Genomic DNA, 72089 nt, shown 5'->3' on the forward strand with positions numbered 1-72089 from the left:
TCTAATGAGTTCGATGATCTCAAATGAAAGATGGATATTTAATACCAATCTGATTGGCTTTAGTCCACGTGGTAATTATTGAAAAATATATCCTAAAGTCAATCATCTAGGTTGTAGATGATTGTGCTCCATATATGTATATAAATTATAAAATGATAAATGTTATCTGACAGATTCATCATAAAGAATATATCTTTCTAAATAGAACTCATATGTTATGATGAAGTCCTTAGAGATACTTTCAAAATGATAAAGAAAGATTTATCATGTGGTTCTTAAATTCTGCTCACGACCAAATGATACAATTATTACAAGGATGATAATTGTATCAAGTGTAGGTTGTTGTGTGCCATATTAGTTGGTTGTCCTCTTAACCAAAGCATATGGTGACACGGGTATGGCATATGGGTGATATGTAGGAGTACATTTCACTAAGCATGACCACCTTCAGAGTACTCTGCTGTTAAAGATTGCTCGAATGAGATATGGGTATATGTGTCCCTCTAATCTAAGGCTGCCTCGGTGACTTGCAAGCAACTCACTGTGCTTTGGTGCCGAACTATCCAAATTTCTAATTCGATGATGGAAGATTATTAGGTACAGTCAAGTACTTATGAAATCTGAGTGCGAGTCAAGATGGGATTAATCGCTCTAAGAAAAATTGGAGATGATGCATCACTGTATTTTAATTTAACAAAACTTTGACCAAAGTAGTCCTAATGAGGAGTCATAGAATTTTTAAGGTTGAGACACAATATGGACCACTCTTTTTGAGTTGACAGTTTAACCATTGGTTGTCCTTAAGCATCAAGTGTCAAAAGGATGAATTATACGATAACTATATCTATATAGGTTCTACAGTGTTGCTGGAATACATTCGGCCTATCCGGATGTCAGATCTCATTGCTAAATGGTTACATCAATTAGTATAAAAATTATTCTTATACTACCGACTTAAATTCAATCCTATGGGGTCACACACATAGAAGTACCTATCTGATCAAATGGCTGATCGACGATTATGAATCGTTGAAAGGTTTAATTATCAATTTGATTGATGATTAATATTCTATGCAAAAGTTATAATAAATTATTTACTAATGGTTGATTAATTGAAGGAATAATTAATTAACAATATGGTTGTTAATTAGCTCAATTTGATTGAAAAATAGGAATTGGATCAGATCTAATTAAATTAGATTCAATTAGGTTGGCTTTGGATTGAGTGGATACATCCCTATTGGATAACAGGACTTGTTTCAATTGATCTCAAGGATGCAAATCAAATTTTAATTTGAATAGGATTCAATTAGTTTTATATAGGTTTTGATTCGATCAAATTTTGTTAGATAATAGACTTGATTGGATCAAGCCCTATTATCAAAAACTTCTCCGATATCCATCAAGAATCAATCTCTGGATCAATAAGGATTTAATCTAACTAATTCTCCAATTGGATTGGGGCCTAATTGATTTTATAATTGGGCTAGAACTTAATTAGTTGGTTTGTTATAACTAATTTTTAAATTGGTTAGGATTGGGTCCAAAGGTTAGTTAGAGTTGGAATAAGATTCTTGAATCCTATTTGGAATAGGACTAAACCAACTCAAAACTCCATGTGATATTTATTGCTCACACCCCACCTCTCTTCACATTGAGAAATCTCCACTCCCCACTAAAGTGCCGCACCCCCTTATTTTGTCCGTGAGATATGAGGCATCCCTCCCTCTCTTGTTGTCGCTCAAAAGAAAAGAAAAGATGAGGGGCGTCGCATCCAAGAGTTGGATGTCCCACAACCCCATATGGAAAGCCCCTCATCTCTCTCCCTCTTTGGAAGAGATTTTTCAGAGTTTTTGCTACTAATTCTTGGGCATCAAAGAGAGCTTCTCTTGCTGGTTATACAGCAGAAAATTGGAGAAAAAAAATTCTTTTCAATGAGAGAAAAAGAAGGAAGAAGAAAGGATTTTCTTTCTTGTGTGTAGCTTTGGAGAAGAAGGAGTTCTTCTTCTAGATATTTTTTTTATTTTTTTAGGATAAAAATTAGATTAGATCTGATTTTTAATATAAAAATTTAGAGAAAAAATATTAAAAAAATTTGGTTGGGTGTTTGGGGCTTCCTAGAGTTCTAGATTAAGGAGAAAAAGGAAGAAAAAGAGAGAAGAACGGTTCTTCTCTTGCGTCTCTCTTTTAGATTTTTTTAGAACATGAAAATCTATATTATTTTTAGTATGAAAAATAAGATTAGATCTAATTTTTATCATAAAAAATTAGAGAAGAAAAGTTCTTGTTAAAGGAGTGAAAGAAAGAGAGAAAGGTTCTCTCTTGTACGTAGAAAAAATGAGAAGAAATAGTTCTTCTCTTGATCTCTATTGTAGAAATCTGATGCGTGGATTCAAAAAAAAAAAAGAGAGGGTCTCCTTATTTTTTATCTTCTTCATATTCTTCTTATATCAGCTAAAGCATGGTGTCTTTGTGAGCTAGTACTTTAGGAGAGATAGATCAGCACAAGGACTTCGTATGAATATCCATAGAGGTCGGACATGTATGTGGCTGTCGAGCATCATAAAGAATCAATTGCTATAGATTTTAGATATGATGATCTACTACCCGCGCTTAGATATGAAGTTTTAAACTCAATTCATATTTGATATGATCTAAATATAAATTTAAATATGATCTAATTATATATAAAATGATCTATACTTGCTAAATTTTAGATTTTAGATTTACATACATACATATTAGTTCATGTCATTATTCTTGTATAGTAGTTTTAGATTTGATCTTTGTATATATTGTAGATTAAATTATTTAATCTATATATGTTCCATTGTAAATTTTAAAAATGCATGTACAAAACCACCACGCTTCCCTTTAACGAGTATTCCAACTTCGAAATGCTTGCTTTAGTATATTATAGCTTGCATTCTTTGTGACTTTCATCACTGAAAATGAAATCCAAAGGCTGCTCCATATAGATATCTTCCTCAAGATATCCATTCAGAAAGGTAGTTTTCACATTCATCTACTAGATCTCATCATGGTATGGCACAATAGCAAGCAATGTCTGGATAAATTTTAGCATGCCATAGATGAAAAAGTCTCCTAATTGTCAATGCTTTCACATTGACTATAACCTTTCGCCGCAAGTGTTACTTTATAGGTCTCTATCTTTCCATCTAATCCTATTTTTCTTTTGTAGATCCATCTATATCCAATAGGTACTATACCTACTAGTGGATCCACTAATGTCTAGACTTGGTTGGAATGCATCGAGTCAACTCTAGACTTTATTGCTTCCAGCTATTTTTCGAAGTTGATATCTAACATCGTCTCGTTGTAAATTTTGAGATCATCTTCATATTTTCTATCTCTCATGAGGAATATTTTCTCTATTTTTTCTATCAGAATACCTAAGTATCCTTCAGAAAGATGAAAAATCCTACTCAATCTATGAGGTGGAAGAGGAAGTGCATGCATTGACTCAATTTGAGTAGGTTCTATAGGTTCTATGGCTCATTGCTCTTCAAAGACTCTTTCTTCGAGCTTAATTTTTCTTTCACTATTTTCAACTTGGATAAACTATTTTTTTAAGAAGATAGCATGTCGGCTGACAACTACATTATGATCCTCTGAAAAGTAAAAGTAGTATCTCATAGACTCTTTAGGCTACTTAATGAAATAAGTCCTATAGGACCTAACCTTTAACTTATCCACCTGTAGTCTTTTGACATGGACCGGACATCTCCAAATTCTGATATGATCAAGTCTTAATTTTTTATCATGCCACATCTCATGCAGCGTGGTAGGAATGGATTTAGAGAAAATCCTATTCAATAGGTAAATGAAAGTAAATAAAGCATGTCCCTAAAGAAATAAAAGAAAATCAGTGAAGCTCATCATGAACGAATCATATCCAATAGGGTTTAATTTCTTCACTCCGACACTCTGTTCAGTTGAGGTATTCTTAGAGGAGTTCATTGTGAGATTATACCATTTTTCTTAAGATAACTTAGAAAGTCCTACTAAGGTATGTACCTCTTCGATTTGATCGAAGAACCTTAAGAAATTTTTTTGTTTACTTCTTTACTTCATATTTGAATTCTTTGAACTTTTTAAAGGTTTCAAATTTGTATCTCATACATATACCCATACTATAAATAATCATCAATAAAGGTAATCAGATAAAGATAACCATCCTTGGTCGGCACATTGAATGGCTACACACATCAATATATACCAGAATAAGTATCTTAATGATCTTCTCCTCTTGTCATACAAAGAATTTTTTGGTCATTTTTTTTTGAAGATAAGATTCACAAACTAGATAAGACATTCAATAATTATTCACTGATGCGACCGAGCTGCACTTCCCCAGCCCCTCTCGTCTCCCATGATGCCGATCGTGCCCTCATGCCAGAGCACTGCCTCTACTGGCGGTGGGGGGCTATATTTCGAATGGTGAGAAAGCTCTGATCTTGGAAGGAGGATCGAAGGAGATGATGACTCCAGATGCTCCCCCTTAGTCCGTGTGCTCCTCCAAGAAGAATCCTTCTTCTCCCCACTTTCATCTTCGTCTTCGTCTTTGTCCTCCCCTTAGTTTGGGTTGTCCGTTTACTCCTGCAATATTCCCATTGAGCCATCTTTTCCTAACGAAACCATGGTTAACCATGGTTACACATTTAATGGGAATCAGATTTTTATGGTTAAGGTGTTTCGATATTATGCTCTGAGATTGACCCTGGTCTGCGGAGGCAATTAACTTCTATAAAGCTCTAAGACAAGCGATCAAGAAGCGAGTTCGAGAGAGAAGCACGAGAGGAATAGAGATGGTGGTCCCTGCGGTGGCTGATCTCACTGGGTGGATGTTCGACCCGGACGACGAAGAACTGATCAAGCATTATCTTGGTCCCAAGGTGCGCGGAGAGCAGAAGTCTCATCTCTGTTTTATCCCCGAGCTCGACGTGTATGCCACAAAGCCTTGGAATCTTGGATGTAAGTTTAATTACATCCACAATCTATCCATGTAATTCTTGGGTGCATGCTTCCGTTGAATCTTGGAAGTAGATTTAATTACATCGATAATATATCTATGTGTCTATCATTCTTGCATGCATGCTTCTATTGAATCTTGAAAGTAGGTTTAATTAATTAATAATTGATTCAATTTGATTAGGTAAAGAGCTTTGGCTCAAGTCTAATTAAATTAAATTCAGTTCGACTCAGATTGGGTTTGATATGATCAATCCTGATTGTAAAGAAAAATTTGATCTTAATTCGATCAGGATTTAGAACCAGCTCATTCCTAAATGAGTTAGGAATTTAATGAGATATATGAATTCCTAATTGGATTAGGTTCATTTCTATCAGTGGGTTCAATCCAAATTTAATTTGGATTAGAATCAGATTAGGAATGAAAAGTCCTTGTCAACTTGGACTCTATCCTTATTTTCTTGTACCACACATGGACCCTTGCCCATATCTTCACACCAAATAGGATTTAGCTTGACATTTTTAGCATCAAAGTAGTAGACCCAATAAGGGTGGTCAGCAATGATTGATGACTCATAATCCTATCTCTTATCAATTTCGAATGCGATCCGAATTAGAAATAAGATGAAAATAGGAAAAAAAAAATTTCATACAAAAAAGGTTGTTGGTGCCATAATGATTTTTTCTTTAATTTTTATTGGAGAGTTCTTGAGTGTATGAGATAACAGAATCCTTCTCCACATTGTAGAGCTTTTTCTAAAATTTTTTGAACACCTAAAACTGATTTGTGGCATGGTGATTATGGCCCTCTTTCCTTGAATGAAAAATCCTAATCTTTACCTGTAAAAAGGGGTCATCTCTTCTTGGCATCGTACATCCCTTTTCTTGCTAGTTTTTCTTTTTTTAGAGCTCTTCTCCTCCTCCTCTCTTTCTCCTCCAGATCCCTTCATCCTTAGGAGTGTCCAAGATACTTGAAAAAAAAAGAAAAGACCAACCATCAAAGTTACTTGCAGGCTAGCACCTCTAAGTCCCTGATCTACACCAGTCTTCGCGTAGATTTTCTTATAGAGATCAAATGACTTTGTGTAGCTACTAGCGATTTGAGGAACACCTTCTCCAACCATTGGACCAGAGAAAATCAATATCAAAGTTGTTTGATAATGTTTTCTATTTTATTCTAATCGTAATGTTAGATCCAATAGTTAGATCTAGAATTTCAGCATCGATGAAATTGATGTATTTTTATTTTCAGATCTAAAATGCATATTTTTCATATCATAAATCATGATGTAGTAGTCTAAGATTAGATCTTATGCATATAATTGAGATTAAATTATTTAATCTTTTATTTTTGCTGCATAAAAATTTTAAAATCATATGCATAGCATTACTGTATATTTTTTTCACAGAGATCACTCGAAAAGGATCAAAATTTGACACCTCGACCTCAAAGCCCTCTTAGGAGGACTCGCTAGGGGATCGAGGATCCCTGCTAGATGGGTCCTAATCAGAAAATCAACTACCTTGTGACAAGCTTGAGAAGCTCATCTTTCATTAAATTTTTAAAAAAAAGGTGAAGGAAAACTAACCCACAGCAAGAATGACTGAACAACCCAAGAATCAGATTTTGGGGGTTTAAGCAGACGACTAAAGCTGCCGATGGGAATCACTGAAGACTTGTTGGAAATCACCTAGGAACTTCATCTCTCTTTTCCGCAATAGTGGAACTATAAAACAATAAAGATAAAATATGAAGAGAGCATCTATTTATCGGAGCTCAAATGGCTCCGACCCATAGTAATTCACCTAGCCATCATTGGTGATTGTCAAGTGACGACCTCATCAGTCTAGGATTTGGCAGCAAAGAAAAGAAAAAAAACTTGCACATTGAAAATAGTCACTCCAAGTTAGACGAGACCAGTTGAAATTGTCATGGCCTGGCCTGGCCCATGCAACAATCAGCCAAAGCCCAAAACAAAATAAAAAAAAAAACAACAGAAAACAGGGGAGAAGACTCCCTTTGGGAGTCTTCTTCCTCCTCTCGCCGGCTCCCAATCAGAGTCGGAGATGAGTTCCCTCCGACTCTATTTAAGGAGGAGAACCCTCCTCTCTCCTCTCATCGAGAAATCCAGGGGCAAAACGGTGGCAATCGTCAGAAATTCCACGGAAGACCGTCCCTGTGCCGTCCAATTTCTCGTCGAAAAAGCTTCGCCGGCGATGGAGGTAAGCCTCCTCCCCTTCCTCTCTTCTCCCTCTTCCTTTCCATGCCGATGTGCACGCTCACCGACGACCGGAGTCGCCAGATTTTGTTGCGGAAGTAACCTTCATTTTTTTACCATTTTTCTTGGATTACCGGCACCGGTGGTCACCGCCGACCATCGATTTGGCCATCTTCTTATCGGCGAGTCACCCCCCTCCTGCCGACGACCGCCCCACACCACTACACCACCGGCCAGCCAACCAACGAGGGGACCTCACGGTCCCCTATTTCAGCCCAAAAGAAACCCACGGGAAAGAAGAAAAAAAGAAGAAGAAGAAGAAGGAAAAGAAAAAGAAAAAGAAAAGAAGAAGGAAAAGAAAAGAAAAAGAAAAGAAAAAAGAAGAAAAAGAAAAGAAAAAGGAAAAGAAAAAGGAAAAGGAAAAGGTAAAAAAAAGAGAGAGAGAAGAAAAAAATAAAATAATAATAATATAATAATAATAATAAACAGGATTTTCTCTCCTCTCTCTTCCGTGAAGAAAAAAAAAAGAGAAAGAAAGAAAAGAAGAAAGAAAAATAAAATAAATTAATTTATAAATAATAAAATAAGAGAAAGAGAGTTTTTCTCTCTTTCCTCTCTCTCTTCAGTCTGAACTAGTATTTTTTCTCTCTAAAATTGGACTTTCTCTCTCTAAAATCCTCTCTCTAGATTATTTCTCTCTTTTAAGATTTCTAAAATTTTGAGAAGAATGATGATGAATTTAAATGATCTTCGTGATAGATTTTTGATCTGTGATCGTCGGACGGTACACCGACATCCACTTTGATCAGATCAAGTATTTTTAGATTTTATTTCTTATGATCTTATTGAATTTTTCACATGATAATCTTAGCATGATTTGATCTGATCGATCAAATTTGTTGAATCATATCGTCTCAGGAGTTCAAGATGAGTTTTCTCTCTCTAAAATTTTTTTTTCTCTAGAATTTTCTCTCTCTAAAGTCATTTCTCTCTCGATCGATTTCTCTCTCTTGATTGATTTATCAATGAAAAAATTCTTTCAATAGTCCTGATCTGATTCTAATGAAGAACTCTGATCCATGATTGTCAGACAGCGTACTGACACCAACCTTAATCAAACTATGAATCTTTAGATTTGATCATCCATGATTTCGATCTAGCCATGATTTGATTTGATCATGTTGATTTCACCAATCGAGATATTGGACCAATCGTAATGTTGGATTGTGTCACCTGATCAATTCGAATTATACCTCATGAATTTTCTTTCCTCTGATTTTCTCTCTCTACTTGATTTTATGAAATCGATGAAGAAATCTCGGTCCTATCACTTCAAATCTGATTTGATCTGATAGTCAAACCTTGGATCGTTTAAGTCCTAATTAGATTTTGATTAGATGAAATTAGATGATCGGATCCAGTCTAAATCGTTGAAATATGGTATTCGTATTCTTTCTAATTATTGAAATTGATTCTGTATAGGATTGTGGATGTTTGATCATGGGATATTGCGATATGATCTACGAACAGAATTTTTTGAAAGAAAATTTATAGAATTATGTGGATTTATTGGAATACGTTTGAGGTAAGTAATGTTTCACTTTTTCTAGATTTATCGACAAATTATAATGTATTTTTCTGACATGATTTGTGAAACGATGTATGAATTGGATGAATGATATTTTGTTATGAAAATATCTTATTTGAAATGTTATGATGAAGCATGATTGAACATATTGATTTCATGATGCATTACATTGATTGATTTCGATACTACATGATTATATATTTTATTATCGAAATTAGAATATGAAATATGATTTATGAAGAATTATGATATAAGAAACATTATGAATTGACAATCTGACTATGTAAAGGACCCTACCAATGGGGGCATATACGTTGGCAATTGATTGTCCTGAGGGTTTATGTCGCCAGCGAGACCAGCGACATGTCGCCAGAGAGACCAGTGACAAACCGCCAGCGAGACCAGCGGCTCCAAAGGACATGGCTGCCAGATGATTCGCAGCCTACCGCAAGCAGATTCGCAGCCTACCGCAAGCAAATACGCGGTATTATGACCCTGCCACAGGAAAAATATGGTCATAGCTCATGGTTGATGAAAAGAATTGAAGAACAAAAAAAATTAAAATCTGAAAAGAAACTTGAATTTTCAAAAAAGAAATAAATTTGGCATGAATTATATTGCATAATTGAAATTGATTTCGAATTGATGAACTCTATATGCTTATTTTCTATAAATGATTATTTACTTAAATGCCTGATGAAATCTGTTGAGAAGTGATCATTGCTTACTGGACTGTCTAGCTCATTACCTCTTATTTTACTATTTTTATAGATGTTGAAAATTAAGATGATACAAGATATGAATGAAAGAGTGATCAGAAGCAGAATCTTCATACTTTTAATTTAGGTTGAAAGTCTTATTGAATTTGATGTAAGGACTATGAATCATTGTTGACTTTATTGAAGATATTAAAGAAGAATTTAGATCATTATGTTTTGGATTTAATTTATTGACTAATTATTTTACTGTTGTTTTAAGATAGCATGATAAGATGCCTTGCATGCTTATGGGAAGAGTTTTCTATGAGTATACGGCGGTTGCCATGACCCTCGATTCAAAATCTCAGATCGGGGGCGTGACAATTAATATGGTATCAGAGCATAAGTGGATGAATTATGAAATATAGAATCAGATATAGAATGGGTGTTAGTGGATAGACACCAGGGATATTATAGTGTAGATCTTTGATGATTGTAGTGGGAGAAATATTTAAAAATTTTGGTTAAACATTGAGATTATGTATAAAAGGATCGCAAGAGATTATGACATATGGAGTTTGAAATATGATGGATAATCTGTAGATCATGATATGATTAGTTAGATCTTGATCGAAAGTAATCACAAAAGGATTGACATAAAATTTTATTGTGCATTATGGTTATTCAAGTGAATCGTAAGTTCAAATTCGATGTGAGAATAATACTATGATATTACTTCTAGTTGAGAAGTTGACTATTATTGGCAAGATAAAGATTTGATAATAAAATATTGTTCTAGAATGGGCTAAGAAAGTTTTTTTTTATGGTGCTTGATTGAAATATTTATCGAAAGTGAACTTGGTATGTGGATCATATATAAAGTGACATATTAAGATAAATACATATTTGAGGATATTACAAAGAAACCTATTTCTTATTGATGAAATTGATTATGAGGTTGTAGAATATTCATCGTACTGAAATCTTTAATCATCATCCTTAGATCTAGATAATAGATCTTATTATGTCTCTTGGAGACTACATGATGTGTATGAAATTTTAATTTAAAAATTTCGTATCTAAGTTGATCAAGAGATTTTTTTAATATTATTGTTGAGGTTGTTAATGAAAAATTGATATCTTTAGATTAAGACAAAAGATCTGATTTATATTTATCTCGGATTAAGAGATCCATGTGAATTTATAATTTAAAAATTTTGGGATTTAGGAATTGATATGGAGTTCCTTTGCTTCTGTTAATGAGGTCCCTAATTGAATCTACTATTAAATGGAGATTTGATTTTTTTGAAGCTTGTATGATTGTTATGAAAGGATATTTGATAGATATTGAAGATCCTAATGATAGAAAGTTTAGAAAAAAAAATAATGATTTGAAATTTTTATATATTCTGATTATGTCCAAATTTGATGGAGCATCGAAAGATTTTTTTTCTCCATTAATTTGACTTATAAGGATTTTTGGTTTGAAAATTATCGAATTGAATTGATATGAGAATTAAGATTTGATTCATATTGATTATAGTAAATCTATATGATGGTTTAAATATGATATTGGACTCAAGGATTAATCAAGATTATTGTACACCAGTAAAAGTATGAATGAGAATCGAAAGTTAATCTTTGACTTCAATTGAAATTTAAAATTTTAGATCTTTTCTATTGATAAGATAAAGAAATAATTTGATCAAAAATTTTTTGGTGAAGCTAAAAAATTTTGATTGTTAGATCAGAGTGCGCAGTGGAAGCATGGTAATCTGGATTACTTTGAGTAAGTCAGGAATGTTGACCCTTTGAGTTAAAGAATTATAATAGATGATATGGTTTGATACAAAAAATTTATTGATATTAGAAAGAATAATATTTTAAAATTTTGAATTATTTTTGGATATCCCTAATATGATTTTCAAAAGTAGAGCTTCCACCTACTATGCTACAAAAATAATTAGCTTCCTAATTCTAGGATAAGTGGACCTTTGATTTTTGATTTTAGATTTAGAATATTTAGAGATAATTTTTTTCTATCCTAGAATTAAATTTTATAATTCTCTAATTACTAGGAAGAATTTGAGATTGTTTATCGAATGATGATTTCGATTTTAGATTATTATACTCAAATAATTATCTCAAGGATATAATAAAATTTGAAGTTAGAACTTTTTTGATCATTATTATTTCTCTGACTGAATGGAAAAGATTGAGGTTATCTATTGATATTGACGATTGTTCTACAAAAGATGGATTGGAGTTATTTATAATTTAATTTGATAATAAATTGATTAATTAAGAGTTGTTAATATTTAGATAAAGAAAATTAATATACTTACTTAGAATAGAGACATTGATTTTGATTATAAGAAAAATATAGTTTTGATTTAGATCAATTTTTGAGTTATTGATTTTATTATGGAATGACTTAATGATAAAATTTGCTTCAAGAATTAGAATATTTAAGAGTTTGAGGGTTTGAGTAAAAAATTTCGATGACTAAAAATAGTGATATTGATTCAATCTTTATGAAATGACTTAATGATGAAGTTGCATCGAGAAATAAAATATCAAAAGTTCGAGAATGAGATTGAAATGATAAATCTTTAACCTTTGAAAGTACGAATAAGAGAAAATATTTTTGAATTTTGATTGATTAGGATGTCATCATATGATTCATAAGAAGTATGTTTTTTCTATCTTATGATGGGTTGAAATTAAGAGTGGTTAATATTTTGAAATAAAAAAATGAATGATGATGATGAATGAAGTTCTTATGCAAGAATAGAGACATTGATCCTCTTCTATTCACAAGAGATAGATTTGATTTTAATTTAAGTCATGAGATATTGAATATAATTTTTACAGAAAATGAGATCATAATTTTGAAATCTTGAAATATTAAAAATCTTTGAGATGTTGATCTTGATAAAAAAGAAAATGGATGGTTTCGTTCAGATCGATATTTGATGTATTGACTTTTTTCTTATGAAATGATTTAAGAATGAATTTGTATTAAGAATTAGAATTTTGAAATATTTGAGGATGAGATTCAAGTAAGAAACTATGAAGACTTAGGCAAGAAAAATTTTGAGGATGAAATTTCTTTTAGAGGGAAAGAATGTCATGGCCTGGCCTGGCCCATGCAACAATCAGCCAAAGCCCAAAACAAAATTAAAAAAAAAACAACAGAAAACAGGGGAGAAGACTCCCTTCAGGAGTCTTCTTCCTCCTCTCGCCGGCTCCCAATCGAAGTCGGAGACGAGTTCCCTCCGGCTCTATTTAAGGAGGAGAACCCTCCTCTCTCCTCTCATCGAGAAATCCCGGGGCAAAACGGCGGCAATCGTCGAAAATTTCGTGGAAGACCGTCCCTGTGCCGTCCAATTTCTCGCCAGAAAAGCTTCGCCGGCGACAGAGATAAGCCTCCTCCCCTTCTCTCTTCTCCCTCTTCCTTTCTGTGCCGATGTGCACGCTAGCCGGCGATCGGAGTCGTCGGATTTTGTTGCGAAAGTAACCTTCATTTTTTTACCATTTTTCTTGGATTACCGGTGCCGGTGGTCACCGCCGACCACCGGTTTGGCCCCTTCTCATCGGCGAGTCACCCCCCTCCTGCCGACGGTCGCCCCACGCCGGCTGCGCCGCGGTCGGCCAACCAACGAGGGGACCTCACGGTCCCCTGTTTCAGCCCAAAAGAAACCCACGGGAAAGAAGAAAAAAAAGAAGAAGAAGAAGGAAAAGAAAAAGAAAAAGAAAAAGAAAAGAAGAAGAAGGAAAAGAAAAGAAAAAAGAAGAAAAAGAAAAGAAAAAAGAAAAGGAAAAGGAAAAAAAAGAGAGAAGGAAAAAAAAATAAAATAATAATAATATAATAATAATAATAAATAGGATTTTCTCTCCTCTCTTTTCCGTGAAGGAAAAAAAAGAGAAAGAAAGAAAAGAAGAAAGAAAAAAATAAAATAAATTAATTTATAAATAATAAAATATGAGAAAGAAAGTTTTTCTCTCTTCCCTCTCTCTCTCCAACCTCAACTAGTATTTTCTCTCTCTAGAATTGGACTGTCTCTCTCTACTTTCTCTCTCTAAAATTCTCTCTCTAGATTATTTTTCTTTTCTAAGATTTTTAGAATTTTGAGAAAAATGATGATGAATTTAACTGATCTTCATGATGGATTTTTGATACGTGATCGTCGGACGGTACACCGACATCAACTTTGATCAGATCAAGTATTTTTAGATTTTATTTCTCCTGATCTTATTGAATTGTCCACATGATAATCTTAGCATGATTTGATCTGATCGATTGAATTTGTTGAATCATATCGTCTGAGGAGTTCAAGATGAGTTTTCTCTCTCTAAAATTTTCTCTCTCTAGAATTTTCTCTCTCTAAAGTCATTTCTCTCTCTCGATCGATTTCTCTCTCTTGATTGATTTATCAATGAAAAAATTCTTTCAATAGTCCTGATCTGATTCTAATGAAGAACTCTGATCCATGATTGTCAGATAGCGTACTGGCACCCACCTTAATCAGATCATGAATCTTTAGATTTGATCATCCATGATTTCGATCTAGCCATGACTTGATTTGATCATGTTGATTTCACCAATCGAGATATTAGACCAATCGTAATGTTGGATTGTGTCACCTGATCAATTCGAATTATACCTCATGAATTCTCTCTCCTCTGATTTTCTCTCTCTACTTGATTTTATGAAATCGATGAAGAAACCTCGACCCTATCACTTCGAATCCGATTTGATCTGATAGTCAAACCTTGTATCGTTTAGGTCCTAATTAGATTTTGATTAGATGAAATTAGATGATCGGACCCAGTCTAAACCGTTGAAATATGGTATTCGTATTCTTTCTAATTATTGAAATTGATTCTGTATAGGATTGTGGATGTTTGATCATGGGATATTGCGATATGATCTACGAATAAAATTTTTTGGAAGAAAATTTATAGAATTATGTGGATTTATTGGAATACGTTTGAGGTAAGTAATGTTTCACTTTTTTTTAGATTTATCGATAAATTATAATGTATTTTTCTGACATGATTTGTGAAACGATGCATGAATTGGATGAATGATATTTTATTATGAAAATATCTTATTTGAAATGTTATGATGAAGCATGATTGAACATATTGATTTCATGATGCATTACATTGATTGATTTCGATACTACATGATTATATGTTTTATTATCGAAATTAGAATATGAAATATGATTTATGAAGAATTATGATATAAGAAACATTATGAATTGACAACCTGACTATGTAAAGGACCCCGCCAATGGGGGCATATACGTTGGCAATTGATTATCCTGAGGGTTTATGGCGCCAGCGAGACCAGCGAATATCACCAGAGAGACCAGCAACAAACCGCCATGAGACCAGTGGTTCCAAAGGACATGGCTGCCAGATGATTCGCAGTCTACCGCAAGCAGATACGCGATATTATGACCCTGCCACAGGAAAAATGTGGTCATAGCTCATGGTTGACGAAAAGAATTGAAGAACAAAAGAAATTGAAATCTAGAAAGAAACTTGAATTTTCAAAAAAGAAATGAATTTGGCATGAATTATATTGCATAATTGAAATTGATTTCGAATTGATGAACTCTATATGCTTATTTTCTATAAATAATTATTTACTTAAATTCCTGATGAAATCTGTTGAGAAGTGATCATTGCTTACTGGGCTGTCTAGCTCATTACCTCTTATTTTACTATTTTTACAGATGTTGAAGAATTAAGATGATACAAGATATAAATGGAAAAGTGATCAGAAGTAGAATCTTCATACTTTTAATTTAGGTTGAAAGTCTTATTGAATTTGATGTAAGGACTATGAATCATTGTTGACTTTATTGAAGATATTAAAGAAGAATTTAGATCATTATGTTTTGAATTTAATTTATTGACTAATTATTCCGCTGTTGTTTTAAGATAGCATGATAAGATGCCTTGCATGCTTATGGGAAGAGTTTTCTATGAGTATACGGTGGTTGTCATGACTTTCGATTCAAAATCTCGGGTCGGAGGCGTGACAGAAATATTTAGGTACGATGATCTACCACATAGGATGCGGACAAAGCCCCTAAACACGTCAACCATAAAATATGATTCCTATTTAATACATAATCACGATTAATCATGATTTAGTAGAAAAAATAATGATTTAGTGGAAAAGTTGCTGGGAGCAAACAGGTGGTCCGAACTTTCCGTCCGTCAACCATTAGCAAGGGGCCCAAGCTCGCCTGGTTTATTTTTGAGGCCGAAAAGAGAAAGGGGAGCGGAGAATAAATACGCGCGTTGTTTGAAGAGTGTGAGAGGAAGCATGGGACGAGGGAAACGTCGGTGGAAACTCTAGTTCCACTGGTCGCCGTCGACTTTGACGTCGTCGTCCATAACGACGGAGGCGCCCATGGAGTTCGTATGCCCCTTCTCGCGCTCGATCATTGCGGCCCCGTCATCGTCCCCTCCGGCCAGGCCATCGAGCGGAGCTGCATCCAGGCTTGCCGTGTCCTCGCCTTCACCCCTTCCTCCCTCGCCACCTCCGTCGACCTCTCCCCTGATGCTCCTTTCCATCTCATCCCCAACATCGCCCTCCCCTCCATCATCATTTACTGGTGCGACCGCGCCGCAATCCCCCAGCCCCTCCCAGTCTTCCACGACGCTGCTCGTGGCTGTTTCCAATGGTGAGAAAGCTCCGATCTTGGAAGGAGGATCGAAGGAGATGATGACTCCGGATGCTCCCCCTCAGTCCGTGTGCTCCTCCAAGAAGAATTCTTCTCCTCCCCGCTTTCATCTTCGTCTCCGTCCTCCCCTTAGTTCGGGTCGTCCGTTTACTCCTGTAACATTCCCACTAAGCCATCCTTTCCTAACTAAACCATGGTTGTCAGATTTTTATGGTTAAGGTGCATGTTTAGATTTTTATGCTCCGAGATTGACCCTGGTCCGCGGAGGCAATTAACTTCTATAAAGCTCTAAGACAGGCGATCAAGAAGCGAGTGCGAGAGAGAAGCGCGAGAGGAATAGAGATGGTGGTCCCTGTGGTGGCTGATCTCACCGGGTGGACGTTCGACCTGGACGACGAAGAACTGATCGAGCATTATCTTGTTCCCAAGGTGCGCGGAGAGCAGAAGTCTCATCTCTGTTTTATCCCCGAGCTCGACGTGTACGCCACGGAGCCTTGGAATCTTGGACGTAAGTTTAATTACATCCACAATCTATCCATGTAATTCTTGCGTGCATGCTTCCGTTGAATCTTGGAAGTAGATTTAATTACATCGATAATCTATCTGTGTCTATCGTTCTTGCATGCATGCTTCCGTTGAATCTTGGAAGTAGGTTTAATTACATCAATAATCTGATCTATGTGTCTATCTATCTATCTGTGTAATTCTTGCATCCATGCTTCCGTTGAACCTTGGAAATAGGTTTAATTACATCGATAATCTGATCTACGTGTCTATCTATCTATATATGTAATTCTTGCATGCATGCTTTAATTTCTTGTCTCTACTGAGTTAATTAACGTAGATTCTTGTACTGCATTGCGTACATACAGTTGAATTCAGGCATGGGAAACATAGAGATGCGTTCTTTTGCTTCACCCGAGTTGCTCGTTCCGTCGCCTCCAACGGCAGGCTGCAGCGTGGTGCTGGGAACGGCACATGGCATGCCGGTGGTCGGAGAACCCTTGTCCGCTGCAACGGTGAAGTTTCTGGGCAAAAGATGAGCAATCTCAAGTTCATGCTACGAGCAAAGAAAGGTGGGAAGGCTGTGGCCACTTCTTGGATAATGCACGAGTACCGGCTCTTTAAACCTGCAATCGACGACCAAGGGAAGGAGATGGTGCTTTACCGCATCCAGAAGTCCAGGACGGGCTTGAGCGATGATCATCAATGCCTGGATGATGATTTTTCTGTCTCTATGGCCAACCAGCAGCGGGGAAGCGGAAAAGAGCCCAAATGCCGCCACCGGGCATCGCTGATTATGAGCAACGGCTGGGGAGTACCAACATGTCCCTCTGGGAGGATTCAGGCAATACGAAGGTCAACCAATTGATGTATGATGATCATGCCCAACAACCGGAGGGGATTATGATAGAAAGCACAACCAGCAAAAGCGATCAAATGCCGCTGATTATGAGCGACAACCGGAGAGTACCAACATGTTAGTCCGAGAGCATTCAGCGGCGCATGTCGGCAATGGAAAGGCCATCCAATTGATGCATGATGATAATGTCCAACAGCCGGAGGGGAATACGATAGGATGCATAACTAGCAAATCCCTATGGAAGAAGGATTGGGATGAAGCAGATTTCTGCCAGATTCTAGATATGATAGAAAGATGCTAGCAATTCTCATCCATTTCTCAATCCCTTCTGTGGCTAATCAAAAATGTTGAGTTTCAAAATATTCATGTTTTTTACGCAACCACTTTTAAGGGGTGTTTGGTTGGGAGGAGTGGAGGTTTGGAATCAGAATCGAATGAATAACTCTCATTCCAATCGTTTGGTTAGAGGAGTCCCATTTTGATTCCGATTCCCGGGTAGAATGGGAATGGCTCAATTTATATAGAACTCATCCTTACTCTTCTCTATGGATTTAAATTTTTATTTCAATTTTAATTTCGATTCCAATTTCAGTCATGAACCAAATGCTTCAGAGAATTTGATCATTTCGATTTTAATTCCAAGCCATTCCGATTCTATTTTCATTTTAATTTCGGTTGCGAACCAAACACTCCCTTGTATTTTTTATATTTGACTTTGCAGATGATTGAATCCTACTTTGCAGATGGTTGACTGCTCATCATGTATTCACTTTGGGCTGAGCACATTGGATAATTTGGATGACTTGTTTTCAACTTTTTCTTGTTTCAATTAAAACAAATTATTCATACATATTTAGTATGAATACATCTAAAAAAATTAAAAATAAAATATCTCTAAAAGATCTAAGGCTCTTTCTCGGAAGTCAATTCAACCGACTGCATTATTCGCTTCTCGGAATACATGTCTAACTGTAAGAGTACCCATACACCCAAAAAGCAAGATCAAGATATCTCATGATAGAAGATAGGTAGTAACTTTCTACATATAACTTAGAAGTCATGCCATCACCATAGCTAAGTTTTCCTCAATAATCATAAGATCCGCTCTTAAGATCTGTCATGTATACACGACCCCTAATCAAGTTGCACCGAGCTCCATCCCAAGAACCGTGGGCTCAAAAAGGTGATACTGACACTCCCATCAAAGTGACCTTAAGGTATCCTGAAGGTGGGGCTCCCAGACAATAAAAATGTGTTGGATTACTATAAGAGGAAGATGGGAGTCCCAAGTCTCCGGGAGTCCTAGAGGTCACGTCAATCAATTTCAGTGCTAGATTAAGACTCTCTTCAAGATAAATGTTGGGTCTTGATGACAATGATGTTCTTGCCTAACCAAATATGTTGGGCAATGTAAGCTGCCCAGATCCATAAGAAACGACCAGCCACACTTATACTTGATGGTAGTGCCAATTGTATCACTTTTATTTTCACATTTTTTTCAAATACTTCCCCCTCATTCCAACTTCTCTAATGAAGAAAAGCATGGAGCTCCTATGCTTAAATGGCTGCCAACTCTTGTCAAATGAAGCTTTCTAAAAAGCTCGAGGAAGAGCAGAATACAGAACTTAGTTTAAACTCTATATCATCAGAAACTCCAAAGGCTTCCATCGGCATCAATGGCAAAATTCCACCTATTGTTATGTAAGAGAGAGATTCGTGCGCCCCGCCACAAAGAGGTGAAAAGAAAAATGAAGGAGAGAGCAGAAAAGGCTCCTCCTCAAGCGAAAGAATGGACACCCGAGCAAAGCTCTCATCCACCAAAATTGACACACACACACACACACACACACACACACACACACACATATATATATATATATATATATATATGCACGGGCGTGTATTTGTGTGTCCCCGAGTACCTTTTCTGTAATAATGATATTATTTTTATGTTATTACAATTAACATATATTAAACTTCCATATATCAAAGTAATAAATTATATTGTACTATTTATTTTATAACAATTATGATATAAGATTTATAATTATAATGAAAATCGAATCAAGTTTCAATTAACAGAATTGTACTTGCACCCAAATAGTTGTTCCGCAACCCGCAGGCAAACCAAACAACTAATAGAAAAGAATAAATGGTTTTAACCAAGATGCATATTGTACTTCACAAAATCTACTGATGGGATTGAGACCATAACCACGTCTGGCACATGCCAAAACAAGGAAATAGCTAAAGATAAACCAATACGCGTCCCCAAAGGGCTTGCCAAAGATTCTACACGGAATTTTATTTCCTTTTGACTTGCAACAACAATCATTCCACAAGATTCTAATTCTCCAGTCATCCCAGGCAGGCATATGCATACATAAAACATCAAGGAAGATAAATGGTTCGCAGGACATAATGATATTTGAACAATTCAGAACAAATCATCATTCTTATCACTTCACCAAAATCCCAATACAAGTCAACCAGTCGTTCAGGAACCCAAAGTGGATAGGGAAAATTATATCATAAGGCTCAATGGTCAGAAGAATCAGGAGATAAAATACTAAAGGTTCTAAATTGAAACAGAAAAGTCAGCTACTTATAGCAGTAAAGCTATGTTCCAATAACATTCATATTCTACAAAACCAACCAATTGCACGATGCTTTCTCATGGCAGCCAAAAATAGTGGGGGGAAAAACCTAGAGAGACCTCACAATCTATAGACAAGCTTCTCATATTCTCATGTGGAAACAATAGGAAAAAAATAAAAGGGTGCTAGATGCATTCAACCCAAACAACATTAGGATCAAATGGATGACAACTTTGAAACCGAAATTCCAAGGGTGAGCAGCTCCTTTATTCAATGTTTGGTTGAACTGACAGCTGAAGATCCAGGACGGCTTCCACGGCCACCATTTGATCCCATGTAATCAACCCTTTGATATCCAACATCAGCTCCACGACCTCTACCACCACCTCTGCCTCCAAAATCAGGTCTGTTATTGAAATCCCCCCTACCATAACCCCTCCCACCACCATAGTTGCCACGCCCTCTCATTCCATCATTCCGGAATCCACCCCCTCTGCCAGGTCCAAACCTTCCTCTGTTATTAACTGCAGAGAACAAATCTTAATTTTGGTAATTGTGACCCAGATAAAAAGCCAGGAAAACATTTGTTGAATGGTAAAAATCAAAATGTCTGGCCATGTACGGTCTCTACATAGTGTAACAGCTCCAAAATGAGTTCCCAAACGTGGGTTTGAGAAACCTACCGTTCAGTCGGTCCCATCTGACAACTGTTGCAGCAATTTTGAGATTTTATACTTATATATTTTAATAAAATAAACAAAGTCAAAACCATGTCTTTGCACAAACTACTTGCAATCATATTAATAGTCACACATGATTTAGAAGAATAAGAACTAGCATTATAATATAGTAGTTTATGTACAAGTTCATATATTCATGTGTAAAGAACTCAGATAGAGAGTTTATTCCACACTTGCCTCGTGAACCATTCGTCCGCTTTTCCTCCACGAAAGCTTGGCGACCACCTATCACTATAGGTGAAGCCTGAAAGAGTGAAATGAACTCGTCACATTTACAGCTGAAAAACATATGTAAAGAATGGAACTTGCTGAATCCCTGTTATGCCTTTGGCAGATTCATATGATACTAGGACTTACAGATAATGGCACAAGAACATGCCCACAAGAATCTGATATAAAGATGGGTAAGAAGCTGGAAATCTCAAATGGCAACTTTAAAATTGAAATTTCTTTTGAACTTTCTAAGTCGTGAACATAAATAGGACTCGAATACGATACTTTTATATACTAAAGCTAGAGCTATCTTTTGATATGTTAAATTATCCATATCAGTTTATGGTACATGTAAAGGAAATATTCCATTGCAATGTCAAGCCAGAAGAGAAATGGATATGTAGATACAACTGATTAAAGAAAACTTGAAAAAGCAGAACCTGTGGCACTAGAAAAGAGACGTATAATGAACACATAAACTTCATAAGTTTACCAATATGAACTACAATCCTAGTAAATCATGCACAAGTTTCACCACATAAACTTGCAGAAACAATTGAACAGCTTACTAAATATATCTTTAGAAATAACACAACCTCTTAAACTCAAGAGTGCTGTAACACCAAGATGAGTGAAAGAATTATGCTGCTCACGCATAGCAATTACTCAGGTGGTCTCAAGTGAACTACTGGGAATAAATTTCCCACCCACCAAAAGCAACCAAAGGACAAGAAAGCATTCAGAAACTGTATATTTTAGGGATATTACCAACCTAAAAGAAACACACAGATCATCAAAAAATTGTTTGTTACCTCAGCAAGTTAGAAGGTTAAGGTATGGCAGTCAGCTAATCTTTACCAAAACACCAAGAAGCAAGCAATTGCATTTCCCTTATCCTAGTTAGGGGTGCAAATAAGTCAAGCAGCTCATGAGCTATTTTAGCTACTCGAATAAGTTTTCACATCAAGCTTGAGTAACAAGATACTTGACTCGAAAACTCACAATCCCATTCAAGTTTACATATATTTTTAATAATATTATTTTTATTTATAACATATACATATATTATATATATATATATATATTATATATATATTATATATATATATATATATATATATATATATATGTATGTATGTATGAATGTATAATATTTATATATATATGTATGTATGTATAATACATACATATATATATATATTATATATATATATATATATATATATATATATATATTATACATATATATATATATTATACATATATATATATTATTAGGAGGTTAATGTTCAAATTCGAGCTTTAGTTTGGCTCGGTTAATATTCAAGTCCCGTCAAGTCAATCTCGAGTATTGCCCTTTTTTCATCAAGTCGAGCTCGAACTTAAGATATTAAGACTGGATCATTCTTGAGTCAAGTTTCGAGTTGGAGTATTTTGAATCGAGTCGAGCTTAAGCTTCTAGCTACTCGACTGGGCTCAGTTCAATTACACCCCAAAATCCTGGTTAAGTTGACACCACAGACATAGTTTAATAGACTAGATGGGATCTAAAAACATCTTTCAGATATTTTCCATGGCACCCGGAGTAAGCAACTGAAGGCCTATCATGTCCCAAGAATTCATGATTTACTCTACATGAAAATGCAACCTAAAGATAAAACAAAGTATTTTTAGTTTGAATTTAATGACTGCTATTAAATTTTTTTGCGAAATCATAGGATTGACCAAGTTTAATCATAATTCAGATCACCAATCATCAAATAAACCAATCTCTCAAAAAGGAAATAAACTGTTTAAGTTGGCCAGCTCCTGTTTGGCTCTGTTTTTCCTACTATATTTAAATGAAAAAGAAAAAAGATGGAGTATGCTCGTATAATTGCTTAAATACAAAAATGTACACATGCTTGGGCTTTTTGGCTCATATGACTAATTATACACCTGAAGGCATGCCTTAGTGCAACAGCAAAGTTGCTCTAGTGTAACCTTAGTGGATTCAAAACACAAAAACAGCCTCATTACACATGAGAGTAGGGCTGCATACATGTGACCCCTCACAAACCCTGCAGTGGCAGGAGCCCTGTACACTAGGGGACATTTTTTTCATAACTAATTGTACACCTCTGATGCACCTATTTTTTCCCACCCATCATTGCTAAAACTTTTTGTTTGTGGTTTGCATGGTTAATGGTTTCTCTATTTTCTTATTACAAATTTACAAGGCTCCATCTTCCACCCCCTTAGCACAGCAACTTTAATCCACATAACAACCTAAGACATTGCATTTATCATTTATTCTTAAACCATGTAGGCTTTACATGATTGTTTTCCAAGACTGCTTATTATCGTCATTGAATAGGCTCATTCAATATCAAACTGTACAAAGGATCATCATAGATAGAGCCATTTACTACTGGTCGTAGAATTGCCCAATATAAGGATTTGTGAACAAGTGCTGAGAGAACAATGCCTATAAATTGCTCAGGAAGATTTTATTAGCAATTAAAGAGATAATCTCGAAAGTAACAGATGTGTTTTCTCTCTCTTGAATACTACCTGTAACAGCAACTTCATCATGGTCTTATCAGCTCAAACATCCACAGGACCTCCAACATAATAACTGAAGGGAGAGGGAGTTAGGTACTATAACCATTGCAACTTGATGGCCCATAACCTCATTCTGGAGCTGTAAACAATTATTCAGTTCAACACAGAAATTTGCATTGTGAGATGTGGATTCATCCAAAAGACTTGGCATGCAAAACCAAGGAATAAGGTATCATGTACCAGTGCCATGTCAGCTTTGGCCCTAGCTATATTATATATTGTGTCATCTCGTGCCATTCAGTGCTTGGCACACACTGGCACCTCAGCATGCCAAGCACAAGCATCCAACCAGTACTGTCCTAATAATGCAGGCATTAAGGCACCAGAGTTTGCACTATGTTCTATTTATCGTGCCATCCAGCACTTCAATCCATGAGCAAAACATGTTCTTGAACTTCGTTATAAGCACTATGGACTCATTAAGACAGAATATAGTTTCAAGTAACATCCACATTCAGAAGTTGTGAAATTACAAAAGTTAATTTAGTATTTGCACTTTCATATGAGATATGCTGATGAATTACATTTTGTGTATCGCTGGTGAAGCAATGTTGCAACCAGATTCTATTTTATGTATGAGACTTTATTGAAATCAAATATCACACAAATTTGTTTAAACACGGAAATACAACAAAAGGAAACAAAATGCAGCCAACTGATAGCTGCATTCCCATCTTGCATGCAAAAATGCTCCAGCTAAGAAGAAGAAAATTAGTTTTTTCATGAAACAAATTCTTGAATTGACATAGTAATAACCCATCTGGAAGACATTACAGTCCAACTCATGACACTCTATTTTCTTTCCTTATTAGGAAAAATCATCCAAACTTGCTAAAAGATAATATACATATATATGAACCAGGAAATGTCGTACCGGACCAAACCGCCCAGTATGGGGCATACCAAACCGGACCAATGGCCAGCCGATCCGATTCGATCTTTTTTTCCGGAAAAGACATCCGAACCGCACCGAACCGAGCGGTTCGGCACGGTTCGGGGCCATACCGCCCGAAACCGAGCGGTATGGCTCGATATGGTTCGGTTCGGCGTTGAACTGAACCATACCGACAATACCCACATGGGGGGAGGTGGGGGGTGTGGGGGGGGTGTAATGGGGTCTGGGCTGTCATTTAGTGGCAGCCCAGATGCTTTCTCTAAGAGACCCAAGAGCTCTCTCACAAAACTCCCGAGCTCTAAGGTGTTCGACAACACACGAAAAAAATTAGAAAAAAGAAAAAAAAATTTGTCAAATTGCAGCACTGGTTCGAGACGCTGATTTTTGGCTGGAAGGTAATATATTATTCTTTTAGTAAATATTTTATTTTTTATATTTTTATGGCTAAAAAAAAGATAAAAACGAAGAAGTATAAAAATAAAACAAAATCATGTCAAAATTTTGTGATTTTAGTATGATTTGATCATATATGATAGATCTTTGAAAGATGTACATGATGACACTAAAATTATTGATTTTCATTAGTTATATATTTTTTAATATATATATATTTATTCGTAAAAAATTATTAAAAAAATAAATTTAAAAAAAATAAAAAATCAGTTCCAGAATCATGTTTAGAATGATTCAAGCTACTTGAATCTAACCTCGAATTTTTTTTAAATTTTTAAAATTAAAAAATATTTTTATAATTATTTAAATAATAAAAAAATATTATCAAATAAAAAAATATAAAATTAATATTATATTTTAGTTAATTCAAAAATATTATTTGAAATATATAATATTTTTTTGAATTTATGAGTTTTAAAATTATTATTGAATTTTTTTGAATTTATATATAATATTTTTTTAATAATTATTAAACTGCCGTGTTTTGTTATACTTGCAGAAATAAGTAAGAAGAAAGATTCAGAGCGTAACATTGGTTGGGATCATGACGAGATGCTTTCGACTCGACATCATTGGAAATGCAAATAGTACAAACAGAATTCAAAGGAGGAAGAGTAACTAGATTGAAGTAGCACTTGGCTGGTGGTTATCCTGATATGTCCATGTGTTGAAAATACCCATAGGAGGTCCGACAGTTGATGAAGAAGCACTTTGTTGATCCGAAAGCAGCAAAGAAAAGGACAGCAAAAAAGGATGGAAGTGGACCGTCGAGTTGCAGAGCCACCTTATCACTCTAAAGAGTCAGAGGAGGCTTCCGCTCTAGATGAAAAGACACAGATTGAGGCTGCCATTCAGGCGAGCTTGGTTGATCAATACCAACAAGAGGAGATGATCAAGTATAGAGAGCGATTTGGACCATCATGCTACGAATCTAAGTTTAGATCAGCGATCGGTGGGGAAGAATTCGAGTTCAAGAAGACTACCTCAGTCAGAGAGCCCGATGGTAGAGGGGGCAAACACAGCATATCATCTTTGTTGGGAGCTTTTGGCAGTAAAAGATCCTCCAGAGATATTCCAGCAGGAGCCACCATCCATGATTTTGATCCACACGCTTTCTCCAGCAAGAATTCAAAGTAGCAAAGAATTGCACTATGATGAGAAAGGATAAGAAGAAGAATATATAGCGAGCTATTGGATCATAATTTTATTTCAACTATATTTCAGCAAATGTAGCAGGCAATCCTTATTATCGATCTATCATTTCAGTCATAGAGGCTGCCGGCCAAGGTGTAGATCCGTCAGGATCTAAGGACATCTATGGTCAGCTTCTTGACAGTAACAAAGAGGATCTGCAGAGATAAATTACTTCTTACAAAAATAAATGACATACATACGGACTGACAATGATGTGTGATGGTTGGATCGATCCTACTAGACGGAGCACCATTAATTTTTTGACATACTGTGATGAAAAAATATTTTTTCACAAATCAATTGATGCTTCAGATAAGATACACGATGCCGCATATATCCTTGATCTGATGGAGGAGGTGATTGATTCAGTGGATAAGCAGTATATCGTACAAGTCATCATAGATAATACGCCACAATATAAGACTGCTGGAGAGTTACTGATAGAGCAGCGATCGCAGATATACTGAACCCCATGTACTGCACATTGCATTGATTTTATATTGATGGATATTGAGAAAATTCGTAGGGTGCAGCAGGTAATGGAGATTGTCCAGACTATTACTCGATTCATCTACAAGCATACATGGATCCTTTTATTGATGCGGATGTATACTGAGAGAAAGATCTTAAGATCAGATATCACACGATTTGCTACCAACTACATAACACTTGATAGTTTTTTCAGAAGAAAGCAGTCTTACGTCAGATGTTTGTCAGTACCGAATGGTAGGAGAGCAGATATGCGAGGACCGACACTGATGGAAGTCATGTGGAGAACTTGATAACGAGTCAGTCATTCTGGCAATGGACTAAGAAGATAGTGAAGGCTATTAAGCCATTATATGAAGTGCTTCACACCGTGGATAGTGAAAAATACCCCCAAATGGGCTTCTTATATTACATGATGGAGAGGACAAAAAAACAGATCAATGAGAATGATCCGAAGCATGCTCAAAAATTCATTAACATCATTAAACGCCGTTAGGACCATCAAATGGGCAAAGATTTGCATCTAGCCGATAAGCACGGATTCAAGAATATTTTAAAATATTTTTTTCTTATACTTATAAAAGTATACTTATCAATTATGAAATTTATCTACAGCTTATTATTTGAATTCGAGATTTCAATATATCATTTCTAAGATAAATATGGATAACGAGCTTCTTGCTGCTATTCGTAATGTGATATATAAAATGGTATCCAATCCAGAAATCGTATCCTTATGCCTGCAAGAGGTATGCTAGTTTAAAACAAATGTGATTATTCAACTGACTTCGATCTGTACTCAACGATATATTTATAAATTTAATAAATATATTTTTTTACAGATGAAATAGTTTAGAGAGGGATCAAACAGCTTTGGAGTCCCATCAACTGTCGTAAGTAAAAAGCAGATGAATCCAGATAAATTACGTATCAATAATGAGCAGCATAGATTGACATCAAATGCTTAATAATATCATAAAATTTGATATCTAATTTTGCTTTTGCAGCTGAATGGTGAATTCATTTTGAAATGTCTGCAGAACATTTGAGAGGTGTGACTGTCTGCATTCTTTCTCAAATGGTCTCTGCTAATAGCTGTGAACGCAATTGATCGACTTTCGTCCTTATCCACAGCAAACAAAGAAATCATCTGATACAAAAACACCTCAATGATCTTGTATATGTTCACTATAATCTGAGGTTGAGGCTAAAATACATTCAGAAGGAAGTACAACTGATGTACACTGATCCGACACTAGATGATTATGTTGACGAAGACGACGATCCGATCATCGGATGACTTGCAGGTCAGCAGCAGGAGTCAAAGCTTGATGAGCCGAGATTCCCTCCATGACCAGCCAGTGTGGTAGCTAGGAAAATCAGAGTAGATTCAAGACAATGGACAGAAAAAAATATTTCACATAAGATTTCAGCTGATCAACCACAGCCTGAAGAGATACAGAGAACTCATTTATCACATAACTCGATGTTTGATACATTCTCGCAAAAATTTGAGCGACAAATATTTAGACGAGGTCGGCAGTCAGCAACAAGACATCCATCCTCCCAATCATAGAAAACTCAATCACAGGATACAAGGGAGAAGGAAAAGACGGTTGTACGTGCATCACTCTCGAGAGTACATGAGCTATCTGACTCAGATTCGAAGATCAGAAAGAGTAATGATGATACTAGTAGTAATCATGGATCTGATGATCAGAAAAGAACTGAAGGATAGACGACCACTACTTACGAAACAGCCGCAGGGTGATATTCGATTCACCAGTGAGTCTCAGTTTATACATGCCACACAAGATAGGGACCATGGTAGATGAGTCAGTAAAGACCATAGGGAGCCGATTTCATATAGATGATTGGCTCTTAGAGATCATCCAGCACACGATACAGCTACAGACGATCTTGCACGTGGAGTAGAATTCATGGACGCATCTGATCATCCTCGCATTATGGATCCTATTATCCGCAGCAACCTTATGATCCATATGGATATGGTGCACCCGAGGCATCTTCTAGTGGTTACTATCCTATGTAGCCTGGAGCATCTTATGGATCAGATTTTGCTACCAGTATATTTGGATAGACTCCTCCACAGCCATACCATCATCTCGAGGATACTTCTCAGAACTAAGTTTGAGTGAGAGATCTGAGATGTCTTACAATCCAAAGAGAATGTCTTATGGGATGAATATTCAGAAGCATAGTGCGTCTTGGTTAGAGGGATGGACTGATGTTCCTCCAGACTATGCCAATGATCTAGATATCTACGAGCATCACAAACACTCGAGATATTAAATACAGAGAAGATCTTGAGGTTAGTATATCATTTTGTGTTTTGCTTTGTACTTTAAAATTTAGATATATTTTAATGCATATTTATATATTTTTTTTAATTTTAAGATGACAGAGTTGTAATATAATATAAATAAATATATATTTGAAATTTTGAATCAAGAATTTTGTACCACTATCGAACTCAAAAATTGAATCCAAATATGTCAATAATACGCAATATAATATAATTTTGAGATTATAATTATGAATTAATAACTTGGAGATTCAAAAAAAATGAAACAAAATAAAAAAAAATATATACCAATACCGAACCGGTACGTCAGAGTGTACCGTGTATCAATACGATACCGTATTGTACCATATCGGCTCGACATCGAAACGTGCACCGATATCGATACAGCAGACCTTGATATGGACTCTTGATCCTACAATCCAACCAAAGATGGAACAGACTAGAAGGAAACATCTAAAAGGTATAGATTCCTGTTCGCATCTCAAATGATGATTAAATAATTAGCAAACCATCTAGTGCTCTTATTTTTCAAGAAATTAGTTGGATGATTCATTGATTAGAAATCTAATGCATACACTTAGTTCTAGGGACAAAAAGCTCTAGTTAGCCACTCGTAAGTTGGCGGCCTGATGGCTTGATGGCCAACTATAAAATTCGATCCCCACAAATGTTTCAAACTAATCCCATTTCATTTAAATAAAATAACCCTTTCCTTCCTCAATAAGATCATCTAAATCTTTGAAAGGGATTTTTAGCTATTGAGATAAATCCAAGAAACTCTCTTGATGGTTAAAACCAATTTCCCTTACCAAATATTGCTGCCCCTTCACCCATTTTTCCATAGAATGACTGAGCTAGGCCAACTACAGCTCTATCAGAATTGAGCATGGCAAAGTCAAGCTACTTCACTTGTGTCACACTAAGCAAGATGAGATCAACTCCTTAAGCTTTAAATGCACATGGAGCTTAGCTCAAGCACACTTAAAATGATTACACTGACATTGATGTAAGTCTAAAAGGAGAATGGTGGGGAGGGACACAAAGGACTCCATAGAAAGAACATAAAGTTCCTGACCATCAATGACAGAACCAAGAAGTCATTGGTCTAATAAGTTCAACCTTCCCTAGGGAAAAGGAGGGCTAGGAAGAAAGGAGAGGATTCTGGTGGAGGATCCTTATTTTCATTATAGCAACATTATAACCAAGGTTTTAAATCTCTTGGAACAAGTTATCTTAGTATTCCCATGGAATAGGATGCACCACCATCCCGCCTTGTCTCGATACTTGAGATAGAGGATATCCCAAGATGTGCTAATTGGGATAGTGGGACAATAGTGAGACGGTTTTATCTCGACACTCGAGAGGGTGCCCCATTCTGGTGTCCCACGAGATGTCTCGTCGGAAATTGAGTCCTTGATTATAGCAATTAGGGTTTATTGAACCACCCCGAACTGTCCAATTTAGAATGTACCAAACCGTACCAACAGCTAACCGATACAGTTCGAGCATCCAATTCAAAATGTCGGCAAAGACGGAACGAGATAAAAGGAAAGAGAGGAAGAGTGAAGAGGAGAGGGAAGGAAAAGAAAAGACCCGCAATAGCCAATGGTGGCCCATTGAGGCCGTCGGAGGGTCACTAAGGCCTCCAAAGCCCCAATCCTCCAAGAAGAGAGAAATAGAGAGGAAAAAGGAGAGAAGAGGAGGGATCGAAAAGTGGAGAGAAGGCCACTGTGGAAGCTGAACAGCTAAAAATAATCCTGTGGCTGCCACAGGTTCGAAACAGGGGTTCACTTTTGTTTCGTCGTATTTTTAGAAACTATGAAATACAATGAAGCCGGCAATAGACTTTTTTTTTTAAGAAACCCATTGTCGGCTTCATTGATTATCGTATTTTTCAAAAAATATGACGAATAGAGGCGAACCCTTGTTTCAAACCCTCAAGGCTATTTTGGCCTATTTGACAGCCACCCGACGGCCCTCCAACAAGCTCTCCACGGCCTTCCACTCCTTCCTCTTGTCTCCCTTCCCCACTCTCTATCTCTCTCTTCTCGCATTTTCTCTCGTAGAGGACCATAGAGCTCAAAAAGCCTCGACGGCCCTATAACGGCCTCCATAACCCTCTAATGGCCATCACCGGTGTCTCCATCAACCTCTCTTTCCTTCTTCCCCTCTCCCCCTCCCCCTTCTTTTTCCCTCTCTCTTCCTCCCCTATTCATCCCTCATTTCCATATTGGTTTGGATCCAATACAGACGCATACCAACTCATACCACCAACCTGCTGGCATAGGATCCAATTACAAATCGACTGTCCTTAATAGCAATCATTTTAATGAAATGATTTCAAATAACATAAGATGAGACATAATTCTTTGCAACTAATGCCTGCAGTCAAGGGTGGCAATTAAGTTGGGTTGGACCAAACACAAGGGAAGTTGAAGGCAAGATAGATTAAAAATTATCAACCCAATGCTAACAAGTTTATTAAATAGGTCAAAAAATCTAGACCCGAACCCAATAATTTCATTAAACAAGTAACCTAACCTAACCTACAAAGGAATGAATCAAGTTAAATGGATTGAACCAAGGTTCGCAGACTCAGTACTAGAGCTCGTGTAGGCTAATCGGTGGTATGGATCGATACAGATCCGTATCAAACTGGACCGGTGCGAACCGACATAGAGGGGAAGAGGCGAACCAGGAAGAAAAGAGAGAGGGGAGGGAGGGGGAATAGAAGGAAGAAGGGGAGGTAGTGGCTAGAGGAGACGTTGGTGGTGGCCACAAACGGGCTATCGGTGTGCTTGAAGGCCTCCGCTTCATCCGCCATTCGATCGAGAGAGAGATAGAAAGAGGGAGGGAAAGAAAATAAGGGAGGAAAAGCTACCAGAGAGACCGCCGAAGGGCCTCTGACTAGGTGCCAAAAAGTGCAATCGTGGCCTCCAGCACCGCGAGCATGAAACAGAAGCCATCGTCCCTATTTCACAAGATTTTTTTTAAAAAATCTCGATTACAGTGAAGTCGGCAATGGATTTACCAGCTTCACTATTTCTTAGCTTTTTAAAAAAAATATCAAATAGTGAAGTCGGTAAACACATTGCCGACTTCACTATTCATTTTTATTTAAAAAAAAAATCGATGCGTGAACAGGGGCGGTTGACCCTTTCTGTAGCTGCAGCTTCACTCGCGTGGTTTCCGTCGTCCGATGGCCATAGTGGCCATCTGACAAACTCCGGCAACCCCTCCACTAACAACACCTCCCTCCAATACATTGCTCCTCTCTCTCTTTCTCACTTGATTAAGTGCTCTATCAGCGATGCTGGCTCCGACAGCCTCAACGAGCCACTGCTGGCCTCCGACAGTGTCGTGATATGTCTTCCTCTCCCCTCTCTCTTCCTCTCTTTCCCTCTCCCTCCTTCAGTATGCCATTTTTCTCAGCCAAATCGTCCCGATTCTCCATCGATCTGGCTCGATATGGGATGCGCCGACCAGTTCGGACTGGTATGAAATTCCATGGGTTGAACATATTATAAGAGCCAAATCAGTTTGAGCCGAGCAGAACAACCCTATACCAACCCATAGTGGCTGGTTTCAAGCAGTACCATGACAAGGAGTTAAAAAAGATATTTGGACATTGTCTTGGTACAGGATGCATATTGTACCTTATCGATTATACCGCACTAAATTGGTAACATACCATTATGATTCATGATACAGGTTTTGCAGACCCTGATTGCAACCATGATAACAAAATAACGCCACTATTCAAATCTTGCCTTCACCTTTTAGCATGGAACAAGATTTCCATGGTGATCTTATTTTATTATAATAGATCCCTAATGAAACCATTGATAACCATCCAATGCAAATGTTAATATGTTATTATTCAATGTTAAATAATAAGTACTCTAATGGCCACTAAAACAACATTATAATGGAAAATTTAAAAAAAAAAAAGATAGCATCTTTATCCGGATCACCGTCGGAGAAAATATAATTTTCAGATGGCATAAACATTTTTGGAGAAAGACTTTTAAAAAATATTGTTTTATTAAAGGAATAATACAAATACAAAATAATTTATATCATCTAGAACTGCTACAAAATCAAAAAAATAGGATATAACAATTGTTTTCCTTAATCCCAATTAGGGTAAGCTAAACCATGCAGAACCAACTGGTTCAAGGAGTGCTGAACCAACTAGTTGAGGTGCCAAACTGGCCAATTCAAGGCGTGCTGAGCCGACGAATGAGGGTGTACTAGATTGAACTGATCATTTGCCAGCATGGTTCAACCCAGCAAAATGAGATTTATAAAAGGCCCTACTTGAAGACCTCATCCTTGTTGACCCTATTCAAAGCCCTTGGTCCCCGTCGAGCTTGTTTGAAACCCTCAATCCACATCAATGATGTACAACGACAATGACAATAATGTTCTAGCAGGTGAGACTCCGCCCCCCTCTCTTAGCCCTCCTCATCAGATCCAGAGCTCTGAGAGCTCCCCATCAATGGCTTGAAGCTCTCGAAGCCCTCTCTTCCCCTCTCTCTCTTGCCTCCTCCTGCAGCCTATATCCTTACAAAGCTGTTGTTGGACGCCTCAACCTCAATATCTCTCTCAAGTGTGTCCAAAGGCCTTGACCTCTCTCTCCCTCCCTCTCCCCCATCCCCTGATCCAATATGCCTCAATTTGGTACAATATGTACCAATACTTACAGAACCGATCACCGACCATTATGACTCTTAAAATTGGTTCAACAAACATTAATCCCAATATTACTTATGATATAACAAAAGGCTGAAACATTTATAATTATTGTTAGAAATTACTGCCTCTTTAAAAATTAATTTTTTAGATAGTATAAACTTTTTTGAAAGGAAAAATTTGAAAAACTAAATTTTGGGAGGAAAAAAATTAATTAAGGAATAGTAGAGATACTAAATATCAAATATTATTTATGGTCTCATAATACCAAATAACTCGGTATAAAAATAGTTATATATTAACCCAATATTATATTCTAATAAATACAATATCTTCTAATATTCCATGTGTGAGGTGTGTCTGGCCATTGCTATGTTTCCCTTGTTCCCCAATCACATTCCTCACATACCCCCCCAAAGTTTGTTTCATAGCATCACTCCATGTTCGAAGTATGTGTTTGTTAGCCATAAGGTCAAAGGTTTAAACTCTTCCTCTAACATTTGTTATTTTATTTTATTTTATTTCATTTAAAGTATAGGGTCAAAAGATCCTCTAGCATTTACTATCTTATTAAAAAAAACACGTGTTATCAATGTCGTAATCTAGTATAACATAATATAGCAAAGGGAGATCAAAACAATTATAATGATCATATCTAAAACAATATAACATAGTGGATAGGACCAAAGCCATTACAAGTTCTATCATCTAAAGCATGCCAAGGGGAGGAAGAGAGACTAAGAGAGAGAGAAGCATGAGGGAAAAGATAGGAAGAAAAGTGGGAGGGGAGGATGGGATTCCCCTTACATATACCATACAATAATGAAATAAAAGAAAATATGAGAAATACAGATTTTTACAAGGTCTGTACTCAACAATATAACAACAAAGCCACTGACTAGGAAGAAAGGTGGCCATGTAGGTAGCCGTTAACTAGAGATGGCCTATGCATGAACTTAAGGAAGAGCTAAGAAGTCATATGAAGCTTCATGACCACTAATAAAGAATTAGGAGCATAATAACACATCAATACAGCTGATTACTCAATGAAGCATAACAAGATAAATATGCAAGCTAAGAATGGTAACAACTACATCAAGATGACATTGAACAAGTGATAAACAAAGCAACACATGGTAGCATCCTTGATCCAAGATCAATATTGCACACTTAAGAGGCTAATCGTAAAAGGTGAAAACAAAAGCATAGGCTTAAGAAGTCAGGTGGCATCATGGCTAGCTAGGTCGACTAATAATAAAATCGTATATGAGGTGAAAGCAAAAGATGCCCACAATTTGTAAGGCGGCATTGCTAATTCTATAGATGCCTAGATCCAAGACATTCACCAAACCCACTGTGAACTAACCAGACCCCTTTGCATAATTGTTGACGGGGTTTAGGAGCGAGATCTGCCATGTAGGATTAATTCCTACAACAAATCTCTTGACAGGCATAACTTTCAAATACAATATCCATCTTTAGTATTTTCTTTTTCTTGTTTGCTTTGAAATTGAATAGCTTGATGAGATCTGACATTGCAACCCACCAATGGACTAGTTGGGCTCCAAACAACCTTGATTCCCAACTATTTGGAAATTGAAATGCACAATTAAACTCGACTTATTACGGTAAACATTAACCAAGGAATATCTCCTAATCAATGAACAATCTAACAATGCACCATAAGCAAAGTTGAAACAGGAGTTGGTATGCGATTTTTATAGCCGCTTTTGGAAATGTTGTATTTGTTCCAGCATTCATTGAACTATCCTGAACTGAACAGTTCAAAGCATGCCAAACCATATTGATAGCCCATCGATACAATTCCCACGTAAAATTCGGAACATCGGCAGAAGGGGGGAAGGAGGGAGAGAGATAAAGAGAGAGAGAGAAAAGGGAAGAAAGGGAAGAAAGGGAGAGGGAGAGACCCTCTGGAGGCTGGTTGAGGCTTCTGGAGGGCCGCTACGTCGGTTGGAGGGCCAGCAAGAAGGGGAGAGGGAGAAGGGAGAAGGAAGAGAAAGAAGAGAGAGAGATGGGAGGGAAGGAGAGGGGAGGGAGATAGAGCCTCTGGAGTCCCATCAAAGGCCGTCTGAGGTTACCAAGGCCCGTGGAGGCCAGAGTCAACCAATTGAAACACTAGCAGAAGCCCCTATTTCGATTTTTTCTGAATATCGGGTGAAGTCGGCAACGACATTATTGACTTAGGTTTTTTTTATTTTGCCAACAAAATCAACCACAAGTTTGCCAACTTCATGGTGAATCAACAAAAAAATTTAAAATTATGATTGGGCCTCTGCGGCCCTCCAACAGCCACCGCCAACCTCCCCACCCTCTCCTCCTTCCCTCCTTCTCCCCCCCTCCCATTTTCTCTCCTCCTCCCTTCCGACGGCTTCCACGGCCCTCCGACGGCCACCACCGGCATCTCTGCCATCTCCCTCTCCTTCCCTCCCTCTACCTCTCTTTCTCTCACTTTTCTCTCTCTAGTTGTCCCTCTCACTTTCTTTACTATGTCGGTTCGAGTCTAGTACAAAACAGTACACTAGGGTTATCAATTGTACCATAGGCCAACCAACATCAGATCCGATTCTGACATGATGAACCTTGATTTGTTTTATTTTCAAAAATTTAACCTCTCAACTGAAGAGGAATTCTGACTCAAACTAGCAAAATCGGACATCACTAGAACATATAGAGGCTTTGCACCAAAGTTTTGTATATCAAGGTTTTCAAAAAGTAACAAGGGCAAAACACTTGCTTTTAATTTTTCACAAAATTTGTTTCTCTCTTTGTTTTTTATTTGATATGAGATTCCAGCTAAGAAGATGGAAGGAAGAAATTCCTTCTCTTTGAGATCCCATCATGCCTAAGAAGGCATTGTGAACTACAAACAAGTGAGAATAATCACCAAATAAGACAAAGTGAGCAGACCCAAGGAGCACGATGGAGAATACAGGACACCCTATGGATGCCCAAACTTGTGAGAAAAGGTAATTGTTGCTCACATATGGTATAGAGGCTGAGTAAAAACCAACAATAGCCAAGTGAACGTAAAGCACAGGCTTCACAAGTCTTAAAGCCAAGACTAATTTACCACACTAAGTCTTTCTAAAAAAGCATTAATGGACATAAGTCATTCTGATTGATCATAAAAACTGTTCAAATATATGATAGACAATGAACTACATTGTAACTCAAGTTTAAGGTTGAAACTGAAAATCCTAAATCCAAAAGCTGTAACAAGCTTCAAATGTAAGTTGAGAAGCTGAGATGGAAAAGCCAAATGAATTCCTACAAAAAAAACTAAAACCTTAGTTAGCAAAGTTCCTTGCAAAGATTTATTATTTTCTTTTCTTGGGTGGGGGGAGGGGGATTAGAAGACCAAATAGCTAAGAAGTTGAACGATGCAAGAGAAGAAAGGCAACATGAACAATCTTATAGCTAAAGAATGGTGGTTCCAACGGAATGAGTATGTCACTTGTAAGAATTGATAAGAATAGTCTCAGGAGGACCAAGCAAACATGGTGGACCAGAAAATTTAGAGGGCATAGGATAGCTACATGCTAATGATAGGTTCCATCTCGAGGTTTAACTCCAATTCTCATAAGATAGTGAACCTTCATACAAACCCCCACATGGAAATCAAGAGAGAGAACTGACAATCTAAGCAAGAAAGCAGGGGCTTCATTACATGCTCGAGGTTGAAAAGAGATGTGCAAATGAGTAGGTTGCAAACCAGAAGTCTCCATCATACAATACAATGTAAATCAGATCTTGACAAAAAAAAAAAGGTCCAGGTTCTAGCACATTTAAATTGACACATAAATGAGATAAATAAGCAAACCATAACCATCTATCTATTGTGCTAGCACATTTAAATTGACACATAAATCAGAGCAATAAGCAAATCATAACCATTTATTTAATGTGGCAGAGAAGGCGAGGGATTTGGCGACCTTCTAATAATAGTTCCTTTCACTTTAAGGGGCAGCCCATAATGCAAGGAGCCTCACCCATGAGTATCCTATAGTGGCTCATGCAAGTTCTTAATCCACCACAAACTTCTGTCTTGGTCTTTGGGGTTCCTTTAGTACTAGGATTCAGTCTAACTCATATTCTATTCTTGTTCAATGCTCTTCCCAAAAGCCAAGGTTCCTTGGAATAAGTTTTGATCTCTTTGTGAAGAGAAGCCACTAAATAAGCATTGGTTTCAACATTTGGAATGACTATGGTCAGGTTATGTTGGCAAGAGCTGTTCAAACCATTTCTATCATCAACTATGAGTGAAGGCCTTCTCTGTGCCATCCAGAGATTTTACAGGCATTCAAAATCTGGGATGGTAATTTGAGAGCTGAGTAACTCCGTATGCCTTCATCACAACCCACTACAGTATGGGAATCAGGTCACCAACCTCTTGGTGAATTTGGGCTATGAAGGTGCCACTAAGATTCTTATAGACCTCAGGCCTTTATTCAAAGATTCGAAGTTTGGTTGGTGGTGATAGTGATATCTTGGGCTGTTTGTTTGATATGTAATTTTTTTGGAGGCATCCAAGTCAAGGTTTTAAATTCCTTGGGACAAAGGTGTCTCAGTATCTCTGTAGAACAGGATGCCCTACTGTTCCGTCCTGTCCCGACAGCTGTCCCAATCATGCATCCTAATAGATATCCTTCTTTTCTCTCCCCTTCTTTCATTCCTTTCCTTTTTTTTCTTCCTTTTCTTTCTTTTTCTTCTATCTTCCTTTCTTTTCTTTTCTTTTTATTTCATTTTCTTATCCGGTTCCTTTCTTTTTTTTTCCTTTTTCTTATTCTTTCTCTTTCCTTTTTTTCTTTTTCCTTTCTTTTTCTTCTTCTTTTCTTTCACTTTTGTCCTTTCTTTATCTTCCTTTCTTTCTTTCCTCTTTCTTCTTCTCTCCTTGGATGGATGAGTTTTGAAGTCTTGATCCCATCCCAGTCCTATTTTCTCATAGAAATGGGACGAGAAGCCAGGACGCCCCCCGTCCCACCGGGATGTAAAACCTTGATCTAAGTCATCAAAATATAAGCATGAATACGTTACGAATAACACAAACATTAATGGTAAATTCAAGGTCCAAAAGATCATTGCAAGAAAAAAAGAAATCGATAATTCGCTGGAAGTCAAGAATGAATTGGTTAAGGCAATTTATGAATTCTAGCCTAGATTATGTTAGAAGAGGCCTCCTCTACAAGGTATTGAGCAAGAAAAATGCTTGTTGAACTAATAAGTAATAACCTGTCAAACTATGTAAAGCCGACCAGGGAGGTTTACAGTAGCCAGTTAGAAGAGCTTGATTGTCCTTTAGTGGGCAAAAGATGGAGGATAACTTGAAAACGTGACTCTACACACTACCCAGCAAATCACAAATTATACAGATAAATTGAAGCCAGCCCAAAAGCTCTTCTACGATTGACAGGAAGAGTAAAATTATGCTTAAGTAAAAAGATGGAGCACTGCTTGAAAATGTGACTCTAAGCATTATTTATAGTTAATTAGAAACCCATGGAGATTTATTGAATATCGAAAACTTTTGTGCGATGAGCAGAAAGAGTAAAATTACCCTAAAGGTGAGATAAAAAGTCTAAGGTGCCATGCAAAATTCAACAAAATTGCCAATAAGCACCAATAGAAAGGTGATGGGATTTGATAAAAGTATAGTGTTCTGCACTAGAACATAACTTGCTAGTCATGCTAGTCATTGTATGAGAATTCAACGCAACAGATGCATCACACTATGACTATAGGCCTTCAAAAGATCAGTTAATGGGCTGGTCAGGCAAGCCTGGACTTAGAGCTCAGGCCCAAGCCTGGCCCACACTGAATCAAGCACGAGGATCCCAAGCCCGGGCTTGAACTGACTGTGGGGACCAAAGTCAATCCCAAACCAGGCTTGGCATGGAATATATCAGGCCCTTTTTGTTTTAGACCAATGCAAAAGCCCAAGCATGATTTTTCTTATGCCAGGTCATCAAGCTGCTCCATCCAGCCTGAACCAAAAGAAGTTCAGAACTTCAGATACAACCAAGCTCTAAAGCCAAAAATCCTGAGGATGATTTGGAACCAGCCACATTATTAGTGCATGGGACCAAATTTATATTAGATCACTCTGCCCATAACAATTTGACCATGCACTAAAGAAAAAGTGCCTACGCCTATAGTTGCACATATTATATAGCACAAATCATAAATGAAATATACTACATTATATAGCACATGTTATGTAGCATATGGTAATATTGATATAGTACTGGCACTATATTACCAATCTCTAGTAATACATATTGTTATTCATAGGCCAAGATTCGCCATTTCAGTACCAAGCTCCATATCAGTGCCAACCTATTACTGTGTCGGTACAGGGCCAGTTCAGCATACCGAGTACAATATGGTACATCCCATACCACCCAATTCGGTATGGTACAGCAAACCTGGGTCATTCTGTTGATGTACTCAATGAAATTTAATGAACAAGGATTAGTTACTAATTTGAAGACAAATAATTCTGCCCCTTCATTTTGTCCTTATTCCATCCAATTTTTGAAGTTCTTCACATTTTCCATTGGTTTCTTCCACACTACTTTACATATGCGCAAACTATACACCAAGCAGAATTTAACTGCTTTCATCACCATACAAGAGAGGTCATAATAGTCATCTCATCATAACAATCAGCAAAGTCAATCTTAGCACCCTTTTCACGTCAGGTAGAGGGATGACATGCATTTTGACAACTGCAGGAATCCATATAAAGTTCTCCTTAATGAAATTAATGATATACAATTCAAAATTTCCTTAAAAACACAACTTTTGAACCACAGCAATGATCTTAACTTGACAATTTTCTCAGACTTCTTCCCTTGCTGAAGTTCTAAAATTTAAGAAGACAACAGCATTTCAGTTATCTCATCATCACGACACGTAGTCGACATGATTCAACATCTTTTTGTGTCTGATACCACTGGACCTTTCAAGAATATCTTTCACTTTCTTCAAGGTGTTGAATAGCATATACACAATATCCACTTGTTTGTCATACTGCAAAAATACTGCCTCTCATCATGTTAAATGGAGATTCAACTTCAGCACTCTTCATATATAATCATGCTGACAACATATTGATGCAAATCAATATTGTGAACAAGGACTACGATCTAATTTGTGATCAGAATCAGATGAAAATCTACTCCAACTGAATATTACAACTAAACCAACTACAGAATTATATGTAATGGAAACCAATTATTTTAACTTGCACATGCTTAGGTAAACCCTCAGCAGAGGATAAATAAGGGTGTATAATAGTAGAAGATCTTAGACAATACTTGGCCCTTGTAAAAACTCTAACAGTCGATTATAATTGTCCCAAGTCATTTTAATAGGATAGAAGTATTCCATACATCAGGATCTAAAAAATTAAAAGCAAAACAGGACTCACGAGATACTAAAAGATACAAATACTATCCATGAGGTTTTGAAGAATTACACTAGTCAATTTGGGAAAGAATAGATTACCCCCCTTATGCCCCTTAAGTTGCACAGCACTGGCTCTCCTAGAAGTCTGCGGCGCATTCCTCACTTCTCTCCATAAGTATTGGGTATTTACCGAAAAGAAAACCAAGATGCCAAATCCTGACTATAGATATGGTGGTGCATAAAAGTTCATAATTAGAGCAGTACAAGAAGACACTCCACAATGCCAAGTGATGGGCCAAATTCAGTTCCTCTGGTTTGCAAAATATATAATATCATTTCCTAATAAGATGAACAGGAAAATGTTGAAAGTACCCCTATAGAGAACAATTCCCTTTTTTATTTTTAAAACCTACAAATGGCTGAAACTAGAGCTGCCTCTAACCAAACTTCATGCTCCTATGCTCATTACCTACATGGCCTAAATTGAAGGGAGACCTGATTATCATCCATTCCCCACAAATGCATATACACAAATTCTGTGTCTCAATATATGCAAGTATCTATGCAAACATGAACCTACTTTTTTGTGCATTTATGTGTATACTTATGTATGCATGCACGAATATATGTGTGCACATTATGCATGACCTGCATGCACGTATATGGAAGAAAATGCATATATGCACATATGCATGCAGGCATATATGGAAAAAAAATTAGAAAATTTTACACCTACTGTCAACTTCAATACAATCAAACTTGCAAAATGAAAATCTAATATATTAGATGTGATATACAAGGCTTAGAACTCCCTATAAACAAAAAGTCATGTTGTATATGTTTCTTGCCTATCATTAAAAAGGGCAACCTCATGCACAAGACTCCCGCCACTATGATGTATTGGGGGAGTCAGAGGTACATAGCTTTATCCCTGCATGCAAAGACATTATTTCTGTGTTTTGAACCCTTGATACCGGATCTCAATGGAGCAACCTTACCATTGCGGCAAGGCCTGCCTTCTTCTTGCCTATCATCAAGTCGTCCAAAAATCAGCACCTCATCTTGCCATTATCTATGCTATATATGAAAAAGTGTAAATAAAGTCCTATCCAAAAGTCCTCAGAATCGATAGGTCAGCTTTGATAATCATGATCATCCAACATAAACTACAAAATTATACCAAGCAGAAAGCAGCAATGTCCTGCACCACTTATAATTCAATAAGAAGTTGGAAGCCAAAAGGAATTGGTGGAGTTGATATAACTGAGTAAGGAGAAATCTGCAGCCATGAGCTACATTGCATACTACTTGTGCCTCCACCATCTTGTCCACAAAACTCAATGCTTGAAGGCCATGTATTGTATCAACGAGGTTGTTGCGCATCATTTATCAAAACAATTGATACTTTAACCTTTAATGACTTCAGTTTTCTCTTTTTGTGGATTTACATTCAACAATCACCAGCTGCTTTATATGTAATAAACTCTTTGATATCCAAAGCATGTAGCAAGTGCCAAATCTTGTACATAATGTGTCCTCTTATTATGGAATCTCACTTCCATTGTTTGCTAATACTCATGTTTTTCAATAAAAAATAAATTATAGCAATTTATATGGACCAAGCACAGCTCAACTGAAGAAACTATCAGTACTCTTTAATAAGACATTACCACCAGCTTCACCTTAAAAAAATTGCCACACCAACATGAGAGAATTTAAAGAATCCAATATAGCTGGCATCATTTCATGTGCACTGACCATATCCTCCCACACATACAACACAAAGATGTCTTCCTTCCACAATCCATGCCAATATGACTACCACCGGAAGCAATCAAAGTTATGGAAAATGCATCTTAATCAAACAACCATCCACTTGCTCAAATTCAGTGGCAGAGAAAAGCATATAAAATACATTAGGGATCATCTTGCAAGTTGCCAATGGCCAAAACCACAATATATGGTACAATTAAGGTTCGTTGTTTCAGCACCAAGACTCGTACCAATGCTATTCTGTTACTGTGTTACTGTGTCAGTATGGGGTCGATTCGACATGCCGTGTTGCGGCCAAATTTCATCCTTAGGTCGGATTGACTAGAATTGGGCGGCGATAGCAAGTCAACGACGGCGAGACCCGCAAGTTTAGTTTTTGACCAGAGGTGGCTCCGGCGGAAACCATCCGACGCTCCAGTTAAAATTTCAGACAATAGAGAGGAGTGAGCATGTAAGAAGAGAGGAGATTTCATACCTTAGGATCCCCTGTGGGCCTTTATTATAGGTAGAGACTGAAGAGCCATGAGAGGAAGAAAAATCAGATGGTTAGTCTTGACTTATCTAGAGATATTTGACCGTTATCTTTCTTTATCCGAAGAGATATATTTGTTATTTCTTTCTTATCTGCTCTATGGACAGCTGTCATATCGGGGTCGTTTGAATTTTGAATAAAATACGAAATTTGAGAATCTGGAAGGATCAATCCTTCCTTTATACACTTTACATCTTCAGTCAATACAAAATCACCCCCAACATAAACCCTCCTACTCTCGAGTCCGAGTCAAAATTAGATCGGATCAAGGAAGAACTTCATAATTGCCGAAGACATGCTAAGAGCGTCTTCTTCTGCCCTAGTTTGGCTACTGAGATCTTCATAGGCTTTATTCGCTGAAAAGCAAGAGCCTTCGACTTCATCAGCTTTGCTTACTGAAAAGCGAGAGACCTTCGAAGGTCCTATAAGTTATTCCTTGTTTATCGCTGGAGTTGATGGACTAAAGATCCTTATAGATTAGCCCTCTGAAGGTCCTTTTAAGTTAGCTTTCGCTTTTCGACTAGCCAGAGTCTTCATGGGCATTGGCTCCGCTAAAAAGCGAGCACGGCCTTCGGGGGTCTTTATAAATTAGCCCCCGCTTTTCAAACTGACGAGATTTCTACCCATATAGGTTGGATCGACGAGCATTGGGGGTCCTTATAGGTTAGCCACCATTTTTCGCATGACTAAGATCTTCACGGGCGTTGACTCGCTGAAGAGCAAGTATAGCCTTCGAGGTTCCTTATAGGTTAGCCCCTGCTTTTTAGTCATCGATGTCTTGAATTACGGATCTGCACATAAAGGATGAGAGAACTCGTCGGACCGGCTCTAACTGGGCCTTTCAATTTTTTAGTTAAATCGAGCTTTGGAGTAAAATAACAGATGATTAGACTGGTATTACCCAGTTGTAGCTAGTTTGCTTTTCCTTGACTTTTTCAGATTAGCTTTGGACTTCATCGGGCTTTACTTCAAGTTGGATCCTTCCTCTCAGCTGTTGGTCTTTTACTTGATAGTCCGATGTTGATTTGCTCAAGTTGGTCCTTTGGTGATCTTTGGCCTTCTAGTGGTGTTGATCTTTTGAGGTTAACCATCTTGATGGCCTAAGCCTTGAGCTATCTCTACCTCAACTTGGTCTTCACCTTATTTTTGGATTTGATATCCACCATAATCTTGTTTGATTTTTGCCTCTACTCATGTGCTCAAGAACCTATTGTTCTGCAAGAAAAGAACAAAATGGTAAATGGGGCTTAAGAGCCTATTATCATAGAAGTTATGAGTTTTGTTTGAGACCCTTCTGCTTGACTCTTTCCTGTTATTTGCCTTAGTTTGGGTCTGAGCTTTGCCTTAATTTGGGCTTGTTTTTACTTTAAATTGGCCTGATTTTGACTTCGGTTCGGCCTTGATCTGGCTTCGGATTAGCCTGATTCTGGACTTCAGATCGGCCTTGATCTAACTTTGGATTGCCCTGATTATGGACTTTAGATGGACTTGGTCTGGGCTTTGGATCGGTCTGGATCTGGCTTTGGACTGGCCCTTATTCTGACTTCGGGTGAGCTTAAATCTGACTTCAGATTAGTCTGATTTTGGACTTCGGATTGGCCTGGACCTGACTTCAAATTCGCCTGATTCTAGAATTCGGATTGGCCTGGATCTGGCTTCGGACTAGCTTGATTCTGGGCTTCAAATTGGCTTGGTTCTGACTTCGAATTAGGCCTAGATCTGATTTCGGATTTGTTTGATCTTGGCTTCAGATCTGTTTTGATTTGGACCTTATATCAGACTTGGATTTGACTTCGGATCAGCTCGAACTGACCTCAGATTGGCTCAATCTTGACTTTGGTTTGGCCTTGATTCAAAGTGAAGACCAGACTTCACTCAATAAATGCCCGAACCTGCTATGCACCAGCTTGGTCCACAGAGCGGCAAGGCTGGCCTTGGCAAGTGCGTGGACTTTGCCGCTGCTTGCGGGCAGCTTCAACGTCAGCAGAGGATGCAATGAGTGTGCAGGCGAGATTTTGGAGTCGCTTGTGGGCGACTCCAGCACCGTCGGTTACAGATCTGAGGGAGATTGGCATCTGTTCGAGGGCGATTTTGGATGCCCGAATCTGAGAAGGATCAGCGCCGACAGAGAGTTCTGGATGCCTGCTTCAGTCGGATCAACTTCAGCCAAACACAAGAAGGATGCGATGGCTTACAATGGCTGCACAGCAGAGGTCTCGACATGGTCTGAGGCCGAACACGCGCGAGAGGGAAGAGGCCTTGCTCCTGGACAACTTCGGCGCTAGCAGAGGGTCCTCGACGCTCGAATCTGAGAAGGATCGATGCCAGTGGAGCTAAGGTGCGAGCGCAGGGGACATCGAATTCATGGATCCAGTGAGGTTTGGTGCCATTGACAGGCTAGGCACATGCGAGAACCTCGGGACCGCCTGGGGTTGCCCCGATGCTGTCAAGGATGCGCGCGTAGGAGGTGCAATGCCGTCCATGGGAGACCTCGTCGCCGACTAGAGGCGGGACATCGCACAAGGATTGGATCCTCTTGCAAATGTCTTCAGTAACAATAGAGGGGACTTCAGCATCATTTAAGGCGGCCGCGACACCATCGAAGGCAAGGCACGCATGCGCAGACTTCAGAGCTCCCCATGGGCGCGTTTCAGAACCGATCCTGGGCAGTCTTGGCACCATCGAATGCGAGGACGCATATAGGGGAGACTTCAGCCAACAAAGGCAGGATGCATGCAGAAGTGCAAGGCCGCCAGCAGACGGTCTCGGCACCATCAGGGGAGGCATCCCCCTGGTGGCATCGGCGCCGACAAAGGATGCACATGCAAGAGAAGTGCAGCCAATCGCAAGGGTCGAGGATCGACGATGCCAGGAAGGATGTGCGCGGAAGTGCAGGGGGGACTTTCGGTGCCTCCGTGGAAAGACTCTAGGACTACTCGAGCTGCTTCAACTGGGTTCAATGTCGGAGGAGGGAGGCATGCACAGAGAATTCGGGGCTGTCGCCAATGACCTTTATGATGGCGAAGGATGCTCATGGGCGACTTCAGCATCATCGGAAGCTGGAGGCATGCGCCGAACGGGCAAGCCCCACAAGAAGACCAGCGAAAGATGATGGGGATTGGGATAAGGTGCGGTCGAGATGCTCTGCTCCAACCACCAGCTCCACATCGCTGCCATCATCGGTCCCTATGCTGCCATCCTCTACAGCATCATCGTCCCCGGCCACGTTGAGATAGAAAAAGGCAGAATGGTGAACTTGGCTTCATCGTTTGGGAAGGAGGCACATGGAAGAATATTAAAGTACTCTCATTGAAAAATAAAAAGAAAAAAGAGGCTGAGTTCAGATATGACTTGTCTGGCTTTAGATCATCTGGCCATGTCAGAACATAAATATTAAAAAATCCATGCCACCACCCGGTTGCTAATCGTAGCGAACCCTCCCTTATTAGTAGCCTTGATGGTCACGCAATCGCTGATTTTGATGTTGCAGGCATGGTACATCTTAGCGAACGTGCCATGGCCAAAGCGCTTACCCACCTCGTGACAGCCGAACAGGATGGCCTCAGGCGATCTCCTTCCTTTTTTTATTCTGCCAAAAATTCAAATTTAAATTTTGAATATAGATCAAAAGAGAAAAATGATTCGAAAATTAAGGAATTTCCATAATTTCTTTTCCTATTTGAGCCCACACATTTCGAGTCCGACTAGGATAGTCCCGAGGAGCTGTTAACTGATCAGATCTGATCTGATCGATGTATGGCCGAGGATTCGATCGGCATCAGTCGGTTTGTAAATAGCCGATCATGATCATCGGGCTGATTTGAAGGTAGACAATCTGGATCTCGCCGGCGTTGAAGCAATGCGATGAAACTCCTCCCATTGAACATTTGCTCCTTCCCGTAAATGGGCTTAGATTCTTCCTCTACTGTCAATCTATTGCGGCCAAATTTTATCTTTGGATCGGATTGACTAGAGTTGGGCGGCAATGGTAGGTCGACGACGGCGAGACCTGCAAGAAAAGTTCCTAACCGGAGGTGGCTCCAGTGGGGACTTTCCGATGCTCAAGTTAGAATTTCAGATAACAGAAGGAGTGAGCATGTAAGAAGAGAGGAGATTTCATACCTTGAGATCTCCTGTGAGTCTTTATTGTAGGTAGAGGCTAAAGAGCTGTGAGAGGAAGAAAAATCAAACGGTTAGCCTTGACTTATTTAGAAAGATTTGGCCGTTATCTTATCTGAAGAAATATATTTATTATTTCTTTCTTATCTGCTTTGAGGGCAGCTATCATATCGAAATCGTTTGAATTTTGAATGAGGTGCGGGATTTGAGAATCTTGGAGGGTCAATCCTTCATTTATATGCTTCACGTTTTTGGCCAGTACAAAATCACCCCCAACACCAAGTATCAGTTCACCCCCCGTACCATGTATCAATACCGAACCCATATAGAACTATACACCCTGTACCGCTCAGTGCCGGTACGATATAGCAAACCTTGGGTACAATATAAAGCAGTCTTTGCAACAACCAATGCTTAACATTATGTTTTAGCCTCATTACAAGATGAATCAATTCAGTAGTAACACAAGCCAAATTCATGGTAAAGTATACCATCCATGCTATGATACTTATCCAAACTTGGAGGCCTAAAAGTAAAGATCAGTCCAACAAGATAAAAGGGAAAAGTACTGACAATATATGCAACAAACAACAAAGAGACATACAACTTAGCAAAAATCCTGCATATGGAACACTTTTCAATTGAAAAGACCCAACAAAAGACTATACATCATGTTACTAGTCTAAACTAGCCAAACCATACAAGAGAAGAACAGGTAAATAAAATTTGGTTAAAGAGCTGCAAACAGCATTGCGGCAATGAAAAAGCTATAGCACATTATCCGAAATCTAGAAATGCACCTCCAAAATCAAAATTCATAAGGGACCATCGAAGCTCCAGGAACATAAAGAAAGAATGAAAAGGAATTAGATTAACTCTTGAATATTCATTCATGCAACCAAAAATAATAAAAATGACAGCTAAGTGAATGACAAGATATTTTAGCTACAGTTATAGTCAATTATTTATTGTTTTAGTATGCAAATTTACATGTACAGCCTAGATCATTGATGTCATATTGAGATTTACCTCTATTGCACTTTGGACTGCACTAGCCTCCTCAAACTCCACGAAACCAAAACAGAACCCTTGAAGCTACAATCCATATGAAGAAAAGTTCTTAGATTATAGAATATGCCAATTGGAGAAGCATTCAAATGCAAGTTAACAGAAAAGTAGAAAAGAAAAGAACCTTATGGCTTCTAACTTGTATACCACCAGGTTTAATACGACCAAACCTCTTGAACTCCTCTTCAAGCTGATCGGGTGTAGCATTCAATGGCAAACTTCTTACATATATTGAATGGCCATCACCTGAAAAATTACAGGAAAAGATATGTTATGATATGGTATCGAAAAGAACATGTTTGAAGTTGATATGGGACCATTTTTACCTTCTGCCTCTTGTACGCTGCTGCCTTCACCTGCACTAGAACTGGCAGCAGGAGTATCAAGTGCTGTAGCTGGCATAGAAGCAGGGCCTGCCTGACGTTCTGGTTTAGCAGGTGCTGGCCTAGCAGAAACAGATGTTGGAACTGATAATGGAGCAGCATTATCTTTCATGACTTTCACCTACATATAGAAGATCAATTTTTTAAGCCATTACAGAACAGATTGAAGCACACATGTCTAAGCCATTTAGTGGGTTATATTATGAGACAGGTCTGTGCTCATAAAAGTATGATCATTTTACAGACCAAAAAGAACAATACGTCAAACAGAAGGTGCATTCTTAAGTCATTAAATATCCAAATGCCATAATAAGACTCAATTGTATCTCAAGTTCTTCTTGTCATATGTAAACACTATATAAAACTACATAAATAATCCAGCTTAAGTTAATCCAAGTGGAAAGAAGCAGCATGCATTCCCGGTGAATATATTTCTGTTGGAAATGCTGGAGAAAATATGGTATTCACATGGTTTGCCTACAATCATGTGTTTGGTTGTAGGTTAAAGGAGGGTTAAGTGGAACAAAGGGTCTTCACTCCATTTATTACATAAACTGTCAAAACACTAGATTAATAACCAATTTACTCCAAGGGTAGGGTGGAATTGAAAAAGTTGGCAGAGCTACATTTTCCACCTAATCCTAAGCAAACAATTTCTAGTTCCATCCAGATTAAAGTGGGTTAGAAATTAATTAACCCATTTACCCACCATAATGCATTCTACAATCAAACAGAGCCATAGAGAAACAAACCGGGACTCTGTCCTCACTGGCCTGGGCCCTGGCTGCAGTAAAGATACCCTTAATAGACTCTTCCAGTCTCAAATGTCTATAGCAGTGCTTAGTCCTGTCTCTGTCCAGATAAACTTCTAAATTGTTGCCACTATATATTATTGAGGCACCTACATGGAGATAAACTAAACTTGTTTCCTTATGGGATATGATTGAAATTCATTTAGCCTCCTAAATGGAGATAAACTTGTTTCCCTATGGGATATGATTGAAATTCATTTGGTAGATGGAAACATTGCATTTTGAAAAACAAGTACATATAGCATAGTAACTAAATGGAACTTATCTTTCTGAATAAGATTAGTGCATGGGAACATGATCGGAGACCTACAATTTAAAAGCTGGAATACATAAATGTTAGTTAAGGACCAATGCCCCTTCAAAATGACTCATTAATATATAATTATTGTGTTAATGTCCATTTAACAGTTTATTATATGTGTCAGCTTTGACCAGGATGATTTCTGAAGAGTCTTTAAGAATGGATAGAAGTTGGAATAATTTTCAAACCAAACACCTACAATTGAAGCATATGATTTTTTTGGTGCCTCCTCTTGGATAATAGCTGCAGTTGCATCAACCACCACTGCCTGAGAACTGTTTGGGCCTTCATCAATCACCTCACAAACTGGGGCCTCCTCCACAACTGAATCCTCCCCATTGTCCGAAGGGTTGTACACTTCCTCCTCATTGGCTTCCTCTTCTTCTGGTGGTGGCACGTCTTGCTCCGGAACATGCTGCTCATGTTGTGGAGGGGAATCTGAAAGTAGACAGCGTAAGAAACCAACAAATCCAACTACATTTCCCATATACGTTTATGAAAAAGTAATAAAAATCAAATGAACCAAGATTTAGAGTTCTGTTCAAACATACCTTGCCCCGGTGAAAGAGGGGCACCAGCGCCATTCGCTAGACCCTGGCCTCCCTGTTGGTGCTCGGCCTCTCCAACATACCTGAATATGTCATTCAGAACGAAGAAGCCTTTGTCCTGGGGAGCCAGGAAGAAGGACTGGGTGAAGTCCCGCCTATCATTGTCCATCCCAGTGACATAACCCGTCACAAGGACGAGCACCCCGCCGTTGAGCGAATCTTGGGCATCGACCGTCTTGATCTCCGCTCCGTGGAAGTCCATCGACAGTATCTTCTCGTTGATCGCCTATTGCAAATGCAAACAAATCGATGGAAGGAAAAGAATTTGCCATCCAGACAGAATTTTTTCAGTATCAAGATTCTACTTTGATCTAAAATTTCGTAAATCAAATGAAAAAAAAAAAAGGTTTGGTGCGGCTTACTTGCATGGAGATGACTGAGCTCATGGCGCCATGGGCCTCAGGCCGTCCAAGCTTGCTGCTCTCCTGGTAGAACCGGTGCACCAGTGCCGGCGACTGGTGAAGGATATGGTAGTACTGCTGGACAAAAGCGTTCCCGACCTAATCCAACATCAAAGTCCGTCAAAAAGATCCCATATTTCTCCATATTCTAAAAGCCACAAGATAGAAAAAAGACACAAAATCCAAAACAACTTCGCATTACCACTTGGGCCGAGGGGGGAGATCCGGCGGCGGCGGCGGTGGCGGCGGTCGTCTGCTGGGCAGCCATCTCGGAGAACAAAACTCCCGACACCGATGACAGAACACCTCCGAACGCTATCCAATCGAGTCGGATCACTGAGATGGACGCGGATCACAGCCGAGGAGATCAGAGGAGAAGGCGATGAATCGATTTGAGTTTACCTTTCGGAGGTCGATCAAAGGTGGATTCGGGATAAGATTCGTCTTCTTCCTTCTGGTCCTCCTTCGAGCTCCCCTAGGGTTTGGAGTTTCGGATCTGGAAGGAAGGGACCGGAGATGCGGGAGAGGGAGGGGAGCGACGGTGAGGGTCCCCCGCTTCTCTTCTTCTTTTATATAATTCTCTGGGTTTTTTCTCGCCTGCCAAAAAAAAATCGCTGCCTTTTTATCGTCTTATTAAAAAAAAAAATTCTAGAAAGTAAAGAAGTCACGCAACCGCCTGCCGGTACCGGCTTGCGTTTTTTATCGCCACATTCCCTTAGCTTTGGGAGAAAAGCGGCGAGCGCGTTCGATTGAAGCTGACCACATCGCACGTGCGCACAATTATTCTGTGACTACGGGTGCGGAGAAAATTTCCACGCGAGCTGTCGATCTGCCGTCCGCTAAACTGCTGGGAAGGATGGGGATGGCGGACGGGGGGAGAGCAAGTATAGAAATTTCTGTTCGAGTGTTCGCATGCGAAATTTCAGGGAGGGGGCACGGTGCGGTGACTCGCGGACTAGGAGCACAATTGTCTGGCGATGCGCGTAGGAGGGGGAGATACGATTGTCGAAGTTACGTGGGCAACGCCTTAAAAAAAAAAAAAAAAAAAAAGTACTCTGTACCCGGGCTCGCTGTAGGCTGTTGGCGCGCTCATTTACAATCATTGGCGACTCCCAATCAGGGGAACGGTAGCCGTTGGATCTCGCTGTTATTGCACTGAGTGGGTGTCGGCGTGCCTCGTGGCCAACTGCTGAGCTACGAGAGCATGGAAAGTTACCAATACGGGAGAAAACCAGGAGCCTTCTGGATGAACTTGGTATTGTGCTTGAAACAAGGAAGTGGAAAGGAGTATTTTTTTTTTTCTATTTTGATAAAAGGAAGGAGTATCTTTATTATGATAGGCAAATGGCCTTAGATGATCCATGTCGATGTGGATTTTTCTTCCTTTTTGGGTACTGAGAGTTGGAATACTTACTCTTTGACTAAAGGATTTTTTTGATTAATAGATAGATGATGATTCTTTTGGCGCCTTTAGAGAAACATTGCATTGATTTGATGATTTGTATCCATTCCTTTAGCAAAGTGTTTTGGATTGACAAATCTAGAGCTAAAGGTCATAAAAATTGACCAGAGACGAATCCGACCAAACTTGGATCTATCCTCTTTAAGACGGGTTTCAGCCAACGCTGTTGGTACAAAAATCTGCTTGCGCCGGAGAAGCTGGAGTCGGGAAAGTCGCGGTCGCCGCGGGACCTGCAAAGGAAATCTAAACCGGAGGTGGGGTTGCTCCGCAAGACCCTCCGACGCTCAAGTCAGTTCTCTGCCTCAACAAGAATGGAGTACTCGAACGGAGAATTTAGCAGAGTTTTGAGATAAGAAATGAGCTTATAGAATAACGTATCTGGGTCTCCTTTTATAGGCGGAGGAAGCAACGGGTTGATGGCGACGTTTGTAACCGTCTGGCAGTGGACTGCCCAGGGTCAGGCGGAGTTTGCTGCGAAGCGTAGTGGAACGGACCCGTGGCTATCGCTGGGGCGTGCCACGTGGAATCTGCCGCACGAAGTGGGGTGGCGTTTGTCGTCGTGACTTGCCAGTGGATGGGAGAATCGCGCAGTATCCGTTGCAGGAGGTGGAGCAGGATCGTGGCCGTTTATCGTGGCTGGTCAGGTAGTAATGGAGCCGCGCGGGATCCGCCACAGGGAGGGGAGCAGTGCTGCGATCATTACTGCGGCCTGTCAGGGAGTGGTGGGGCTGCGCGGAATCCGCCGCAGGAAATGTAGCAGAATCGTGGCCGCGATTGTGGCCTGGGAATGCTGATCTGTCGGCTGAAGTTCGGCAGTGTCAGAGTCCGGCCACCGTAGAGGTCCGGACGAAGCCGTCTGCAGTCGTTGGAATCGAGGACGGAGCCCGGCTCTCACAGAGTTCGGGCAAAGTCTTCCCGCAATCAAGTTAAAGGCGAAGTCCGGCTCCCGTCAGAGTCCGTCCGGCTCCCGTAGGATTCCGGTCGCAGTCTGCCTTGCAGCCGTTGGAGTCGAGGATGAAGCTCGGCTCCCGTAGGAGTTCGGGCGAAGTTTTCCTGCAGTCAAGGTTAAAGGCGAAGTCCGGCTCCGTAGGAGTCCGGCGGGGCTACCAGCAGTTGACGTTGAGGACGGAGCCCGGCTCCCGTAGGAGTCCGGGCGGAGCTGTCCTGTAGTCGATGTCGGCGGGGAGCCCGGCTCCCGTAGGAGCCCGGGCGGAGTTGTCCTGTAGTCGATGTCGGCGGGGAGCCCGGCTCCCGTAGGAGTCCGGGCGGAGTCTTCTTGCGGCTGAAGTTGTTGGAGTTCTCGGTGAAGGAGCCCGGCTCCCGTAGGAGCCCGGGCGAAGTTGTTCTTTAGTCGATGTCGGCGGCGGAGTCCGGCTCCCGTAGGAGCCCGGGCGGAGTCTTCTTGCGGCTGAAGTTGTTGGAGTTCTCGGTGAAGGAGCCCGGCTCCCGTAGGAGCCCGGCGAAGTTGTTCTTTAGTCGATGCCACTGAGGACTTCGACCGTGGGTATTTTATACCCAACACCAGTCCCCCTACTTCCGAGTTTGAATTTCAAACGAAGGAAGTACACAGAGAGAGAGATGGGCACATCCGAAATCGTCCCTTCGAATCCTGCGCACTGCCGCCTCCGGATATTTTGGCATTGAATGTGCGCGTGCCGGAGTCTTTTCGAATTGGAGCGGTACGAGGGGACGCTTCGAAATTCCCACAGGTACACTGGCCTAGGTACGGTGCAATTATGATCCTGCCAACCGTCAGCCGCTTTCAGCCGTCTGTCAGGGGGAGTGGGACACGTGTCGGATGCGGACTGGCCCGGGGGATTCGCGATCATTATGGCGCCGGATCCCAGGGTCTATTTAAACCCGTCCTCCCTCCTTTAGGCGTCCTACTCCATTCCTGAGTTTTTGCTGGTGTCTGTCTTCTCTTCGAGAGTCCTGCTTTAGTGAGCGTCTTCTCGAGCCGTAGGCGCCTCCCGTTTTTCGTCCCTCAGGTCCCTCAGAGCAATATAGGTTAGTGCCAACCTTCCTCTCACCGCCTAGGGGCTTCTTTTCTTATCATTACTTTTGTGCATCCCTCCGAGTTAGTCTTCGGCCTTTCGCTCCCCTTTCGGTCCGTCTTTTTAGGGTCCTTTAGTTCCCCCTTCGAAACTACTCAAAATATCCTCTGGCTCTTCTGCTCCAGTAGTTCCGAAGTTCTTCTGCTTCAAACCCCCAGTCCCCGTCTCTGTGGACGAACCCGCGTCCAGAGCTGGGCCTCGCCCGATTTTCGCACCGGGCATTACTCCATGCTCCTCGACTTCGGAGGAACTCCTTCTGATAAGGGTTCAGTATGGGGTTCCTCTGGAGTACAACCTGGAGCTACCTGGCCCCTCTGACCGGGCCAGCACTCCTCCTCCCGGTCGCTTTTGTTTGTATCAGGAAGCGTTCCATGCCGGACTTCGACTTTCGCTTCCTGCCTTTGTCGCTGCCTTCTTCCGCTTCTTGGACATCTCTCTCGCTTCCGTGGCCCCGAATTCCTTTAGGTTTTGATAGGGTTTCTCTCCCTCTGCCACGTAGTCGAGGTTCAGCCGTCTCTCTCCTTGTTTAGACATTTTTATACCTTCAAACGCCATCCTTCGGCGAAGACTGGTGGTACTTCTCCCCCCAGTTTGGTAAGAAGGGGTTGCTGAAAGGCGCCCCTTCTTCGATTCACAATTGGAAGGGAAATACCTCTTCGTCCACTGCCCGACCCTGGAACTGGGCCTGCCTCCTTGGGGTTCTCTGAGGGATTCCATCCGCCAGGCTCCCAGCCTGGGGGAGGACGACCTCCAGGCCGCCCAGAAGCTTCTAACTTATCCCGCTCCTTCCCTTCCTAATCTTCTGAGGGAGCAGCTTCTTTTCAACATCGGCTGAGCCCTCAGGATCCAGCGAGTATTCATCTTATCTTTTCTTTTCTTGCCTTCCTCTTCTTCTTCTCTTTACTTCTTTTTCCTTCCCACTCTCTTCTTTTTTTTTTTTTTTTTAAACTCTTGATTGATCGTGTTGCTTCTTTTTCCCCTTTTTCTTCTTTCTTCTCTTTCTTTTCTTTCTCTTTTTTTTTTTTTTTTTTTTTTTAGCAATAGACACCGAAACAACGCGGATGCTCGCCAGGGGCATGAGAGCTTAAAAGAGAAAGGGCGCGGCGGCCTCCGGATCGGCGAAGAGGGCCAGGGCGGAGGAGACGAGCTTGGCTGCGCCCGTCCAGGCGGCCCCGACCATCGACATTCCTTCAGATACCGAGCCAGTGGCTCCCCGGGCCTCCTCGAGGAGCCCACCGACTGGGACCCCCGCTCCGGGGGTTCGCCCCACGGAGGCGCTCGCCGCGGGGAGGAGGAGAAATCGGTGGCTCGCAGGGCGAGTAGCCACCGAGCTGCTGTAGACGAGTCCGTCTGCTCTGAGGAGGGATCGGAGAATCCCTTCAACGATAGGGACTTGATCAGGCGGTTGATCGACGGCTGCATCCTGTCCGACGTCGTGGGGAGGATCGACCGCGCCGATCCTGAGCAGTGGGCTTGGGACTCTTTGGGGTCCTTCCTCGAGGTAAACGGATCTTTATTTAAATGATCACTCGGCCTCTGTCGTAATTCTCTATCCGTCCTTGCAGATTGGGCACCAGCTCTTTGCCTATATCGAGGCGGTGAGCCGCATGAGGAGGGACATCCTCCAGGCGGAGGAACGCTGCCAAGCCGAGGTTGCCCGCCTCCAAGCGAAGTCGGCTGAAGTAGCCGCCCTCCAGGAGGCCCTGGAAAGAGAGAAGCGGGCCCGGGAGGAGGAGAGGCAGATCTTGGAGGAGTCGACGAGGAAGGCGGAGGCCGAGGTCGCCCATTTGGTCGAGCAAACTCCGGTCCTGGTCTCGGAGGCCAGGGCCCTTGCGGTGGAGGAATTCAAGGCCTCCACGGAGATGAGGAACCTGAATGTCCAGTTCGGCCAGGAGGCATTCACCAAGGGGTTCGAGCTCTACCAAGAGAAGGTGGCCAGCAAATTCCTCGAGCTCGACCTCGGCTTCCTCGAGGAGTCTGAAGACGAGGCCGGCCCCTCGTCCGCGCCACCGCGGTCGCAGCCCCCGCACCGAGTTCTCCACCTCCCGCCCCTGAGGTCTGAACCTCAGATCTTGTGCCCTTATTTCGTCACAATATTTCCTTTCTGTTTGTCTTCAAAATTATTCAATCAATAAAGTCGAATTTCTTGTTGTGGATGGCTTCACCCGCCCCTTCCTCCTTCTTTCTGCCTTTCTCCTTGCAATGAGTCGTTCTTTGACGCTTCTACCTTCCGATGGCAGTGTCCTGCAGAAGCACTCCCCTTGCCCCTGGGGGTCCCGCTGAAATCGACGATCCAGCGATTAAAAAAGGAGGTCCTTCACCTGACGAAGAAGTTGAAGAAGTCGGAAGGCGAGCTCCGCAAATCGAGAGAAGGCCATTCTGAAGCCGCCGCTGAGGCCGCCCACTTTCGGAGTCTCCATGTGAAGGCAATTATGGATTACACCGGAGGAAAGCGAACTTCGCAAAGGAACTCGAGGAATGCAAGAAAAGCACCAGCGACCGAATTTGGGCTCAAGAAGCCAGGATCAGCACCCTGAAGGTGGAACTGTCAGCTGCGAAGAGGAAGATCGGCCAGCTGGAAGAAATTCGTCCCGGCTCTTGGCCCGGGTCGATGATGAACAGAGATGGTCGCAGAAGGTCTCCGACCTTCAGAAGCAGCTTCAAGACGCCGAGATGAGCCACGACGTGCAGTGGGCTAGCTGGCGCAGGCAAGTGGAAGAGTATAAAGAGAGATTCCGGACGGCGGCCGACGAAGTCGTTCGTCTTCAGAGGCAGCTGGCTAACAGGGCGCAGCTTACTTCCGCCAAGATTCTGAAGAGCTTCAAGCCCTGAGAGGCACTGTTGAGGGGATCTCTGTCTCCCTCGGGGAGAAGACAGCCGAGCTGCAACAAGTGAAGATCCAACTGGCACTTGAGCGGCGGGCCGTCGCGGACGCGGAGGCGGAGTCCGAAGTTTTGAGGAAGAGGCGTCGAGAGGCGGAGGCCGAGAGCCAGCGACTCCGTCGGACGGTCCAGGACGCACTGCAGAAGAGGGAAGAGCTAGAAGGAGAAATAGAGAATTTGAGGCAGTCCTGGTTGAGGGATGGAGTAGATAACTCTAGGTCGGAGGGAGCAGGGCCTCCTTAGAGCTCTTTTGTCTTTATGTCTTATCATGTAGTTACTTCCTTTTTGTCGTTTTGTCTTCTTTCCTTGGCCGTCCTGGCCTTGTAGTGTGTATATCGAAATAGAAAAAAGAGCGTTTTGTGTTACCTCGTCCACGCATTGCACTGATATTGTTGTCTGCTGAACCTTTCTTGTCGTTTGACTTGTTTGATGTAGACGTCGTCGGGGGGGGCTTTTTCCCTTCATCCGATCTTGTTAGGCGGCCGGGTTTCGCCACCATTAACCCCCGCTGCAGAAGTCGTGGATGGAGCCTGACTCCCGTAGGAGTCCGAGCGAAGTCTTCCTTGTAGGCGGAACCCGGCTCCCGTAGGAGTCCGGGTGAAGTCTTCCTTGTAGGCGGAACCCGACTCCCGTAGGAGTCCGGGCCTTCCATTTTGCTCGAGTCGGTGTGAGGTTCTCCTCTCGTTACCAGCCTGGTTGCGGGGGCGCGTTAGGGCGCTGCAAGGCCTCTCCCCCCATCCGGTCTAAAAAACCGGGCCTTCGACTTTGCTCATGTCAGGACGAGGTTCTCCTCCTATTCCTGACATGGCTGTGGGGGCACATTTGGGCGCTGTAAGGCTCTCCCCCCATCCGGTCTAAAAGAACCGGGCCTTTGACTTTGCTCATGTCAGGACGAGGTTCTCCTCCTGTCCTGACATGGCTGTGGGGGTGCATTAGGGCGTTGTAAGGCCTCTCCCCCCTCCGGTCTAAAAGAACGGACCTTTGACTTTGCTCATGTAGGACGAGGTTCTCCTCCTGTTCCTGACATGGCTGTGGGGCGCATTAGGCGTTGTAAGGCCTCTCCCCCCATCCGATCTAAAAGAACGGGCCTTTGACTTTGCTCATGTCAGGACGAGGTTCTCCTCTGTTCCTGACATGGCTGTGTTTTTGGAGGGATCATATCCAGTCATAATACATCCACGCCAGGTGGGAAGGGCACGTTAGGTAGAAAGAAAAGTAGATTCAAGGTGAAATCGTAAGTGATAATTTACAGTTTTTCGCTCCTCCTTGAGGCCTCCGGTGATGGAGTCGATGGTCCCGATGGAAGGTCGGTCCCCGGGTTGCTCCTCCCTTTTCTGTGGTTCAGGCTGTGGGAGGGCTCTTGGCCGGTCTCCTCTACCCTCAGGCCTGCGGCGGATGAATCTGTCGAGTCGACCTCGCCGAATGAGCTCCTCGATCTCGTCCTGGAGCTGGATGCATTCTTCGGTGTCGTGGCCGTGGTCGCGGTGGTAGAGGCAGAACTTGTTGGGGTTGCGCTTTCCGGGATGTGTGCGCATCCTCTCGGCCTAGGGAGCTGCTCCCTGACCTCCATTAATACCTGGGCCTTCGAGGCGTTGAGGGGGGCGTAGTTGCGAAATCTCCCTGATGGGGAGCCCCGCTGAACCCTGCGGTCCGGGCTTCTCTGCCTGCGTGCCCGGGGTGGAGTATGGGCGCGCTTATGTCCAGGAGGGGATCGGAAACGGCCGGGCTTCCTTTGGCCTTTTCTCAACTGCGGGCTTACTCGAATCTTCCGTTTGACGCTCCCTTGCTGTCTCTTCGTCCTTCATTTTGAAGGCTTCTTCCGCTCGGGCGTATCCTTCAGCCCGAGCCAGTAAATCGGCAAAATCCCTGGGGTACTTCTTCTCCAGGGAGAACAAAAGATCATTCTTCTGAAGGCCACCTTTCAGGGCGGCCATGGCAACTGATTGGTCCAAGTTTCGGACCTCCAATGTCGCGATGTTAAAGCGGTTGACGTAGGCCCGCATGGACTCCCCTTCCCTCTGCTTGATGTTGATGAGGGACTCCGAACCCTTCCGGGACGCCAGCTGCTGACAAAATGGGCCACAAATTGGTGGCTCATTTGATCGAAGGAAAAGATGGTACCCGACTTCAAAGCCGAGTACTAGTTCCTCGCTGCTCCCTTCAAAGTAGACGGGAAAGCCCAGCATAAGATGGCGTCAGGAGCGCCGTGAAGCAGCATCATCATCCGGAAGGCCTCCAGATGATCAATCGGGTCCGAAGTCCCGTCGTAGCTTTCGAACTGGGGAAGCTTGAAGTTTGGTGGGATCGATTCCTGCATGATCATTTGGGAGAAGGGAGGGTCAGTGCAAATATCCTCACCATAAGCGGGGGGGCGTGGCGGAGTTCTTCAATCCGCCGGTTCATCTCCTGAAGCCTCCGATCCAGAAAATCCTCTCGACTTCGAGTCTCGAGGGTCCTTTGGCAGAACGGGGGCAGGGATCTTCCAGGGGTGGAGTCGTGATCCGATTGAGGGCTCTCTACCCTCGGATTTATTTTCCCAGGAAGGACGGGGCGGCTGGCCCAGGTGGCCCGCCCCGCCACCGGGTTCTGGCATTCCGGAGATGCCCCTTCCGGATGCGCCGACGCTGCGGTTGCTGCTGCTGCATTGCTTGTACAGCTTCGACGAGGCCTCTGACCTATTGTGCCAGCAAATCGAATTGCTCCACACCGACCGCCGCCGCTGGAGGAAGAGGAGGAGGCTGAGAAACAGGAGGGGAGGCCGGAGCCTGAGATCTGGCCGCGGAGGCCGTGGACCGTCGTGTGGACGCCTTGCGTGGAGGCATCGAGTGTGGATGCCGCGGGGGAAAATAAGGAGTGGGTGTCGGAGAGACGATCGGAGGTGGCTCCGTTGAACACTCCTTCAAGAACAAGGGTACTGCGAAGGTTCAGCCCTTCCTCTAGCGCCAATCCTGTTGGTACAAAACTCTGCTTGCACCGAAGAAGCTGGAGTCGGGGAAGTCGCATCGCCGTCGGGACCTGCAAAGGAAGTCTAAACCGGAGGTGGGGTTGCTCCGGCAAGACCCTCCGATGCTCAAGTCAGTTCTCTGCCTCAACAAGAATGGAGTGCTCGAACGAAGAATTTAGCAGAGTTTTGAGATAAGAAATGAGCTTATAGAATAACGTATCTGGGTCTCCCTTTTATAGGCGGAGGAAGCAACGGGTTGATGACGACGTTTGTAACCATCTGGCAGTGGACTGCCCAGGGTCAGGCGGAGTTTGCTGCGAAGTGTAGTGGAACCGACCCGTGGCTATCGCTGGGGCGTGCCACATGGAATCTGCCGCACGAAGTGGGGTGGCATTTGTCGTCGTGACTTGCTAGTGGATGGGAGAATCGTGCAGTATCCGTTGCAGGAGGTGGAGCAGGATCGTGGCCGTTTATCGTGGCTGGTCAGGTAGTAATGGAGCCGTGCGGGATCCGCCACAGGGAGGGGAGCAGTGCTGCGATCATTACTGCGGCCTGTCAGGGAGTGGTGGGGCTGCGCGGAATCCGCCGTAGGAAATGTAGTAGAATCGTGGCCGCGATTGTGGCCTGGGAATGCTGATCTGTCGGCTGAAGTTCGGCAGTGGTCAGAGTCCGACCACCGTAGAGGTCCAGACGAAGGCCGTCTGCAGTCATTGGAATCGAGGACGGAGCCCAGCTCTCACAGAGTTCGGGCAAAGTCTTCCCGCAATCAAGGTTAAAGGCGAAGTTCGGCTCCCGTCGGAGTCTGTCCGGCTCCCGTAGGATTTCGGTCGCAGTCTGCCTTGCAGCCGTTGGAGTCGAGGACGAAGCTCGGCTCCCGTAGGAGTCCGGGTGAAGTTTTCCTGCAGTCAAGGTTAAAGGCGAAGTCCGACTCCCGTAGGAGTCCGGGCGGGGCTTACCAGCAGTTGACGTTGAGGACGGAGCCCGGCTCCCGTAGGAGTCCGGGCGGAGTTGTCCTGTAGTCGATGTCGGCGGTGGAGCCCGGCTCCCGTAGGAGCCCGGGCGGAGTTGTCCTGTAGTCGATGTCGGCGGCGGAGCCCGACTCCCGTAGGAGTCCGGGCGGAGTCTTGTTGCGGCTGAAGTTGTTGGAGTTCTCGGTGAAGGAGCCCGGCTCCCGTAGGAGCCCGGGCGAAGTTGTTCTTTAGTCGATGTCGGCGGCGGAGCCCGGCTCCCGTAGGAGCCCAGGCGGAGTCTTCTTGCGGCTGAAGTTGTTGGAGTTCTCGATGAAGGAACCCGGCTCCCGTAGGAGCCCGGGCGAAGTTGTTCTTTAGTCGATGCCACTGAGGACTTCGGCCGTGGGTATTTTATACCCAACAGATAGAATTATGGGCTAGATTTTCTAATCTAACTTTTAAGTATATTAAAGTAGATATTAGAGCTTTGACCCAGATTAGATCATAGGATGGTAGAGTTTGAATTAGGTTAAGAATTTACATTAGGTTGAATTATAATATTTTAATTTTTAGTAACTTCCAAGGTTTGAATATTTGATCTCATTTAAGAGCAAGCTTTTAAAGAAGAGATGCCAACCAACTAAGCTAATAATTATTGGTGGATTAAATCAGTTAAATTTGTAAGAATTGGATTTGATACATTAGGTTAGGTCCATTAGAGATCAGCCTTGCAAGATAAATCAGTTAAGGGTCAAATGGGTCATTTTAAGCCATGGATTTGACTCACAAGTAAAGTCTAGTTGTGCATATATTGAATCTAAATAAGATTTGGACTAATAATTACTAACTCTTCTTTAAGCTACGATTTGTCCATTTTAATGATTTTGGAGATATCTTATTGCCTTATTGCAAATTGGACTATAGCATGTGCAAGATGCATATTGTACAGTAGAATAGGCATATGATACAATATCTAAGAATATGTTATTAAATAGTTATTGTTATGCAACAAAAATAATATTTATAATTTGATATCTTCATTATTCATCTAATTAGAATAATAACTTTTAAATTTAAATCCTTATGTTCATATAGAAAATAATTATCTGATTTTAAGGAGCAAAAATAATTATGTAATGTTGTTATTTTGGTACTCTCATACTTAGTTATAATTTTCATGAAAAAAGATGTAAGTTTTGTTTTATCCAAAAAAAACATGTTCAAAAGCTAGAAAGATAGTTGCCATTGTTTTTGCTATGATAATTCTCAAATGATTTGGTCAAAATCAAGGAATACTCAGTATAGCTCAAGTCGGATTCAATCTACATTGCCACTTATAGAATTCTCTATCCAACAAATCTCGTTCCAATAAAAGTTTTTTTTGTCAATGCCAACTAATTAAAAAGAAACTTTTATGATAATATTAATAACTTATCTTACTATTATCAACCAAAAGCATAGTTTTGACCATTTAACTTCAGTGTTACATTGAAGGTGCCAATGTCAAGTTTCTAGTCTCTTGGTAGTTGTACAAGAGATAGTTTAAGTTGCACCATTACCAATGTTTATGATGACCATCTCATTATGCACTCCTATTATCTACATGTAAATCCTTCTACAATTTGATAGATATCGTATCGTTATATTGGAAAATATGTCCTAAAGCCAATCATTTAGACGATTGTACTCATTCAGTAATATATATATATATTATTAATTAATCAATAAAAATTATTTTGACATCATTCATCATAAAGATACATGTTCTTTGTAGAACTCTTATGTTGTGATGAAGTCTTTAGAACTATGAAGTAATCGACAAAGAAGAATTTAACATATAGTTCTTAAATATGTTAGCGACCAAACGATATGTCGTTAAAGGATGATGATGTTTATCGAGTGAAGGTCGTTGTGTACCATATGGATTGGTTGTCCTCTTAACCAAGGAGTGTGGAGACACTGGTATGGCATACAGATGAGATGTAGGAGTACATCATCACTGAACAAGTAACTCATCTGCTGAGCGCTCTGCTGTCAAGAGTAGCTCACGAAGTGATGGGCATAAATATCCCTCAAACCTGAGATCACCATAGTGACTTGCAAGTAACTCATTATGTTTTGATATCAGACTACCTGCATTTCTAATGCAGTGACGAAAAGCTACTAGATACAATCAAATACTTGCAAAGTTTGTGTGTGGATCAAGATAGAATTGATCCCTTCAGATTATAGGAGATGATGCATCACTGTATTTTAATTTTGTAAAATCTTGATCAAGATAATCCATGTGATAGATTTGAAAGGTTGAAATACAATATAGATAATCCTTCAGGGTTGACAGTTTAACCCTAGACCGTCCTAGAGCATTCAGGATTAAAAAGATGAATTAAGAGATAACCATATATATAGGTTCTTGAATGTTGTCTTGCGATAATTTGACCTTGCGATAATTTGACCTATCCAGACGTCAGGAACCATTACTAGATGGTAACTTCGATTAGTATAAAAAATGGTTCTTGTGCTATCAGCTTAGTGCTTGAACTTATGAAGTCACGCACAAAGTCAAATGATGTAGGAAAGAATTGACCTAAGTCTATAAGTTCAATTTGAAAGTATGTGACTTCATTGAATAAATAGATTAACTTGATTAAGAATTAAGTTATGGATCATACGGGATTAAATAGTTGACTATGTCTAACTAGTACTAGATATGAGGTTCAGGTTCAATTCTGGATTAGATCTTAAATAATTTAGAATTGACAGCCTATTCAAAATTATTTTGAATTAGATTTAAATTTGATTCGAATTGATCCATATTTGGATTAGATCTTTAGAATCCATTTTTACTGAAACTCTCTCTCCTTCATGGCCAACCAACACCAGATGGGGTGCTGGTTGTTGCCACCCCACATGGGGTGTAGGCGTGGGTGCATGTAGGCACCTAGTTAGGTGTCAATCTTTTCTCCCTTAGGACTTCTTCCTTGATAATATATGGATTTATTCAAAGCTTGTCTGAATTAGGAATTCTAGTCTTATGGATCATAAAAAATCATCTATAAATAGGAGAGACTTTTAACTATCAATGCATAATAATTGAATTATGTGCTAAGGAGAGAAAAAGAGAGAGAGATGTGAGGAGAGGTGTAGGCATCCCCTGTGCTCCCTTTGGGCGTCCTCTTCCTCCTTGGCATGGAGGCCTCTTGGACGTCCCTTCATGCTAGTGTGAAGTGTCACACCAAAAGCCTCTCTCTCCTCCCTTTGATGCCTTATGAAGGTGTTTCAATTCGAGGCTTCATCCTGCATTTCTTCGAAGTTTGGCGTGCACGCGAAGTAGAGGGTTTGTAGATTCAAACCTATACGAGACTTTGGATTCAGAATCTTTGGGATTTGATCTTATTTTTTTGTGTATCAAATAAAGATCTAATCTTTTATTAAGTAATTTATAGAAAATAATTAGATGCACCCTTGCTATCTATTGCATTTTTGATCGAAACAGATTTTCTTTCCCTTCAACTGGTATTAGAGCCAGGTTACGATCCTGAGATCTGTGGGTTATGGGCCCACCATGCTTCCACTGCACAACTTTGATATTTTATAATCAGTATAAGATATATTTTAGATCTGATATGATGTATATGATGCATCAAATCTAATTAAATTGGATGAGAAATATGATTGATGAGATCAAAGTTATGTTCATAACATAAAATGTTTTGTCTAATTACATATTGATGTGATTCTATATGGAATAAGATTTTAGATCTTAGTAATCCAGTACTCGGATTGATGAGATCATCAGACCGTCCGATCATAAGAGGAAGAAGGAATTCATCTTCCTTTTTTGTCCATTCGATGGGTTCTTTTATGCCGTGTAGTCATTATGATCCGATTTCATGAAGAAAAAGAGCGAATAGATTTTCATAAATTATTTTGATCATAAATAAGTTTAGATTAGATCTAAAGTGATTTATGATTTATTACAATAAGATAGATTTAGATATAAAATTATTTAAAAATCTGAAAAAGTATGTTACATTAGATGTAATCGGTAGTGATCTAAAAGTAATTATGATACATGTGATGTATGTATGAAGCTTAGATCATACTTATTCATGTTTAATTATTAAACACATATATAAAAATTTATTTTCATGTTATAAAATATATGGTATGCTTCACTTAAAATTCAAGTAGAATAGTTCTACAAACTGAAATACACATTTCACACACTTAATTTAGAATTAAGTCTAAACGATTTAGATTTTGAGAATTAAAGATTACTAAGACACCATATAAATCGATGGATAATGGGTTATCATGAATCAGATCCTTCTACTAGGTTAGACTTAAGGTTAGAAATAAATATGTACTAAATAGAAAAATTGATTAAATCTAATCAAGAGTTGAATTAGATTATATCAGGATTTCTCTAGATCAACCTCAATAGTTGAAGCTTGATCAAGTTCATATTTTTGATCTTACTAAATAGACCATGATCATGATTAAGTAGTTGAGTCCGAATCTTCTGATGGACCAAATCGAAACTAATTAATTAGTTGGTGTCTAAGATAAATTTGACAGTTTTGATCAAGTGGTTATTAATTAGGAGTTACTCACCTAGATGCGTCTACGATGAGTTAATGGTATATCCCTCTTACTGATTTCATTTATCTGACCAACATGGTGGATTATATTTTGATTAGGTCACTAGTCGATTCGAACTGACCCATGCCATTAAGGTTAATCAGTATGATTGATTTAGATATCTTTATATCAGCTTGTGTCTAATCCTCAACATGACTTGATGAAGTCAGTGAGAGGATTTATGACTTATAGATTAATTTTTTTTTCTTATTCTTAAATCAATAAATTGAATTCTCTAAATTATTAGATCTTTAAAATGATATAATTATAGAGATAACTTGTTTATAACCTTCCATTAAGGTGCATGATAATGAGTCTAATATTTTAAATAGGTATTGGAGGCATCACATGCCTGGTATCTATTGGATATTAAAATTATTATTCATCATATGACCATCTTGTTGTGCCCCTCATATCAATACTCAGATTGGCCGAGCCACACTCAGACCTGGACATTCGTTTGTTGGATGTGCTTGGTGTAGTCATATTAATGGTTAGACCAAACTAGGATTTTCAATGGAGGTGCCATATGCCTGCTGAAGAGAGGTCTAGGGCAAAACATAATTGCTAGAAGTTATTTAAAGAAACAATTGATTATGAACCTATCCATGGATGCACTAGGGTTGGTTGAGCCATACTCGGGCCCGAATGCGATTTGTGTGGATTCTAGTACTTACTAAAGAATTAATGTAATTTCTCAAATTGGAGGTAGAGGTTATCAATTCGTATAAAATAGTGGAAGAATCTTTAGACTAAAGTTTATATTTTTAGGATTAAAATAATTCATATACTAATATGTTCATATTTCTTCTTTTCAGCTATGGCCAACACACTATCGCTCCATTCACTGTTGGATAGTAAAAAGCTTACCAAATCCAACTTCAATAGCTGGTATCGAAAGTTGAAGATCGTCTTGGAGCACGAAAAGATCCTGCACATGCTTACGGATCCACCACTTAAAGAACCTGCTGCCAATATTGAAGGAAAAATGGATAGTTTAAAGCATGTATTTTTAAAATTTTATAGTGAAAAATAAAAGATTAAATATTTTAATCTTCTAAATATGCTTTAGATCATATCTAAACTATTAATTAAGGATCTATGATATAAAAAATTTACATAAAAATCTGATATAAAATAAAAAACTTCATTGATCACATCGATGCTCTGAATTTGATCTAACCTTCAGATCACATCGGTTAAGTTCAGAACTCATCATCTTTTTGTAGATTGATGATCTTCACTACTGATAGATATGGTATGAAACTCTCATTGATGTCGAGAAGCCGCACAGATCATTCAGCCTCTACAGATCATCCACTCGAAGTCCTGATCGGATCTTCCTTCACGGGAGTGCTAGCTCGCATTGAAAGCTCTAGATGGCTGATCTAAGCTCTTTTCTTCGAATCTCTCGGACTCTTTCAAATCAGAAGATGAAGCTTTATAAGGAGGTGATGGTGTGGGAGATTGAACAAGACTCACTTTTGTATTTTTTTTCTCACAAAATCTAGAGTTGAAACCCTAGACTCTATACCTCATGCCTGAGAGGAAGAACACTTTCTTTGTTTCTCACACACGAAAGTCCAACCCACCCTCAACTTTTTATGCCCCAACTCTCAAGTTTCTCACACCAAAATTTACTTCTAATCTCACACAAAACTTGAAGGAAAAATCACCTTTTTCATTATAGGATCTTCCAGATCTAATAAGATCTAGGGTGGAATATTTTAAAAAAAAAATATCTTACTTTATTTCAGATCTAAGATCTATTAGATCTAATTCTTATTATCTGATATTTAATCTAAAATTAAATCTAAAACTTGAGGATTAGAGAAATACCTCTAGGATAACTAGATTACCCTGTAGATGATCGCAGCAATGCCCGAGATTCAAAAATAGCCACGCAGTCACCTAGCCTCTACTGGTATCCACTCAAGCAAGATCTGGATCATCTTCTTCTCTCAAATCTTTACTCCAAAAATTAGATCTAGATCTGATCTGGAAGATCTTCAAAAGATCTTCTGAAGCTAGAGCAATAGCTTCTCGACAAATCCCTGCAGCCTTCTGATCAGGGAGCCACCACGTCTTGGATAGGCACCAGATGGATGTCCAACTTCTTGGACATAAAGAGGGGAGAGAGAGAAGCAGAGGGGATGTAGAGAAATGGAGGGAAATCTCATTTTTGCTGGGTATTGAGCAGATTCACACAACTAGGTGCAGACAGGGTTTAAATAGACCCTGCTGCGCCATGCAGTGCCACATCATTCGACCAATCAAAAAATTTTAGTTAATTTTGAAAAAATTTTGATTGATGGAGTGATGTAATCTGATCATATCAAATAAGAATTTCCTTAATTTCCACCACTGTTGGCACCAACACTGGATAAGCACAGTGAGATTGGCGCCCCACAGTCCAAGTCGATCAAGGGATCAGAGTCCTCATCTCATGGGACTCTATCCTTATCCACTTGGAGCGCACGCCCAATCTGATCATGGCACCCACTTTGAGACCCAATTTAGCAGGTGGACACTCCATAAAAACTCTCCAATAACCTCTTACAAAGTGGCCTTCAGTTTAAGATCCATAAGTCAACATTTGATCGATGTCCTAAAACAGAAATGGCAGATGACAGGAATTGGCAGGTGTTGTCTTAAATTCATCTCATGAATTAAGATAAATTTTTTTTGAGCTGGACTGACTCTAGTCAGACTGAGAGAAACCTTCTTAAGGTTCTCTAGGTGAGTTAAATCACATTTGGCTCAGTCGAGATGAAAAAGATTGCACGAGGAGAAAGTTAGGCTCAATCATGTACTAGCACGATTTCTTGAACCTAATTGGATCTAATCCAAATCAATCGAACTGGACTAGCTCAATTGATGACATCCAGACTCTAACTCTTGTTTGTGTAACCTAGTTAGGTTCATTTTCGTATGATAATGAGATATGTCGTGATCTCATCATTGATATCACCTAAACTCCTTTCGATGGACCAGAACTCTTCTGATTCAGACAATTAGAATGATCGATCATCAAGATCATTCTAATTGCTTCCAAAATCCATCAGTGACACCTAGCAGCATATGGTGGCAACCCATCAAAAATGAAGATGAATCTCTCGGTGCAGCTACCTGTGTGATTGAGTTCCTCTATCATGAATCCTGACTAAATTAGGGTTAAGGTGAACTCGTCAAACCCAACATCAGTCATATGAATCAATCGATCGATCCAAGTCCAATGTGAAATCTTAATGGAAAACCCTTTTTCATTATTTCACTCTGCCATGGTCATGGGCTTAAGGACTCGATCTTTCGATCATCATAGGACTACTCCTCTCTTCTACCGAGGTTGATAGATCCCATCTTGATGTAATCTGGTTCCTACAATGAATATGCTACAGCCAACATACACCTCAGAATTTCGAATGACTAGGAGACTGAGAAATGGTGTAGTCAAACTATAACATACTCAAGGTAAACTGTCGATGCACCTCAGGTTAAAGAACTAGACACACAGCTACAGCATCGAGCTAGTCATCGACGAGAAGATAGACTTCTTTATGACTACTCGAGATGATCACGCTCAGTACTCTCATTCTCAACGAATACCTATACTCTCACTCCGGTGTCTCCACACTGTAGACTCAAGACTCATCTACCCTAAAGAAGTGATCGTACACCAACCTTCCGGATCGATCACCATCCTCGTGATGATCTTATGGTCAGGAGCTGTTTATGAGTTAGTTATGTAAATTCATGCCTTAAATTTTCAACTTTTAAAAATATAAATTAACATTCCTACTAACTGAAAGGATGTATCACAGATATAATGTATACAATGTGACAGTAGAACAACCCTTTTATTTATTTATAGTCAAAATTATAAATTTGCCCTTACATTTGTACAGAAATGTGTCAGCCAATCTGGCATCTAGGGCACACATCTAACAAACTCCCACTTGACCTAATGCCAATTGGCTACTTATCTAAGTTCCATCTTCTCAAAGTGGGCTTCAATCTTCTGCTGGCCTAATGGCTTTGTCAGTGGGTCTGCCACATTGTCTGTGGAGTCGACTCTCTTAACCTCGACATAACCCTTTTCGAGGTAATCACGGATTAGATGGAATCGCCGCTCGATATGCTTGGACTTCTGGTGAGACCTTGGCTCCTTAACTAGGGCTATGGCATCATTATTATCACAATAAAGAGGGATGGCATCCGATGACATCACTCCAAGCTCTGCGGCAAACGTCTTGTACAAGAATGCCTCCTTCACAGCTTCCGATGCAGCAATATATCTGCCTCCATGGTGGAATCAGCAATCATCGTTTACTTGGAACTCTTCCAGCTAACTACACCACCATTACAAATGAACAGACTTTCAGATGTCAACTTTCAATCATCTATATCAGACATAAAATCTGAGTCTGTAAATCCCTGAATCTGGAGTTCTCCATTCTCAAAGACTAGAAACATATCCTTAGTCCTTCTCAAGTACTTAAGGATATATTTCATAGAAGTCCAGTGCTCTTCACCTGGATTTGACTAATATCTGCTTGTGACACTCACAACATGGGCTATATCAAGTCGTGTACATAGCATGGCATATATGAGGCTCCCTATTGCGGAAGCATAAGGGATCTTGCTCATGTATTCAATCTCCTCAGGTGTGCTAGGGCACATCTTCTTGGAGAGATGAATGCCATGTCTAAAAGGTACTAAATTTTTTTTGGAATTTTTCATGCTAAACATTTTTAGCACCTCCTTTATGTACATCTTCTGTGAAAGTCCCAGCATCCTATTTGGTCTATCTCTATAGACCTTAATACCTAGTATAAAGGATACCTCTCCTAGATCTTTCATAGAGAACTTCTTAGACAACCATATTTTGACTGAGATCAACATGGAAATATCATTTTCAATCAGGAGGATGTCATCCACGTACAGTACGAGGAAGACAACGTGCTCCCTCTGATCTTCTTGAACACACATGGTTCCTCTTCATTCTTGATGAAACCAAATATTTTGATCACATCATTGAAACAAGTATTCCAGCTCCGAGATGCTTGCTTAAGTCCATAAATGGACCTTTGCAGCTTGCAGAACTTGTGATCATCATCACTGGATGTGAAACCAAGCGGCTGTTCCATATAGATATCTTCCTCAAGATATCAATTTAAGAACACCGTTTTCACATCCATCTGCCATATTTCATAATCGAAATAGGCTGCAACAGCAAGCAATATACGGATGGATTTTAGCATGGCTACGGATGAGAAGGTATCCTGATAGTCAATGCCTTCGCACTGACTATAACCTTTCGCTATGAGTTTAGCCTTGAATGTCTCCATATTCCCATCTGTACCTATCTTTCTCTTGAAGATCCATTTACACCTAATAGGTACAATACCTTCAGATGGATCTACCAAGGTCCTGTTGGGAAATGTATCCCAAAAAGCCAATCGTCAAGCTATTGACGGTTGAGCAACCAAGTATTGTAATTGATTTATTAATAAATAAAATATATTTGATATTTTCATCATAAGCTTTCATCTTCTAATGAACTCTGTTGTTATGATGAAGTCCTTAGGACTATTTAGATTCGATAAAGAGAGGATTTATCGATTAGTTCTTAAAATAGTTCACGACCAAATGATAGGCTGTTAATAAGGATGACAGCTTCTATCGAGCATAGGTCGCTGTAGGCCATATGGGTTGCTTGTCCTCTTAACCAAAGAGTATGGAGATACTAGTATGGCATACAGGTGAGATATACTGGTACATCATCATTGAACGTGACCAACTCCAGAGTATTCTGCTGTCGAGAATGTCTCTGATGGGATATAGGTATAAGTGTCCCTTAGACCTGAGATCGCCTTAGTGACTTACAAGCAACTCACTGTGCTTTGGTACTGGACTAACTGAATTTCTAATTCAGGGATGGAAGGCTTCTGG

General features: G+C 40.2%; 2 protein-coding genes and 1 pseudogene across 5 annotated transcripts; 2 read left to right on the forward strand and 1 right to left on the reverse strand.

Annotated features, from left to right (window-relative positions):
- The first annotated feature begins 16549 nt into the window (after nt 1-16549).
- Nucleotides 16550-17579, forward strand: LOC105034430 (NAC domain-containing protein JA2-like). The gene is made up of 2 exons (XM_010909593.2): nt 16550-16715; nt 17080-17579. The coding sequence occupies exons 1-2, from the start codon at nt 16550-16552 to the stop codon at nt 17577-17579; spliced, it is 666 nt and encodes a 221-aa protein (XP_010907895.2).
- A 2574-nt stretch (nt 17580-20153) lies between these two features.
- Nucleotides 20154-51812, reverse strand: LOC105034427 (nuclear transport factor 2). Of its 4 annotated transcripts, none has more exons than XM_010909591.4 (10): nt 51604-51812; nt 51404-51516; nt 51163-51300; nt 50744-51026; nt 50392-50630; nt 49023-49200; nt 48821-48942; nt 48658-48723; nt 21085-21151; nt 20154-20691 (listed from the first exon to the last, which is right to left on the reverse strand). In XM_010909591.4, the coding sequence occupies exons 2-10, from the start codon at nt 51467-51469 to the stop codon at nt 20438-20440; spliced, it is 1413 nt and encodes a 470-aa protein (XP_010907893.1). In that variant the 5' UTR covers nt 51470-51516; nt 51604-51812; the 3' UTR covers nt 20154-20437. The 4 variants fall into 4 exon arrangements, 3 of the variants coding, with proteins under 3 accessions (XP_010907893.1, XP_010907892.1, XP_029117457.1); XM_010909590.4 differs by having other exon boundaries at nt 51404-51537; nt 51604-51811; XR_012134216.1 differs by lacking the exons at nt 20154-20691; nt 21085-21151 and adding exons at nt 40532-47098; nt 47201-47559; nt 47632-47676 and having other exon boundaries at nt 51404-51811.
- LOC140851524 (uncharacterized) lies at nt 26030-27761 on the forward strand (annotated as a pseudogene).
- Nucleotides 51813-72089: the final 20277 nt, after the last annotated feature.

The sequence above is a fragment of the Elaeis guineensis genome, chromosome 9 (assembly GCF_000442705.2).
Source record: "Elaeis guineensis isolate ETL-2024a chromosome 9, EG11, whole genome shotgun sequence".
NCBI lineage: Eukaryota > Viridiplantae > Streptophyta > Magnoliopsida > Arecales > Arecaceae > Elaeis > Elaeis guineensis.

Coding starts and splice junctions, on each gene's coding strand:
- LOC105034427 (XM_010909591.4), bottom strand. CDS start 51,469: ATGGCTGCCCAGCAGACGACCGCCGCCACCGCCGCCGCCGCCGGATCT. Junction 51,301..51,403: donor CTCCCCCCTCGGCCCAAGTG/GTAATGCGAAGT, acceptor ATGTTGGATTAG/GTCGGGAACGCTTTTGTCCA. Junction 48,724..48,820: donor TACAAGTTAGAAGCCATAAG/GTTCTTTTCTTT, acceptor TATGGATTGTAG/CTTCAAGGGTTCTGTTTTGG.
- LOC105034430 (XM_010909593.2), top strand. CDS start 16,550: ATGGTGGTCCCTGTGGTGGCTGATCTCACCGGGTGGACGTTCGACCTG. Junction 16,716..17,079: donor GGAGCCTTGGAATCTTGGAC/GTAAGTTTAATT, acceptor GCGTACATACAG/TTGAATTCAGGCATGGGAAA.